The 70,721-nt window shown below is 52.2% G+C and overlaps 1 protein-coding gene across 1 annotated transcript; it reads right to left on the reverse strand.

The window, feature by feature from the left end:
- Positions 1-9,719: 9,719 nt before the first annotated feature.
- CHRD (chordin) lies at positions 9,720-48,690 on the reverse strand. The gene is made up of 20 exons (XM_044434658.1): positions 48,548-48,690; positions 46,322-46,439; positions 41,279-41,375; positions 40,468-40,609; positions 38,584-38,724; positions 36,443-36,525; positions 36,196-36,343; positions 35,339-35,445; positions 33,190-33,306; positions 32,450-32,606; positions 30,043-30,287; positions 27,890-28,003; positions 22,140-22,346; positions 21,428-21,521; positions 20,304-20,354; positions 19,121-19,224; positions 17,863-17,965; positions 16,234-16,388; positions 12,489-12,585; positions 9,720-10,460 (listed from the first exon to the last, which is right to left on the reverse strand). The coding sequence occupies exons 1-20, from the start codon at positions 48,645-48,647 to the stop codon at positions 10,390-10,392; spliced, it is 2,451 nt and encodes an 816-aa protein (XP_044290593.1). The 5' UTR covers positions 48,648-48,690; the 3' UTR covers positions 9,720-10,389.
- Between the last annotated feature and the right edge of the window lie 22,031 nt (positions 48,691-70,721).

The raw sequence follows: 70,721 nt of genomic DNA on the forward strand, positions 1-70,721 counted from the left end.
CACAATGTATTCGCAGGCCTTGGAACACGCACTCCAGGTGCAACGTCGTCCTTTCACTCTGATCCTATTCCCACAAAGCTCTGCTCATGAACCCTTTGGGGCCGGTCTCTGGAGCGGGTGTGCTATGGAAGCGGAAACACTGCCGCTCTTCCCATGGAGCCCCTAATCGGTCCAGCCGGTGAGGGCATCGAGGGGTCCTTGCATCCACCTCTCCAGGGGTGTCAAGTTCTCCTCCCAAGAACCCCTCCCCAGCCTGCTCCCTGCCAGCTTCTTTCCCGCCGTCAGGGGTGGGAGGGGGCTCAGTGGCTGTCCTTGAAGTGCTTTGATCCAGAGTTGGCTTGGAGGGTTTGGGCAGCGGGGGCCTCTCTAGTCTCAACAACCCCAATAGCAGGGTGAGAACCCTGAGCCATGGCTGGGTCAGCTCTCCACTCCCCCGCCTCTGGATCTAAGCCACCATTCCCCTCCATCTCTCATGCGTGCCTGGGAATCTCACCCGAGCATGCACACACGACACGGGGGACCTCTCCCAGCTGGAGAGATAATGCGCCCAGCACCAGCAAGGGCAAAGCGAGCCCTTCGTAAAGAGAGGGTCATTCTGTGTTCAGGTTCTTTAGGGGAGGAACCGAAACCAGGCTGCCAGGAGCTGAAGACACCTTCTGGCCCAAGGGGCACTGGCTTGCAGGCCACACCTTACACGGGCACACAAATGCCACACATTGATTGCTCCCAAGGCAGGTACAGCCAACTCCCTGCCAGCAGCAGGTGCGGAATGAGTTCTCTGTATGGGGATCTTTGGGGGAGGAGCAGAAGGCACGTGCTGTGGGGAAATGGACAGGCACTGGGGAGTCCGTAAGGTGCTGGGGTGCCACACTGTTGGACTTCAACTCCTGTTGGCCCCAGACAGCAAAGCCAATGTTGAGGTTTAGTTTTGTTATTATACTACATTCTTCCCTTTGCAAGGAACCCAAGGGGGCCTACAAGGTTCTGCTCCATTTTATCCTCAGAACAGCAACCCTGTGAGGTAGGTTAGGCTGAGAGTACAGGACTGGCCCCAAGTCACCAGGCGAGCTTCAGGGCTGAGCAGGGACTAGAACCTGGATCCCCCAAGTTGCTAGTCCAACACGCTAATTTCTACACCACACTGTATCTATGGTTATTTCTACCCCACTGCTTGGTCAAAGTCTCCCAGGAGATCTTAAAAAATCAACAGTCAATTTCTGCCCTCAGGGTGAAAACATAAAAACACAGGAGAAAGAAGGGAAAGGATAGGGAAAGAGGAGAATTTAAAAAAGAAAAGCACAATGCAATGCTTGACTTGGTTAGCCGAATGGATGGGCATTTCTCAGTCAAATTCAAGCTTGCCTGGGGTGCCATGGCTTTCTATTCTGGCCAGTTCTTTTCCGATGAGTTCTTGCAACCAAGCAAGCAACATGCGGACTAAGATCATGGCATCCAGTCCTCTCACTTCCTGGCAAATAGAAGGGGAAGAAATAGAGGTAGTGACAGATTTTATTTTCCTGGGCTCCAAGATCACCACAAATGGGGACTGCAGCCAAGAAATTAAAAGACGCTTGCTCCTGGGAAGGAAAGTTATGGCAAATCTAGACAGCATAGTAAAAAGCAGAGACATCACCCTGTCAACGAAAGTGTGTGTAGTCAAGGCTATGGTTTTCCCAGTTGCAATGTATGGCTGTGAAAGTTGGACCATAAGGAAGGCTGAGCACAAAAGGATTGAGGCCTTTGAATTGTGGTGCTGGAGGAGACTCCTGCGAGTCCCCTGGACCGCAAGGCAATCAAACCGGTCAGTCCTGGAGGAGATCAACCCTGCCTGCTCTTTGGAAGGCCAGATCCTGAAGATGCAACTCAATACTTTGGCCACCTAATGAGAAGGAAGGACTCCCTGGAGAAGAGCCTGATGCCGGGAACAATAGATGGCGAAAGAAGAAGGGGAGGGCAGAGGATGAGGAGGCTGGATGGAGTCACTGAAGCAGTTGGTGTGAGCTTAGGTGGACTCCAGGGGATGGTGGAGAACAGGAAGGCCTGGAGGAGTGTTGTCCATGGGGCCGCAATGGGTCAGACATTGTGACTAACAACACAGGTTCCCCATGCCTGGCATACAAAGAATACATCCTTGACCCATGATCCAGACATCATGGTGCTCATGGGTTGCTTAAACCATGGGTGGTTCAGGCCACACAGAAGAAACAACCTAGGAATACTTCATTGCTTGGTTATTTGCTGTAACTGATGGATGTGGCACTGGATTGTTGAGGGGGCAGCAACCCAGATTTTTAACCCATGGTTTGTGGTTGGGTTAGAAGTCCGGATTTTTCTTCTTCAGCACCCCAGAGTACTGGATCCCACAGAACCTGAAGAAAGGTGGAAATGGTCAGGTGCCAACACGCCCACATGATCACAGCTAACCCTGGGTTTAAACAACCCCTGGGTCTTTGACCCAGGAACCTGGTTGGAGGGAGAAACTGACCATGGTGATTTGTTCTTCATTAACTCCCAGCCTAATGCAGTGATGAGAGCAAAAATGGCTTTGTGGGTGGAGTATGTCCGCCCAGCCTCTCACACTAATTGGAGTAACTAATTCCCCCTTGCAAGCAATCTTCACTTAATGAAATAATGAGGATAAAAAGAGACAGCAGGGAGAGAAGTCTCACCATCCTCGTGTGTTTCCACTGTGAAAGTTAATTTTCTCTTCCACAAGGGATTGTTTGTTGGGCCACTAGAACAAGGATGTGAGGACCCTTTTCTCCGCCGGCTCTCAGCTCTCTTGCAGTTGCAGCATGTCATCAAGTCACCCTGACTTGCCCTTCCTTATGAATGAAGGACCTCCAACATGCTGGTGCTGGAGGTCAGACTAGATGGCCCGGGAGACCCCTTCTGGCTCGCGCTGTCTCTATGTTTCTATGCTCCCCAAGGCTTGGAGTAGCGCTGACCATGATCCTGGATGACTTTAAAAAGGGATTCAGTACATTTGTGAAGAATACAGCAGTGACTAGTCTCAGTCAGGGTGGTAGTGTGTCCTCTTTTATGGAGTACAGTCCTCGGTTTGCAGGGCTGTCCAGTCCGAACTGGGCTCAAAGATAAACTGCCATGAGGAGAAAGAGCTGAAGCGTTTGGGGGTGACCTCTGCAACATCAGGGTAGCAGCCCAAGCAAGGCAAGTGGGTCACCCGCTCTCAGCCTTCCCCTTGACTCCGACTTTTATTTCGGTTATCATAATTGCCTCCAATGCATCTATATTAGCACATGCAGATCTGCTGCAAACGGTGCTCTCTCTTGTCCTCTCTCTTCATGGCTGGCTACCTGGTCTGAGGGCTCCATGCCATGTCCAGAGGCAAAGGGGCCACGCCTTGCTGGGTGAGAACCTGCTTGGCCCTCCTCCTCCCCTTTCTAGCTTTTCTGCATCTTTTAAAGACTCAGGTGTGCAGAACTGGACACAGGACTGCAGGTGGGGTCCGGCCAGTGCCGTGTGTAGCGCAACGAGCACTTCACGTGTTCCAGAAGTGATGCTTCCGTCCCTACGTACCAAATCATGCTTGCACTAACAAGGAAGGAGCACAGGAAAGGGCGCCCTTGCTCCACAAGCAAGCAAGCCTCTCCTTTTGCCCACAGGAAAGTGTGCAGGCCTTGAAGCACTGAAATCAGGGATGGGCAACACGTGGCCCATTGTCCACCCTGTGGAGAAGCAAAATCAAGCTCCTGCCAGCCCACGATTGCTTGGCGGGCTGGCAGGAGCCTCACCTGGCTGGGAAACAGGCCGGCAAGGACAGTCCCCAGGGTTAGGCAGGCTGGCACCATGGCCAGGCATCCTCTCTTGCCTGCCAAATTCTCCTCCCTCCCTGCTTCTGTGGCACACAGGCCAGCGGGCGAGCGCTCCAGAGGCCCCGCTGCAATGTCAGCATGCCGTCTGAGCCGGTCAGGCAAGAGAGGCTCACAGCGTGGACTTCACAGTGCAAATTGACCTTGCTCTCCAAAGGGGTCATTAACAGTCATGATGAGCATGATTCAGCCAGCCCAGAAGCTGTCCAGATGGGTCTGGAGTCGGAACAGCTGTGCTGGCTGGCATCTGCTGGCTGGAGACGGACCTCAAAACTCCATCCCATTAAAGATTAACCGATTTATTGCGGCAAAGGCATTCCTGGACAGGAGACCATTTTGATGGAGGCGTGGAGCAGTACCCTCAGCTGGCAGGAAGTGTGAAAAGAATTAGCCCGGGGGGAGGGCAAAGGGGCACGAAATGCGGGAGGCACAAGCAGTTCCATGGGATTTCTGTACAAATCTCCAGTGTACACAAGATAAGCAGGGTGATAACACGGTCTTCTCACCTTTGATAGATTAGCACATCTCCATTAAGACCAACAGAGAACCCGATTTGCTGATAAATTCTGGTTGGGCAATCCCACGCCTCTTGGGATTTTCTTGCTGCAGCTCAGGGTTGGTGGCTTTTCCGTTCGGGAGCAGCCCAAGCAGAGTATCCTGGCCTGCGATGCAGAAGCCGAGACAGACTATGCCCACCTTTCCTCCTCTCTTTTTAAGCTTTCAAAACAGACATCAGGGGAGGTGGGCAGATATCTCGCATCCATAGCTCGGTTCTGAGGATGCTGCTAAGGCACCAGAGCGAGACCTGTTTAAAAGGCGGGAACCCTAGCAGAGAAATCACTGGGAGAGCTCCTCGGCTGGTTTTCTGAGCAGCGTGAGGCGAAGGAAGAAACTGGTCTTTCTGAATTTTCTGAGGGGAAGGAGGAAACTGGTCTTTCGGGCTTTTTCTGGGTGCTGCCACCCTCTAGTGGCGGGAAGGGGGCGACTTGGGGAGTTGTCTCAGAAAACATCCAAGACATCTCACATCCCGGCTCTTATATCCTCTTGCAGATATTGCGTGCTCATTTGGTTGACCGAATAAAAGGATTGCAGGAGCACCGGCTTTGGGGGTTTTACTTCTGGCTAACAGGACCACCTTCGCTTTATTTTTGGAGCGGGGCCCATCCTGACCAGTGTGCTTCACTTCGCTTCCCTGTCTGAGGAACTGTGGGGATCCCATACTTCTAAAAGGGGTGGGAGGGGGTTGCACGGGTCCTCCTTCCTGGTTCCCTGAAGCCGAGATGTTCAGAGCCGCGTTTGTACATCCGCAGACCCTCTGCCCTCTTAACTTGGGGAATGTGCAAGCACGGTGATTTCCGGGACAGGGGGAGCCAAGCAATAGTAACCCACACTCCAGCAACCTCACACCTGGAGTGCTGCAACACGCTCTGTGTGGGGCTGCCCTTGGAAACAGTGCGGATACTTCAGTTGGCACAGAATAGAGCAGCCGGGCTGCTGCTGGGAACTGGCGGACCAGTTCACATGAAGCCAAACCTTTTATCACCTTCATTCATTACCAATAGAAGTCTGGGCCTGATTTAAGGTGTTAACCAGGACACATAAAGCCTTAAATGGTTTAGGGCCTTGATAGCTGAAGGATTGTCTTTTTCCATATATACCTGCTCATACCCCAAGATTGTCTGTTGGGGTCCTTCTCTGGGAGTCCTCCTTTAAAAGGCTAGAAGAGGGGCTACCTGGGAAGGGCCTTTTTGGTGGTAGTCCCGCGATTGTGGGACCTGCTCCCCAGAAAGGTATGCCTGGCACCAACTCCTTATTCATTTCAGCACCAGGCTAATTTTGTTTATTTACCCAAGATTGTTATAATTAAAATATGTTATTATATCTTTTGTATGCTGTATATTGTATTCTGTTGAGGATTTTATTGTTGTTCTCTTATCTTTATGTAAACCATCCTGTGATCTTATATGGATTAATATATATAAATATTTTAAATAAGTAACTAAATCAAGCTGGAGTTCCCCCCTGCCCTTGTACATTTCTCTGAAGCCTGCTTTTTGCTTGATGAGGAGATCTGGAACTCTTGAAAGCTTGCACAGTTTGGAGATCTTCCAGTCGGCCAAAAATGGTATTATGCTGATGAAGTAGCTTAGGGAGGCAGGGACCTGTGTAGCCCTCAGAAGGGCTTTCTGGACAGGCTGATGATCTGGAAGAAGGGAAAGACTGTTGGAATGATCTTCCCCGTGCCTTGGCTAAACCCCTTGCATGCCCAATTTTCTGCTTCACTGTGAACATGCTGGATAATGCTTCTCATTCATCTCAACCTTCCTTGTCCAGCCCAGAATGGCCCACAGGACTGGTGTATTTGCCAGTGAGTGCAGCTGCAGCCTTCGCATGAGAGCGCGCCAGTGGCGGAGCTGGCCAAAGAGAGGGGGGCGGAACGAGTAGTCGTCCAGCCACTGGCTTTATGCATTTGCTGGGCGTGAACCTGGTACCTGTTTTGGACAGCACCAAACAGAATTCAGAGGGTTAATAGTTAATGAGAGTGACAATCGTTGTTTTCTGCTTGTTTGGTTTTCCTGGCAGGGACTTCTGTGTAACTGGAAAACTCTGAATGGATGATATGTTGTGTTCCCCTAGGACAAAGAGATGTGAGGGGCCAGCATATCTTTGAGTTCTAGGATTGTGAAATGTGGAACTCTGCCAGAGAAAACGGGGATGCTAAAGGGTCACTGAACATAATAGGAGAATTGCTTGGTCCACTGCACCCAGCTTTCTGTTTCCAACAGAGGACAGCCAGGAGGGGAGTTGTTGAATATCAAGCCAGACCATTGACTGTTTCTCTGTGCCATCCTCCCCCAGCCTGGTGCCCTGCAGAAGCACTGGACTACAACTCCCAGCATCCTCAGCCAGGCAGGTGGAGGCTGCTTTACATTGAATGGTAGTACTTCTCCAAGAGTTTTTCCCAGCCAAAATCAGTGGGGTGGTGTATCCACACTGGGCTTCAGTCTGATCTTCAAAGGAGCTCTCCTTGGTCCTGAATCATAGCCCTAAAGCAGGTTCAGCACCATGAACAGCTCCTTCAAAGTTCAGGTTGAAGCCCAGCATGGGTACACTGCCCCCCCTGACATGGGTCCATCAGCCACAGCTGGGCTCAGATCAATCTTTTCACTGATGTGTTAGTTTTCTCTGGTGAGGCTGTCATTCTGCCTGTGCACTTGTGCAGCAATCTTTGCCCACACGGTCCAGGGCAGCACAGGTTGTAGGAATGAGCTGTTTGTCTACAACAGGTCTCAGTAATTCCCAAAAAGCACACAAATGTTAGGCCACGGAAGTTTATTTTGGTTTTATCTAGTTTATTTTTATTTTTAGCAAAGGGAGGGGGCTTTGCCTGGCTTGGAATGGCCCTTTGTTTTGGAAAGCAGGCCTGCCCATGGGCACTGCCAAGTGTAACCCGGGAGCCCCTTAAGGGAGGGCCTGTCCACCCCGTTTCTGAGTGGGATCTGCCCCACAGCAAGTGCGTGACTCGTCCCTCTGCCCCCAGATCTCCCTGGCTCCCGGCAAAGCAACGGGCTGACTGGGGAAGTCTGCCCCCCAGTGGCTGAGGAGGCTGCTGCAGACTTCGACCAGCCGGTATTTAAGGAGGCAACGCTTTCGGGATGCCCATGCAGCCAGAAGGCAGGAAGCCTGTGAGCAGCCGAGCAAGACAGGAAGAGCACAGAGGCGCAGGTCACTCCGTGCTCCTGCCATCCTGCAACGCAGCGGGGTGGTCGGTTTCGGCTGAAACTGGCACTTTGGAACAAGAGGCGAGGAGGAGGAAGCATCACCAGGAAGCCCCCTTCCTGCCCCCCTGCCCACCCCAAAACTGCTTCTCTGGGGTTGCTGCTATGCCCTGGGGGAAGCAGCTGGAGCAGTCCTTTCCACTCTGCCTGCAAGGCGATTGTGGGGGGGGGGGGCTCTCCAAGCGTGGAGTCCCAGCTTAGGCGTTTGACTTGTTCTCCAGCCATGGAGCTGAGACTGAAAGATCCTTAGGGCCTCCAGGTGCAGTCCAGGCACCAGAGACTCCCTCTGTCCATAGAGGAAAATTGGCTTGTGCCTTTTCTCAAACAGAGGGTCCTGATAGGCTCACTTCCATGGTCTGCACAGAGCGCATGCCAAGTTTCAGAGTTGCATCTGCTGGGCATACCTGGGCACACCTTGGGTCGTTCAGTGATCAAGCAGCTCACCATGGTTTATTTGTAGGGTGACTTAGCTGTCCTGTGGCCTCTTAGAGAAGGAGGCCTTGTTAAGACCCAACTGGGTACAGGCAACATGATAAAACACACTCAGAGACTGAGTATCAATGGTTGGCTCAGGAGTTGTTGAATTGCGGATTGCTGCTGAAATGTGCATCACCAGGTTGTCCAAATCCAGTGGTGTGAATGAGAAAGCCCATGGGTTGTTGCTGGGTTGTGAACCGTGGGCCATTTGCCACGGTTGGTTATCTCGGCCGGCTTTGTACAACAAGGCCCCCTGCCCAGTCATGTGCTTGCACAGCAACCACAAAGAAGAGCGAGCGAGGCCTGCAGAGAGATGGCAGAGGAGGGGGAGAAATCTGGGGCCACCATCTCCAGGTGTTCAGGCAGACCCTGGGAACTGACAGTCTGAAGGTACCTGAAGCGAACATGGGGGAAGAGCCCGAGGAGCCTGGCCTGCTGCTTGGCCCATGAGACGGCACCAGGAGGAGGGCCAGCCAACCAGAGGGGCTGCGCAGGGTCACTCAGGAGGAGGGTTCTTGGAAACAGTTTCTCGTCTGGGTTCAATAAACTGCTCTCTGCATGCTCAGAGACTCTTTCGTTGCTGCCCGTAGCTTGCTGGATCCACACTGGAAATAGAGCTTTCGCCAAAGAGCAGCACCATTTGAAAGAGCGAAGCGGGATCTCCAGCCCCCGACATTACCTCGATAGTGACGGGACCTCCTGAGGGTGACAGGCTGGCTTACAGGGCCCAGGGCACGTGGCTCTCTCTCCCCACCCCAGACTTGTTTGCTCACTACTCTGCCGGGCGTCTGCTCGGACAAATGCTGCAGTGCGGCAGCGTCATGTGAGCGCCGCACGGGGCGCATGTCCCAGCTGGCTGCCTCTTCTCCCGTTTGCTTGGCGAGTGGCAGTGGTCGTCGCGTGTGGAGCCAGATGTGGCCAAGCCTCCAGGTTAGGAGGAGAGAACAGCGATGCGCAGGTGTGCATGGGAGAGGAGGGTCTGTCACCATGTGGGGTGGACTCCTCATTCCACCGGACAGCGCTGCTGGCCCTGTGCTTTGCGCTCAGCAGGCAGGACTCAGCCGGAATCAGCTTGGAACAGGGTTACTGTATCTGCGGGACCATCTCCCCAGCTGTTTGAGGACTATGCTCTTCAGGGGACGGTCCAAGCCACACCTGCAGAGTCCCACCTGGCAGCGGGATGGCAGCTCTTGGGTGGCATCCTCACTCCAGAAAGAGCTTCCCTTCACGATGCCTTAGGCACTGGCAACGGTGCTCTCCCAGCAAGGATTAAAAACACACTTCTTCGCCCGGGCTTTCCCCAGCCGTTAACTTATCCTAGTGAAGTTATGCTTGTATAATCACCATGCATTGCTTTAAGATTTGATGCAAACCACTTCAGAATTTTAAAATGGGAAGTGGTAAATAAATATTCTTAAATAATATCGTGGAATGCTAAGAGGGACACACAGCCTGGATTTGTTGTACTCGGCTGCAAGCCCACCGTGGCCAAGCCCCTTCACCCCTTACCCACAGAGGGACGGCCAGTGCTTCCAGGCCCACCACAGGAGCCCACGGGGATGGGACAGGGGTGGGGAATGGCAAGACCCATGAAACAGTTGCCAACAGTTGCTCACAAGCTTTTCCTTCATCGTTTTTTAATAAATACATCATTTCCAATAGCAGTCCTTCAGCCTGACAATGTGCAGGGAAGGGACCCTTGCATATGGCAACCATAAATTACACAACCAGAAAGAACCAGCCCCCTCCTCTGAATAAAAAACAGACCAAGAGATGCAGTGAAGGAAGACAATTTTACACTATATACAAGCTCGTCTGGGGGAAGGCACGCTTGTGTGTGCGGGCAGATCCCTCGAAGGGGACGCGGTCTGAGCCGTGTGTCACATGGGCAGGGACATGGCAGGCTGAGGTCATCCAGTGTCCCAAGAAGTCCACTCCGGAAGGGCTTCCTTGCGCTCTCCGGCAAAAGGCACAGTGCTGGCCACACCCCGCAAGCGAATCCAGCAGTGCTCAGAACCAACCGGCTGCCCCCGCCCTCTCACCCGGGCGGGCACAAAAGGCATCGGAGAGCCAGGCTGCTGGCAGAGGGCAAAGGCGGCATCCGGAGTGCAACAGAACGGCCGCTTGTTCCGGGGTGAGGTCGGAAGCGCCCTCCCCATCCTTTCAGAAAGCCAGCAGGACGCAGATCAGCTTGGGGGGCCTTGCAAAGCAGCCCCTGCAGCCCGCCCCCACCTGCGACTCCACCAGCTGCTTGGCCATGCCCGTCGCAGCATCTGGGCTTCCGGGCTCCGGCTGGCCGGCTAGCGTGCCCAGGAATCCTTGGCGTCCTCTTGCAGCATGTCCTGTGCCTCTTCCGGAAGGACATCTGGTGCTGCTGGACAACAGAGGGCGAGGGTAACTGGAGGGGAGAGAGCAGCACCCGAGGCTGCGCCCACAGCCGCCCTTGTCCCACTGTCTTTGCGGCGGACTCTGCTCCACACTGAGGGCGAACCCTCGGCAAAAAGCCGGCCCAACAGAACCTTAAAGGGCACAACGCTGGAGACATCCATGCTGCTGAACGGGAGCAGGACTTCAGTAATGCTCTGTTCCCCAGGCTGCGGTTGTCAATAGCAGGCTTGGCTGCAAATGCTAACCCCATCCCTTCTCCTGGCACAGGGAGCCCACAGGACCACAGGGGCCGACTGTAGCCCATTGAGGCAGGCCCTTCTCACTGCTGCTGGAAGCCCTTTGGGCATCCGCTGAGCCAGCCACTTGAGCAGCGTCAGCGGACGCTGCAGGCACGGCAGATAACCTGCATTTTAATGTAGCTGATCTGAAGCGAAACACAGAAACACAGCGAAGCAGAAGGGGCCTCCCAGGCCATCTAGTCTGACCCCCAACTCCAGCCAGCTCCACGCATGACATGCCTACCATCTGCCAAGTGGGATGTTTCTCAACACTGCCATTTTAAACATGCCATATTTCATGGGTGTTTCATATGAATTGAAATTTTATATGAATTCACTCCATGCTTTGATTTACAGCTTTTTGGGTGGCTTTTGTTTCATTGTCTGCCCATTGCTAAACCTGGAATTTGTGCAAATGCATTTGTGTACATTTCTGTAAATCTGGTCTCCTGAAAATGTGCGTATTGGTCAAAAATGCACTGAAATGAAAATACGTATTTTCATGATTCCATCTATGGGGATATTTCAATAGTTTGGTCTGTATTTTTCTCTTTGCATATTTTCTGTTGCTAAATTTGTGGAACAATTCATAAAATAATAAAATGCTCCAGAAACCTCCAAACTCATTGGAGTCTGCTGAAGATTTCATCAGCATCCCTGGTGGAGATTATTTGGCTAGAAAAGTGGAAAGAAAGGTAAATTGGAAAGAGAGATTGTGGGGAGGAGAGCATGAGTGGCTTCCAGTAACCATTGCTCAAGCCATTGGAATTAGAATTAGCAGTGGAATCTGTGGCTGTGGAAACAGGTCTGTTGTGGGGGAAGGGAAAGAAAGATGAGGGATAAAATCCGAGGAAGGAAAGAGGCTGTTGTTGGGATATTATGGGATGAATCTAGCAATGCAGGAGTAGTGAGCCTAGGTGATGAAGGACAGAAGGCTGAGAGGGGCAGGTATTTGGCAGGAAAGATGGGTGAGAATTTCAGTTCAGTTCAGTTTTGACAAGAACTTACCAAATTAATAACGCTCTCCATATTTAGGACAGAAAGACCCTGGGACTGAAATGTATGTGGGAGAAACCGGAACTGACCCCTCTGTTCAGGCCCGGGGCCTTTGAGAATTTGGACTTTCATGGGCTTATACTGCAACGCTTTGCAGTGTCGACTCAGGGTTGGCAACTCTTTTTCTCTGACCAGCACCTCAGCTTAAGCACTGGAGAGCAGGCCGGATACCAGGAGCACAGGAAATGGCAGGGCACGTGCCTGCGGGTGAGCATTCGTGACAAGCAGAGCGCACATTCTTGATATGTGGAAGAGGAAGCGCGAGAGATTTTAAAAATGGGGGTGCCATTTGCCTGCCTGCCTGCCACCCCTCCCTGGGCCGCCTGGCCATTCTGCAGCGCCGAGCAGGCCATGACGTCCAGCAAAGAGGACTGCAATTTCTGGACGTGTTCGAAAGGATCGCTTCTGCCTTCAAGGGAAGCTTTTCTTCTTTCACATAGCCTTCAAAAAGGCTGCTTCAACCTAAGTGTGTGTGCTGGGTTCAAACTCTCTTCCCAGATGACACCTGGACTGTGGTGCTGCAGCTGCCACACACGCCTATCTATTGTGGGCCTGCCTGCTACCTGTGGGCACAGGTGACTGGAGGGTCAGCCCCAGGGCAGGGCTGTCCCCGCTCAAAGGCAGCCTTGCACCCGCCCACCCCCCCTGCCCATTAAGACACGCTCTGGCTCACTCACCTTGGCACTGGGAGCAACAGGTGTCCTCTTCCTTTTTATCCTCCCGAGAGCAAGAGGCGCGAGAGCATTCCTGGCGCCGGCAGTGGGTCTCCCCAGACTGAAAAGGCAGGCGGGAAACAGGAAGGAGAGTTACGCAAGATGCAGAACTTGCCCCTGCTGAGTCCGTCCAGCTGACCCTGCCAGGCCAGAACCCCAGTCTTTGTGTCGCTCCAGGCTGAAATCGCTGCCCCGAGTCATCCTGCGGACTGTCTTCGCAGACAGGGGCCAAGGTACCTGGTTGGAAGAGGTGCCGATACGGCACTTTCTTCAGTGGCGTCCAGTTAATTTCAGAACATGTTAATTTAATTAATTAATTCCAGTTACGTTGTTGTTATGCACTGACAAATCATCTCCAGCTCATGGAGACCCTGTGAAGGAGTGACTTCCACAAGATCCCGACCTGGACAGCCCTGCACAGCTCCTCCCAGTGGCGTCCCCCGCGGGACGGATCCATCTCCTGTTGGGTCTTCTTTTTCCCCTTTTGTCTTCAACTTTCCCTAGCACAGTGACGGCGAACATTTAGAGACCGAGTGCCCAAACTGCCACCCAAAATCCACTTATTTATCGCAAAGTGACAACACTGCAATAAAACCTGAAAACTGAGGTTGTAGTTTAGAAAAAACAACTCGCAGCCAGTCCAAGCCAATATATATACTGTGTATATACATTGCAATACAAAACCTCGGATAAGTTGCGCCTGATGAGTGATGAGTGGAGGCTCATGGCGTCCTCGCCTGGTGCCGCTACTCCTTTCCGAACATGCGCATGGCCCCTGTGTGCACTGTAATCCGATGCTCGGATGTTGGGATGGCCTGCCCTGCATGCTGACGGGGAGGGCTCTACGTGTCCACTGTGGTACGCATAACATAGGCTCACCACCACTGCCCTAACCCTACCCTGGCGCACACCCCTAAAGAAAGTTCCAGGGCAAAAGTTCCACTGAAAATCATGCCATTTTGAAAAAGCTGTCCTTGAGTAGCTTTCTCTGCACTTCTCAACATTTCTACCCATGGTAAACACATTCCAACCATCAAAAACATGCCAGGACTCCTCGTTTTTCTAACCCTAACCCTACCCGGGTGCACACCCCTAACCCTAATACAGGGCAAAAGTTCCACTGAAAATCATGAGATTCTGAAAAAGCCGTCCTTGAGTAGCTTTCTCTGCACATCTCAACATTTCTGCCCATGGTAAACACATTCCAACCATCAAAAGCATGCCGGGACGCCTCGTTTTTCCTACCCTAACCCTACCCTGGCGCACAGCCCTCACCCTAATACGGGGCAAAAGTTCCACTGAAAATCATGCCATTTTGAAAAAGCCGTCCTTGAGTAGCTTTCTCTGCACATCTCAACATTTCTGCCCATGCTAAACACATTCCAACCATCAAAAATATGCCAGGACGCCTCATTTTTCTAATCCTAACCCTACCCTGGCGCACAGCCCTCACCCTAATATGGGGCAAAAGTTCCACTGAAAACCATGCCATATTGAAAAAGCCGTGCTTGAGTAGCTTTCTCCGCACATCTCAACATTTCTACCCATGGTAAACACATTCCAACCATCAAAAACATGCCAGGACTCCTCGTTTTTCTAACCCTAACCCTACCCTGGCGCACAGCCCTCACCCTAATACGGGGCAAAAGTTCCACTGAAAATCATGCCATTTTGAAAAAGCCGTCCTTGAGTAGCTTTCTCTGCACATCTCAACATTTCTGCCCATGCTAAACACATTCCAACCATCAAAAATATGCCAGGACGCCTTGATTTTCTAACCCTAACCCAGTGATGGTGAACCTTTTAGAGACCGAGTGCCCAAACTGCAACTCAAAACCCACTTACGTATTGCAAAGTGCTAGCAGTGTAATAAAACCTGAAAACTGAGGTTTTAGTTTTGGAAAAACAACTCACAGCCAGTCCAAGCAAATATACTCTATATATATATCTTTGGCAGTGCACTGACCAGGCATGTGAACGTTCGGAAGAATCATGGCTAATGTGCTGCTGCTTGTGACGTCGTCACCTGGCACCACCGCCCCTTTTCTTCCGTGCGCATGGCTCCTACGTGCACTGCTATCCGATGCTCGGCTACTGGGCAATGCAGGGGAGACTTGGCTCGTGTGCCGACATGGAGGGCCCTGGGTGCCCGCTGTGCCACGCCTGCGATAGCTTTGGCCCCACTGCCCTACATGATGGTCGGCTTCAGGAAGCTTTGCCTGAGATGGCAATTACATTTATATCTCACCCGTTTTCCTTTCAAGGAGCTCTAGGTGGCTTACGTAATTCTCCTTCTCTCCGTCTTATCCTCACAACAACAACAACCCTGTGAGGCAGGTTGGGATCAGACGCCGTGATGGCCCAAAGGTAACCAGTGCGCTTTGTGGCTGAGAGGGACTAAAACCTGGATCTCCCAGTTCCCAGTCCAAGTGTGGCCCCTGCACCACGCTGGCTCCAAGTTGCAGAAGCTCCTATTTATTCATTAGATTTCTCTCCTGCTTTTTTCCTCACAATGAACTCAAAGCGTCTTACATCATTCTCCTGCTGCTGCTCTCAATCGTATCCCCACAACAACAACCCTGTGAGGTAGGCTGGGCTGAGAGGCTGTAACTGGCCCAGCGTCACCCAGTTGGCTCCATGGCTGAGTGGGGACTCGAACCCGGGTCGTCTGAGCCCCAGTCTCACGCTCTTCACCACTACGTCACACAGGCTCTCCTAAGGCTGGTCGTAGCCTCAAAATCCCTTCACAGCCGTGGGGCACAGTCTCGGGAGGGGCAGCCCTAACCACACAGTCCTAGCAGAGCGCAGGAGCCCCTGCCCCAAGCACCTTCACATCCTGACATCAGGGGCGTGGCTTTTTCCATGGTGGCCCCTCAGTGACGGAAGACCCTCTGCAGGGAAGCCTTCCCTGTGCTCGCCTTGCTATCCCCTGGGCACCAGATGACATGCATGCCACCCTCCCCATCCTTTTAACCCTCTATATTTCTGCCGCTTTGCTGTTTTTCCAAGCAAGCTTACCTTGGGGCATTTCAGTTCCTCAGATTCCTGCTTTGGCCTCTCCTGCTTTTAACTCACGCTTGCTTTCATGCCTGGCCCCATTATGGCGGCCCCGTTGATCAAGGCTTTCTAGTCAGGGTCGGACTGTGCGATAGCCTCTCGTACGGCTAAACCCCTGGCCCTGAGGCGTGCCTCAGGGGGTTGCCCTCAGGATACACCACCCACCTCCAAGCTTTCCTCTTGACCTTTGCTAGAAAGCCTCCTCCACTTATGCACCCATTCCAGGAGTCCGGCCCAGGGCAGGCACCCCCAAGCTGCTGAGCAGCGGCAGGTCTAAGGATGGCAGAGTCCCTGGGCTCACTGGGACATGGGCAGTTCTGGACAGAGAGATGCTGGCCCACCCCCCACATTCAGCCATTTAGGCTTGGGAGCGCCAGAGGGTCTGGTGGTTTGAGGGTCGGACTGGGGACTGGCAGATCTGGGTTCGAGTCCCCACTCAGATCACGGGGCAACTGTGGGCCCGCTGCACAGGGTGGCTGTTGTGAGGATAACACGGAGCCATGCCATCTGCCTCGGGATCCTTGCTGGAGGGAAAAGGTTGCGCTATAAATGCAGCGTCACGGAGAGAACGATCACGACGCAACTCGGCCTCCCAACGGTGTCTCGATCTCGGGCTTTCCCCCGCATCTCTCCTTCCACCCAGCCCACTCACCAGACACCAGCAGGTGATGCATTTCATCTCCCCAAACGGGGGGACGGTGGGGTGCCAGCTCTCGTTGTGCATGTACCACTGCCGCCCAAACTTGCAGGCCCGGGGGCCATCCGCCTGCATCATGTCTGAGAGCGCCAAGGGACTCTGCTCGGAGGCTGCAGAAAGAAGGGGGAATGCAGGGGGAGGGCGGTTAGGGAGGGAAAGTGGACCAGAAAGATGAAGACTTCTGTTTGCCAGCGGTCCCAAATGCCCACATCAGCAGCTCACTGAGAGCGACGCACGAAATGCAAAGAAGCTGGCCAGAGGAGCGCGAGCAGGAGCAGGAGGTGCCTGGAAACCATGCCCTGTGCAGGACAGTGGGAAGGGCTGGGGATTAGCCCAAAGGAGAGCAGATGAAGGGGGATGCATCTGCGCCCTCCAAATACTTGAGCGATCGTGTCTCACAGACGATGGAGCAGAGCTGTTGCTCTAGAGGGGAGGATGGGGACTGGAATTCAGCTAAACACCAGGAGAAGTGATTCCAAGAGGAACAGACCGCCTTGGGAGGTGGGGGGGGGGTCCCTCTCTTTCTGCAGGGTTTAAGCAGAGACCAAGCAGTCTTCTGTCAGGGATGCTGTGGTTCTACCCTACAATGGGATGCGGTGGGACAGGCCGTCTTCAGGGATCCCTCCACAGACTTTTGTTCCTGCGATTCTAGGGGCACACTCTTCTATGGCTGGTTTCTAGTGCTACCCATAAGAATTCATAGAATCATAGCAGCGTAGAGCTGGAAGGGACCTAGGAGACCATCAGGTCCAACCCCTGCTCAGTGCAGGACTCCGAGTTAGAGTGCGTGCTTAAAGGCAGTGCAAAAGGCACCAAGCAAGCATCCCACTGAATAGCCCTACCAGGCATTTTAAGGGGAAACGCCCCCATTCCAGCAAGGCAGCTTGTGCAGCAGCGGAACAAAGAGCAGGAAGCACAGGAAGAGGCCACTGGGACGATCCCTAGGCCAAACACGCATTTTCACAGGAGCAGAGGGGAGTGCGTTTTTATGGGAGCAAATTCTGTGGCCCAAATACCTGCACTTGTTTCTCTTCGCAGGGACAGGTGCGAGCACACCTGGGATGCTTGGGGTGCTTGGGATGAGCTTTGAAGGGCTTGGCCTTGTGGTCACTAGACACCGCCCAGGACAGGCTAAGAGTCCCAGCTCTGGTCTCAGAGCTGTTACACATTTTGCGGTCAGAGCTGGGGCTCAGTCCCCCGACAGCCCTCCCCCCACCCTGGCAGCCACCACGGTTCTTTCCGCACTGGCTGCGGTTCCGGGGAGGAGTGGCGCTCTTCGGGGGTGCAATCCAAGGCATGGGAAGGTCAGAAGAAGTCCTGCAGCTGCTGGCTGCCCAGCGCTTGGAGACACAGGTCTTTTCCCTACCTAAACCTGCCCAGGATTGGGCCTTGAATGATATGAAGCCTTTCAAAGGACAGAATGAAACAAGACGGGCCAAAATGGCTTTGCCTTCCTTTCTGGGAGATCCCCAGAGCAGCCCACAGCCCTCCACGGCCCCCAGTTCGCCAGGAGTTGCGGCAGCAGAAAACCTCCAGGCGAGCACCCCCCGGTGCTGGCCGCTGTCCCGGCCCTTCGCAGCTCACCTGGGCACTGCTTGCAGCAGTCGGACGGGTTCACGCGGACGGGGTTGCTGCAGGCCAGGTGGGGGCACTGCACCTTCTCGCAGTGGACCTCTCCCGTGGAGCCCTGTGCGGAGAGGCAGGCAGGCAGGCAGGCAAGCGCGGACGGTGAGCAGAACACAGAAGGGGCCAGGTGCAAACACACACACACACACACACACACACACGGGGTGGGGGGGGGCTTCCTGGGACCACTATCCGTTTGCACACTTTACAGAAGGGTGGCAGAGGCGGAGTGAGACTGAGGCTGGTTTCCCCCACAAGGGAAAACTGTTTCTTGTGAGTCACCCAGGGATCCCCCGGGCCCTCGGGTGGCACCCAAAGTAAGTACGTAAGTAAGTAAAGGCTGGATAATGTCCTGGGGAGGGCCCTGCCAGGGCTGGTCCTCTTCCGGTTGCCACTTTGGCTGGGCACCTGCTACCCTCATTCTTTCCTCCCTTGCAAGAGATGTACTTAGCCGGCACTCTCAGGAGATCTGGCAAGCACAGGTGGGGTGTGCCGCATTTAGTGTGCACCCCCACCCAGCACCAGGGAGGGGCATCTACCCTCCCTTGAGGAGGGGGAGCACCACGGAGGGGCCCCGCTTGTGATCTGCGGTCAGATCTGCGATGAAAGGGGAACTGTCTCCCCACCTCCACTGCCAGCCTTTGGAGCTTCCCGGCCATTCCGTCCCGTCGCACGGCCTCTCGGCGCCCCAAGGAGGCATGAAGGAGCTTCCCTCGCTCCTTAACCCGGTGTCTGACAGGCTAAGCCCAGGTTCCAGCCTGGGCTGCTGCAACGCCAGCCAGAGGACTTTCTCGCAGTGCGACACGGAGCACCAAGCCCACTGCATCCCACATGCCACGTACAACCGCCCACTTGACCCTGGTGAGGAGGGCGCGAAAGAGGCACTTTGTGGAACGGACACATCCCGCCACGTAGGCCTAATCTCGCTACTCTGCTTGGGTCGCAGGGCTTCAGGTTCCAGCGTAGGGAGCTCACCTCAGTGAACACATTCCCTGCAACAGAAATCTAATGTGTCAGGGAGAGGGCTAGTCCCTTTTTCTTGGCAGCTAGATGTCTCCTTTGGGGGAAGGACTTATTTTTGGTATGGAGGTGCATCCAGGGAGAGAGGCTCCCAGCTGGACACTCCCAAGTTTACTCTCCCGGGGGAAACACCACTGAGGAGCAAGAGGGCACAGGATGCTGGACACAGTCTTCCTCAGGGCCAAGAAGACCCCACCTTGCAGGTGCAAATGGCGCATTTAATGAGGCCGAAAGGAGGGACCACGGGGTGCCAACGCGTGCCAGCGCCTCGCCATGTCTTGTCTCCATCGAAGTAGCAACCTAATGGAGGAGAAGGGAGTTAGGCTTGCTTGCGTGCAAAAGGCAGCTCCGCTCTTGGAACTGGGGTGCCCAAATCCCCAAGGAAAGGCCCAGCTGCTGTATCTTCCTGCCTGGGTCTTGCGCTATTCAGAGTTCAGCTCCTCTTTGGGAGTCAGCAGTGCTTTTCTACACATCCTTGGGGAGAGAATGATTAAGTCAGGGGTACTGAACTTTGCCTGTGAGCCACATCCAGACAACCTTGCAAGCTGGCCACACCCCTTTCTGCAAAATGCCAATCATGATGGTTTCCCAGGGTTTGTAGCATTTCCCATCCTAAAGGCATGAACTGCTTCTTCTAAGGCTGAGTTATTGGCAGTATCTTAGAATCTTAAGTAGAATCTTACATATTTTTGGCCTGTCCCTTTTTGCTCACCACTAGAATGGGCCTCCTGAGAGTTTCACGGAACTTGGATCCAAAGTTAAGGCTCAAAAAGCTTGGACACCCCGTATGATGCAATTGTAAAAGACAGTGCCTTCTTTCTGGTGGCACCTTGGGATTGGAATGTTCTCCCAAAAGAAATAGGGTTGGTGCTGATATGGGGCGGGGGGTGGGGGGAGAGACTGGCACAGAATCAAACTGCCCTTTTCTGCCCAAGCATCATTTTTGACTGACTGGTTCATTTTTCTGCTTGCTGGTTGAATACGTGCTACACTATTTATTTTGAAATTTTATTGTTATTCTACTGCACGCCTCTTTCTGTACTGGGGTGCCCTGAGATCCTTCGTAGTTCATGGATGCTGTATAAAACTTTAAATCAAATAAACTGTGCGAAGGGATCAACCCAGTGGGTGATTGTCTGAGGCAACCAGTACTAACTTCGCAGCTGCTCGCTGTTATTGGGGGGGGGGCTTTCAACTGGGGCCCACCATATCTCAGCCTCCCTCAACCTAGCCTGGCCCTCTCCAGACACCCAGGACGGCCACTCTCTTCCTGCCCAGCCAGCAGCCTGGATCCTCAGCCGAACGTTTTGACGCTCCGTTCCAGCAGAGGCAGTCTGGGCTTGGGAGCGCCCCCCTGCGCCCCGCAGCACCTCCCTTACCTTCGCTGCTGTCTCGGGCCTTCTCAGCTCTCTGTCCGTCTTCCTTCTTCTCTGTTCAAGAAGAGATGACGAGGGGATAGATGTCCGTCACGGAGAGGCCACTGCGATACCTGTTGCATCTGGGACTGCAGGTACCGCTCCCAATTCCCTCCACTTCCTAGGGCAGCCTTTCCAGATGCGCCAGGACTACAAATCCCATCATCCCCATGCTGCCCAGGGATGATGCGACTGCACCCCAGCAGATCTGCAGGGTGCCAGTGGGGTCCTCAGTTTCCCCCCTGGCTCCACCAATTCCTTCCTCGCTCACTATCACCTCCAGCTGGTGCCAGAGGTCAGACTAGATGGCCTGGGATACCCCTTCTGACTCGCTCTGTTTTCTATGTTTTCTATGTTTCTGTCTTGCACATTCAAAGGATGTGTGATCAAATGAAGACAGCGTGGTGTAGTGGTTAAGAGCAGAGGATGGGAATGCAGGTATTTGGGTGACTTTGGGTCAGTCACAGCCTCTCAGTCCAGGGCTGTGAGGATAAGATTGAGGGGAGGAGAGGAATGATGTGATTAATATGTAAGCCACCTTGAATTTCTTGAAAGGAAAAAAGGCAGGATATAAATATAAATGATAAATAAATATGTGCCAATCTGCACACACAGGATTAATGTGGAACACTGGTGTGAAACATTCCACTTTAACCGCTGCCTTTCGGACTGCAATTCAATGCATCGCCCTCCTTTTCAAAATCCAGAGTTTTCCAGTCTTGCTCCCGGTCATCCTTCCAAAATCTGAATCCTACTCTGGGACCTGATTTGCACAAAATGACAACCTAGAGTACAAGCTAAGTAAGGGTTGGCTAGCGGCTGTCACTGAAATACGGGTTGCTGAACTGTGGAATTTCATTACTTGTCAACCATGCCTGAGCAAGCCAGAGCTCGCGACTCAGCAGTACCCACAGGTTCCTTTCCTGGATTGCCCTGGATTAATAGCCCACAATTTGCATATTACAATCCCTGCTGAATTTGTATGTGGGGCAGTCATTCCAGGTGAACCAGGTCTACAGGTTCCCAGCCTCTGAACCCCCTGCCCTCTCCCACTCTCCTTCCGCAACCCTAAACCTGACCTGTGTTACCTTCACACAAAGGGCAGCATTGATCCCTTGGGTGCACCAACTGGGAGCAGTTGAGGGGCTGGCACAGGACAGGATCACAGATCACGGTGCGTTTCTGCAGAGCAGGATGATGGGGGAAAGGGAACAAGAGACGGTTCTTTCCTTAGGTGGCAGCTTGACTGGAGAGGAGAGGGCAGGCGAAGGAAGGCATGGAGACTCATTCACACAACTCTTCCGTTCCTGACAAGCATATTTATTTCCAGACCAGGTTCCAACCCAGCACGGCTGCCTTACTCTGAAGGTTGTTCCCAACAGCCCTGCAAGGAAGGCTACTCGCCCTGCTCCATCGTTCTTTCACAACTGCTACACCCCATCTAGGGCACAACCTTCTTCTTCGGTGTGTTTCATGATCTTGCACATCCCTGGAAACTTTACTGAGAGTGGCGTATGCCTGCAACCTGCTCAGATGAAATCCCACATTCATTTGGCGGGCAGAATGCCGGCTCCCAAGCTACCAGCTGCATTTGCGATGGCTGTTCTGGGCACGGAACTGCACCAGGTAATTCAGCTTGCAGGTGCCTCCTCCACTCAGCCCTGGGAATCCAGAAATCCTATTGTGGGAGCTCGGGCAGCACATATGCTTTTGCAATTGCGCAGAACCTGCTTTCCAGCCAGGTGTTTAGGAGGCCTGGGGTCCCCAGAGGGTCCGCTCCCCTACCTTCTCCCCACTCACCTGGCAGCTACATACGGAGCACTTCTTGTCATAGTCTGGGGCCCAGTGGGAGCCGTGAGGCCGGTGCTGTCCTTCAAAAAAGCAGGCGTTGGGGTCTTTCTTCAGCTCCTCGGGGTCCCGGGGGTTGGGATTGCTCAGATTCGCGTCCTCTGGATCCTCAGGGGCCAGTCGGATGCCACCCGCCTCACAGCGGTTAGGAATGTGCACCTAAAAGAAGAGCCGCTGTTAGATGAATGGAATGGGACCCAGCAGCTCATCGGAATGCCCGGAGCGGCAGGATCCTGGCTCAGACCGCTTATGCCAACACTGGCCGGCAGCAGCTCTCCAGGGACGCGGGTGGGATCTTTTTCAAGCTCTATGGGCAGATGCCAGGGGTTGAACCTGGGACTTTGTGCATGCAGAGCAAGGGGTCTGTCCCTGAGTTTGGCCACCCCCTTGGTAGCAACATAGAGCTAATTCACGTAGTCTGAAGCACTTCCAGGAACGGAGCCAGGCTGAACGCAAGGCAGCGTCCACGGGCTAGCGAAAGCTGAACCAGTGCCGCCGGACATGTGGAGCCGCTCCAAGGCACAGGGCCAGGTGGGAGGCAGCAGAGCAGCTGGCAGGGCCGTCCTCCTGTCCTTGCCACCCTTCTCCCCAAAGGCTCCATCTGACTGTGATGCAAGTACAGGGGGAACACAGGAGCCGCTCAGAAGAAGAGGAACAGTCAGCTGCAAGGAGGGCCGCCCTGATGCCAGAGAGGGCTCCTTGCGCTCGGCACATGCTCTCAACCGCCATGCAGGTCACATCTCTCTCTAGCGCAGCCTCCGCATTGCCTCTGAGCACCATGTCCGATGCCCGGCCAAGCCACTGGTCCAGTATCCTCTGGTGCCGAAAGCCCACAGGTGGCACTCTGGGCCTCCTCTGACCTGGGAACAAGCACCAGCCTGGCTCCAGAGCAGTGGGGCGAAGAGCACGTGCCGAGGTTCCTGCTCGAGTGTGAGACAGCTGGCAACCTCCCAGCCGAAGAAGTTTCCTGGGAAGCTGTGGAAATGCTGGCTTCCAGCCCGGAGAAGGCGCGAGACGGATGAGAGCCTGCCTTTGGCAGGCATCCCATGATGGCTTTTTCCCATTGGGGGCACTGGGTGAGTGAGCACTGAGAAGGGCTAGCAAAGTGCTTGTGGGCTATTGTAGCTGCAGCCTGCTTTGTATCCTGAGGTGGAGGAGAGATTCCGAGCACCTCTTCCCGGAAGTGCAGCCGACCTTACAGCTGGGGTCTTTGCAAATGTAAACCAGAATGAGACCTGTTTTGGTTTTCATCCATGACACTGGGTTTCACTCCCTTTTCCCAGGGAGCTCTGGGAACTGTAGCTATGCCGGGAGCTGGAAAGTAGGGAAATTGTATTATTTATTTATTATATTCATATCCCACCTTTCTCCCATTGTGCAACTCAAGGTGGCTACATGGGGTTCCCAGGTGGTCTCCCCTCCAAGCTCAGGCCATGCCCAGACCTGCTTAGCTTCCACATGGTGGATGCCTGAGGCGCCTTCAGGCCGTACGCACCTTGACCATACAGTTCCCTGAATTTTCTAAGGGAAAACCACGAGCTGAAACAGCCTTGCTCAAACTGGCATTCTCCAAATATGCTGAATTACAATTCCCATGACTCCCAGCCAGCATGGTCAAGTATTGTGGATTAGGAAAGCACTGAGAATCTGAAGTGGTAGTACTTGGGGCCTGATCCACCACCGCAGAGAGCACCAGGCCTCTGTGTCATGTGAGGAAGCTGACTCAGAGTGTCCCCAGCCAGAGGCACCACTTCCCAGAGGGCTTTGGGGAGGCCCCTCAGAGCTGGAAGCATGTTTGCTCCAGCCAATGCAGAAACTTCCTTTTCTGTTTTGGTTAAAGTCTCCCCAGTTTCCTCCCCTGAGGGAAGCTCCCGTGCTGTTAAAACTGGGTGCAACGTCAGGAGGTCTGAGCAAGCATTTCTACCCCCAGACCCTGCATTCCACGGAGGGCCATGCAAAACTAAAATATATAAAAAGAACTAGAAATTCAGTGACAAATTCGTCCGTTGTGCTACGAGAGTTAACCGTTATTCTAAACCTCTGGGCATTCTGCAGCAGCTATAAATGTTCTTTCTTTATGTAAAACAATTCTGAAAAGTTGGAGTCGGGGAACAGCAGAGGGTGGTGGGGACTGGACGGGTGGAGGATGATGGGGCAGCCTGTAACCCCTGTGTAGAATGCTCCTGCTTCTAAAATTCCAACTGCCCACCTCCGCCTGTGCCACCTTCCCCATCCTTTCCCCTCCCCACCTAGGAAAGCTTCACCCCCCGAATTTCGGTCTGCTGCACTGCAGTTAAAAGCAGTGAGTCTCCCTTGGGGAAGCCAGCTGTTGTTAAGAATGCAAAATCTTTACTTGGTGCAGAATTAAAGATCTTGGCACGCAGCGGTGTCTGGCAGCAAGCCACGCTGCTAAACTCCCCCACTCGCTAAGGGATGATTTTGGAAGTGTTCTGCCTCTGTGACCTCAGCCACTGTCAGTTTAGAGGCCTTTTACAGCTTCAGACTTTTAAACTGTGGCCAAAATGTCCTCAGGATGGAGCTGTTCCAGGATCTTTCTGGGCTAGGGTGATCCAGAAACCACTGCTCCACCTCAGTGGGCCAGCTCGCCCGGAAGAACTTCTGCTCTATTTATTGCATTCCAGTTTCAACACTTAGATAAGAGAGGACCCAATGGCGCCATTTTCGACAGGATCGGTCAACCCCACCCTGCCCTGCCTCTCCAACTTCCAAAATATGCGAGCATCTGCTTAATGTCCCATGTGGGACAAAGGCTGCTGCCCTCTTCTGCCTCAGCAGCACAAGAAAACCGGGAACGGGCTTTAAGGCAAACAGGTCTGCAATAGCTTGACAGACAGAGAGATGGGCTCTCAGTTTGGCCCCAAGTGAAACCGGGGGGCCAATTTGTCAAAAGCAAACTGAACCCAACCGAGCCGAACTGAGCCGGGCAGGGCCAGGCTGGGCTGAGCTGAGCCGAGCCGAGCCAAATCGAACTGCACTGAACCGAGCAGAAGCAGGAGAATTTCAGGGTTCAGGGCTTCACATGTTTTGAGAAGACCAGGGAAATGTCTTCAGGAGTTTCTGGACAGGCCTATGGATTTCATGACACAAAACTTGAGAAGGTTGCAGAGGTCCTGGCTAAGGGGGCAAAACCCCTGGGGGATTTTTGCAGGAAGCTAAAATACTAGCAGGATTTCTCGAGGTGTGTAGAGCAGCTCATCCCCTTTCCATGATGATATTTCAGCACAGCAGAACAAGCTCCCTGTTGCTGCAAAGCATTAGTTTTCACAACAAAAGTTGTGCATGAACAGGAGAAGCCAAAGTCTTTTCTCTCCCCGCTGTTTAGCTCCCTGGGCTCATGGCTTCCTTGCATTTTCTTCTCCGCTCTGCTCCTCAGGTTTAGCTGGGCTGAAGGGACGAGTGCTGGATGGCCGCATGCGTGGGAAGGCCGGGGAAAGAAAAGGTTCACTTCCCTCATTCTTGCACAGCTTTTGTCCCCCCAAAATGACCTCCAGTCCCACTATTTGAATGGAGCAGGATAAATACCCACAGCTGCCCAAGTTTGCTCTGTGAGGTTTAGGTCAGGACAGCTCTGATTTGCATGATGCTGATGGATGGCCTTTAAACAGAACCTATATATAAATAAACTTGCTGGGGTAGCTGTCCCACTAATACATATTTTCAGTATTCTTTTTAGAATTGTGTATTTGTTAAGTCACAGTTAGGGATCAGAATGCAGAAAGAGTCGTATCCCCGAGAGAGCTGATGAAATATTAATCCTGTGGTTTTCTGAACAAAGACTTCTTTGTCAAGGCAACCTAGAAATGAGGTTCTAGGCCAGGAGTGACTCCTTGTGGCTGAGATGTTTTGGCTTAGAACTCCCAGTATCCCTCACCCTCGCCTATGCTGGCAAGGGTGCATGGGACTTGTAGGCCAAAAATTCCACAGGGCAACAAGTTCTGGGCACCCTGTTTTAGACGAAGGCTAAGACAGCCGCCAAAGATCCCAGTCCCAATTCCCAAGCCACCCCAAAGGAGGCAGCTTGCTCTCTTGGGTAAAGAGCGATTCTCTCCTTCTTTGGAAGTTGGCTTAGCTTTGTTCCTAGAATTTCCTAGACGTTCCTAGAAACTATATTTCCCTGAGAAAGCAGTTCTTCATTCTGAAATGTGCTGGGCTTTTTCTTTGTTCATTGGCACCCCTGAGACTTTGCCTGGCAGCCAGTGTTAATGCCATGGTGCATTCAAGTACTGTATATCAAAGCGGCAGGACTAAAATGACTGCCCAAACCACAGCATACTCTTGATGCATTGCTGGCCAGAAGGTTGACCTGGAGGAAAGGAGCATTATGAGAAATGCTGCTGCTCATTAATATCCATGTCCTGGACAGGTCAAACCCAGAAAGGACTGCACAAGTCAAAACAAGATGTCATCGAATAGGAATGAATGATAAAAGGTGGGATTAAAAGATTGTACTAGACAGAATAAAGTGAGGAATCAGATCACATTTCTGTTCAAGAGTAAGAGGTTAAGAGTAGGGAAGGCACCGGGGTGGCAGGTAAGTGTGCTCTGGCAATGTATGTCCCATGCATTATCTTGTTTGCTTTTCCAGGTGTAACTTTTGTCAACAAATATTATGCTAGTTTGGCAATAAAATATAAGCTATGAATGTCTGTTTATATAGTAATGGTGCTGAGTTTAAAATGCTGGACCCCTTCCCAGCATCAGAAAAACCACATTTTATGGACCAGGCAAGAAATGGAAACCAAGATAGCAAGAGACCTGCTTAATTAGAGTTACTATCCAGCATGTATTTCTCTGCCGTTTTCTTTTTTGCTTTCCAACCTATTTTGGTCTTTCTCTTCTAGTTGGCATGCGTGGTCACGGATCCCATGTTTTGCTGGGCTTCTCTATGAGCCAGTGTGGCCCACCTTAACAATAAAAACTGTTAGAAGGTGAGTCCTTTCTCATGCTGGGTTTCTTAAGGATGTCTTCTTTGAGAAGTTTCCCAGCAAGGATTAACAATGGATATGGTGACTGGTTCACAGAACACAAAAATCCACAGTGATTCATAAGCCAGGGGTAGGTTGTTGTGTTGTCTGAACCCAGAAGCATGGTTTGTTCATTCTGACGCCCAGGATCAACCACCATGGCTTATTACGCTGGATGCGTGCATTCGGTCTTCCCCAACTCATCACGGGCGGAGAGCCGCAAAGGATTGTGGGTAGCGAGAACCTGTACTATTTTTCCCAAGGCATCTCGCAGCCTATGACTTGCTGTGGATATTGTTCAATCCCGCTGGCTGGATTCACGCAACAGATTAAAACCCCTGAGAATTTTAACCGTGCGCTGTGGTTTAAATTGCGCCTCAGTGACGACCAGACACAGCTGAGGCTCTATGTCCCCCACATCTTCCTCTCTTCTCCCCTATCAGTGTCCCAAAAGACATTGCAGGAACACCTACAATGTCTAGGTGTTCCTACACATAGTTAACACACAGGCCCTTAAAAAAAAGCTGCAGCCCAGAGAAAGTCTAGGTGTTCAGCTCAGCAGAAGAGGGGATGCTGTCCTTACAAGCTCAAAAAGTAGAACTTAGATACCCTGAAGCAAGGCTTGGCATCTTCAGAGTCAAATCAGGAGCTGCTTCTGCTGTTCCAAGAGCAAACAGAGCTCTGCAGGACCCAGAGAGAAAAACGACAACCACGTACCTTGCCCCGCATCTCTCCCTGAGAGTTCGCTTTGGTGCTGACTTGCAGGAAGGCCGTGCCCTGGGCCAGATGGTGCAGCAGCTGCCTGTCCAGGTCCTTCACTACCCCTTGGGCCTGCGTGGGATGGAAAAATGCATCCCTTAATCTCATTTCTGATATTGCAGATCCTTTTCCTCACCCCTCCTGGGCTTGTTCTGTGCTCAGAAATAAACTCAGCACCTGGAGCACTTCAGCTTGGCAACGGCATTCTACATGCAAGCAAGCAACTTTCCTTGGCTACCTTTTGGGGGTGCAGATTTTTGAGTCACACCAAGCTCTTCTTCAGATGCAGGTCTTCAGAGCAAACTAAATAAATTTAAATCCCATGACAAGGTCAACCAGGCAATTGGGAACTGCCATTTTAAATTCCCTGCAGTGGGCCCAACTCCATGGCATTGTGGGGAAATTTAAAATGGCAGTTCTTGCCACAGAGTAAATGTATATCTCACCAAACAAAATACAGCCCACACGTTTAGGACTGAAAGGTGTGTGTGTGTGTGTGTGTGTAGAGCACATGAGAAGTCACAACGATCCATGGCTAGAGAGCTAGTGGGTCACACGTTCTGTAGGTCTTTCTTGGAAAGCTTTCACAGCTCTTAGCCCAAGGGCAGAATCAATTTTAAGACGGGAACCTGATTTCTTCAAGAGGTGCTCTCCACTCTCCCTCCCACGCTTGGAGACATTGGCACGTCTTTCTTCTGCACGAGGCTTATTGAGCATTCAAAATGGGGTCTGTGCTTGGGTGACAGATGCATGGAAAATGCCAGCCAGCAGCCAACTTTCCCCCAAAGTCCCGTTGCAAAATTGCTGCTGAATATCCATCCCAATGTTTTCACTACCCATGCAAAAAATTCGATTCTAGCAGGCACTGGGAGGGGAGGAACTTCTAAATAGTGAAGCCACTGAAGTCGGAGGAACTCAGACTTCGGGGGAAAAGAAGTCTCTGCAGCTTCTTTCCCTGCCCCAGTGCAAACCAGTCACATACCACACAACTTGCCTAATTTGCCATCTGAAGCCAGTGAGGTGCATCTGTCTGTCTGTCTGTCTGTCACATTTGTATGCTGCCCCATAGCCAACAATGTGGAATATAATATTTAAAATACAGATAAAAATAAATAACAATAAGAAACAAAATCATAAAACACATTAGAATTAAAATACATTATAAATATGACCACATAAATAGGAAACTGGAGGAAAATAAACACGATACGACCAATAACAATAACCAATAAAACAGTAAACGATAAAACAAGAAGCCAGAAGCAAACTAATAATCCAATCTAAAAACAGATACTAAATAGCAAAGGTGCACGGCAGGGATGGGCTTCTAGACCAGCCCAGAACTGAAGAGTCTTGTGAAGTCCCTTCTGAGTATCGTTCAGAGGAAACCTGCCTCTCACCTGGAAGAGGGAGCCGGGTCTTTTCAGCCTTGAGGAGGCTCAGAGGGGACCTGTTAGCCACATGCAGGTATGTGAGGGGGTGTCAAGCAGAGGGAGGTCATGACCTTTTCCCCCTGTGGTGGGGGGCAGGACCCATTCCAGTGGAGCAAAGCTCAGGGAACCAAGATTCAATGTGGATGCCAGGAAGCACTTCCTGACAGTCAGGACCCCGGGGGTGTGGAATGGGCTTCCCCGGGAGGTGGTTGAGGCCCCATCGGTGAGGGTGTTCAGAGACAGGCTGGACATGTACATGGTGGGCATGTCACGAGCAGAGCTAGCTGGAGCCGGGGGGGGGGGGGGGGGTCAGATTAAATGGGCTGGGAGGCCCCTTCTGACTTTCTGCTTCTCGGTTCTTTTTGGTTATCATGGCCAACACAGCCTGATGGCGCTGTCTCTCATTATTTCTCCCTTTCTTTGGAAAGGTCCTTCTAGGCCAGAGTTGGGGACTTAAGGCCCAGGGTGGCAGCGTGGCTCCTGCCTCTCGGATGGCCCTGCCTCTTTGCCTCTGGCCAGACGCATCCCTGTGACACACAGCCTGGGAGCTTCTCCAGAACTGAACTCAGCCCCTGGGCTGAAAGAAGTTCCCCTCACTCCGGCTTGTGGCAGTGAATTCCTCAGCCAAGAACAGGATGGAGGAGCCCTTCGGCGCACCCCCTCGGTGAAGCGCCTTACCTCCGAGCCGTAGAAGCCTCTGAGCAGCCGCTTGTGCTCCCGCACGCTGCTCTCCTGGAGCTCTCCCAGCTCAGCAAAGCCATGCAGATGAGCGCTGACCGTGCCGTCGTCTGCCTTGCCCAGGCCGCCGACCACGATCTCGTAGTGCAGGTGGCAGTGCTCATCCAGGGACACCCAGGCGTGCCCAGCAGCACCGGTGCGCACAGGAGGGGTCACGAACTGGCCGGCCAGGGGCACCGGAAGCTCTGCAGCACAAAGACGTCGCGAGCCAGGAGGGCAGCTTCAGACACGTGTTCGAGGCACAGGTAAGGCTTTGCTACTGTGTTCGGTGGAGCTCGGCTGTGGCTACACAACAGAGCCATGGAAGGCTAACCAGACCCCGGAACTGGTCAGAGCTGAACTGCATTAGGTCTGGGCCAGGAGGAAGGCAGGCATGGATCTCCTGGTAGATCCCTGGATGATCCGCAGCAGGCTGAGCAAAGATTTCTAAGACCCAATTATTGGATAGTCACAGCTACAAAATGACTCTCCTCTCCCCCTGCATTGGACTGGACTGCCTGAATATTTCAAACCTAATTCAAGTGCTGGCTTTGACCTTTAGGGCCTTCTGTAGTTTGCAGCCAAAATCTCTGACCAAGCACCTCTCCCAGTGTGAAGCCACCTGTATATTATGGTCAGGTTTGGGGGATGGCAAGAAGGGCCGTTTCTGCAGTACGGCGCTGGCTGTGGAATGGATTCCGCTTGGAACCAGAGCGATATTCTTTGCAATGCCAGAACAGGACATCCCTTTATTCCCAGGCATATGACAGGATGAGAGTGGCCATTTTAGTTCCTTATTGGGTAGTTTTGTCATCCACTGTTTTTAACTTGTTTTTATACTATTTTACATTTGTGGATGTTTTCCATTGTCCCTTCCTGCCCTGACCCCGCTCAACTTGAACATGCTTACAACAATTCAAACACTTGTTCTAGCAACTGAATGTTTTTCTTAATGACCCTCTTGATTATAAACATACTAGGGGCTAGGGAGCTTTTTAAACTGATAGAGCAAAATATTGCTTTTGGCAAGTCCGCTTTTAATTGCATCATGCGAGTGATGGACGAGCCACCGGACCGGGCTGGCCGAGCCAGGGGGTGGGGCAGAATGCGCATGGCTTGCAGTCTGCAGCTGCCCAGGACGCAGGACATTTGCCGGCCGATCTGTGTGAGGACGGTGGGGAATCCTCCCTTTGACTGGGATGGAAGCCTTGCACAGGAGCTGAGCGGGAGGCAGGGATGCTGGTGGGGGCGATCAAGAGGTTGGAGTGGGTCGGATGATGAAAAGCAGGGAGCAGAGAAAAAGTGGCAGAGGCATGAATTGCAAATGGGGGGGGAGGCAAAGCGGGTCTGGCCCCCCACGCAGGGGAGAAGGTGTGTGGCTGGCAGGAAGGAAGTGGCAGGCCAGGGCAGCTCAGGGCTACACACAGAGACGCTTTGCTTCTGTACAGTTGCCTGGAAGGGGAATCCTGCCAGCTGCAGCTATTTTGCTGTCAGCGCAGCTCTGTGCCTGGGCAGCGAAGCCAAGAATTGGGGGTGTTGAGGAGGAGGGGCTGCATTTCATGCCTTGATTTGAGCTGAACTGCCTAATTCTGTGGGCAGGAGAGCACAGAGAAGGCTTTCCCCCTCGCTGAACGAACAGCTAAGCTCTGCACACGTAGAATGAATTCGACCCCCAGGTTTCAAAAGTTGGATCACAATTTCAATCCAAATGCTTCATTGCTATTTAAAATTAATTTAAAAGGAACAGACAATAAGGTAGCATTAAGTATTATGAATTAGAATAATTGCTCTATGAATTTAATTCATTTATGATATTGTTTTATCTGGGAAAAAGTCTTTACTAATTGTTGGTGGGTTTGTGGTTATAATGTGAATTAATATTTTTCTGACACCCATGTCAAAGCATTTTTCTATGTAATATGTATTAATCTTAAGTATTAATCAACTTAACTATTATTTTAATTAAGGATGATTGAATTAAAATTGTAGTTATAAATTTGGTAGAAGTAATAACCACAATTGACTTTTTATGACTCTTCCCAAATTTGGTACTATATGTAAGATCTGTGTAAGGTCCCTTGGAATCTTTTTCTTTTCTTTTCACTTTTTCTTTTTTAATATGAAAATAATAAAAAATTTAGTAACAAAAAGGCTTTGCAAAAGTTGGCTGGATTTCAATGCTGTGCAGGTTTCCTCTTCCTCTGCCTGCTTGCCTCAACCCATCCCACTGCCTCTTGCCCGTGCTTAGTCTGGGTGTTGCCCAAGCCCAGAACCACATGGACCGAGCCAAGACCCTCTCCTCCGCGTTCAGCCACCTGCGGGGCGCTTTCCAGATGGCTCGGCGCTTCGGAGCTTCCTGCAGCGGTACCTTGGTATCGTGCCTGGAGTCCACTGTACAGCAGGGAGCTGATCTGTCCACGCAGCTCCCCCTCTTCAAATTCCCCCGTGGCCACATTTAAGAAGAGCTCATTTTGCAGCAACATGTGGGCATCCCGCCCATTCGCCTGCCCCCAGATCCCGCTGGCCTAGACAAAGAGTGGACAGTTGGAAAGGGAATAAACACACAGAGAGATCGCATGGCTATGCGTAAACTCAGGTGGAACCGAATTTGCTCAAAGGACGTGGCACTTCTTGAATACAGGTTGCACTGCGCCTTTGAAGCCGTGGATGGTGACCAGTGTCAGGGTCTTGGCCGAGCAGGTCTCACCGAATGCCAGTCCAAGAGCAGAGCTATTGAACTGCAGGCTCACGGACCACGTCTTCCCACCTCAGGGTTGCTCAGACCTCAAGCATTTGCCGAACGTTACGCCGGCTCCTTCCCCACAGCCAGCAACAGCCTGCGGGTTCCTGGCTTTGGTGCCTTGGTTCCCTATTCTGAAAGGATAAAACGCCTCTCCGGAGACCGAGGTATTGGCCACATGAGTGTAAAGTCAAAATATGCTGGCGTCTTGGCCCTGCCTTTTGCCCTGGGCCCTGGCCACCCATGGAGGGCCGCCCCAGAGCTTCAGTGAAACCGAGTCCAGTCCTTGGGTGGAAAGAGGCTCCAAGCCCCCCCCCAACGCCCCCCACCCTCACCTGTACTGGCCTCGCCATGCCATCCATGCTCACCATTCCATCCCGATAGCTGTGCGTCATGTCGTACAAGACGTTGCGCTGATTCCGCCGGCGGGGTTTGGTCTCCAGCGTGATGCCAGTCACCTCACTCCTGGTTCCGGCCACCTGGACCTGAGGGAGGCGCAGTAATTCTCTGAAGCACAGAGCAGAGCAAGAAATCCTCACGGGAGCTTTGGGGTGACAGCACCTGGGTCATGGGATCCCCTTGGGCAATGTCACCGCACAGCTCCCTAAACATTTCCTGCTTTTGTGCCTCATATAATCCCTCGGTATGGATAGAAGCAAAGAAGATACAGATGCCATGGTCATATTTGGACGTATGTGTTGAAGGAGTTCATAATACTTGCTTTAAAGGGGGGGGGGGAGCATTTTAACCACTGATTCCTTGATGGCTTGAATTTCACCTCCTGGCACTCAACCAGGAAACCCCAAAATCATTCCTTCTCTCAATCCTCTACCCCGTTCCCTAATCCCCTTCCCCTCTTCTCTCCCTCCACACTTAACCTTCTGCAGGCTTCTTTGGAAGCAGCAGAAAACCACGGAAAACCGGGAGAGAGGTTTCTTTCCTTTCTCGCTTCTCCAGGACAAAACTTAGCCACAGGGAAATGCAATCTTTCCAAGGCGTCAGGAAACCAGGGGAGAGGGGAGCCTTCCCCCCGTTCCTCCTTGCCCTCTCTGCTCCGGCGCTGCCGCCCTGTCCGCAGGGTGCAAGGGAGTTTGGGGACTCATGTATTCAGATTTGCCAGGAGGACCAGGATTTTTTGGGAAGTAGCTTGGCTCATCCATGAGATGATCTGATGTGTAGGGGAGAGAGCTTACTCACTCTGGTACAAACGTGTTGGGGAAAACAGGCAGGGTGTGTCAGTGGAGTGAATCCAGGATGTTTGGCTGTGCAACCAGACACAAAACATGCAACCAGGCGAGGTGCAGAAGGTGGAGGGTGGGGGTGGGGAGAATATGTAGTTCAAAAGGAACAGTTGGACCATTCCGAATTTAAGATGCAGAAGTTATTATCTTAGGGGATGTAAAGAGTATAGTCCAGGCTTCTTGAAAATCCCAGATCCTTCCCCTGCCAGAGATTCCCCATGAGCTTCACTTCAGGGGTCTAGCGAATGTTCAGTAATGTTTTCAAGGTGAAGGAGCTCATTCTAGAACGGCCTTCCCCAACCTGGTGCCCTCCAGATGCTCTGTGTCTAAACTCCCATGAGCCTCAGCCAGCATGGCCAATGGTACGGAATGCTGGGATCTGTAGTTCAAAACATCTTGAGGACGCCAGAATGGGAAGTGCTGTTCTTAGAATGTGGGGACCTGTTTTCTGTCATTTGAGCCCATCATTGTAGGATCAGGGCAGTCACTCTGAAATGTTCAGATATGACATTCCCAGCAGGGACTGTATTGGTACTTGCGTTTGGTTTCGTTTTCTTTCTTTTGTTCTGTTCTCCTAGCAGGACAAGCAGCAAAGCACACGCCTATCCAAGGAAAATGCCAGCGCACCACTAGCTTTTTAATTGTATAAAGCACTGGGACAATCAATGGCCAACTTCCCCCACCTGGTGCCTGCCAGAAAGCTTGGCCCACAGCCACCCTCATCCACAGCTAGCACAGCCATTGGCCGTGGATAATGGGGGTTGCTTGGAGTCTAACACATCTGGGAGGCCCCACACTCTTCCACACTCTCTCTGATTTTATTTATTATATTTATATCCCATCTTTTCCTTTTCAAGGGACTCAAGGCAGTTTATATAATTCTCTTCTTCCTCCCAATTTTATTCTTCCAACAGCAACCCTGTGAGGTGGGTCGGACTGAGAGTCTGTGACTGGCCCAAAGTCGCCCAGTGAGCTCCATGGCTGAGCGGGGACTCGAACTCGGATCTCCTGCGTCCCAGTTCTGCGCTTTCAACCACTACACCACACTGGCTCTCACCAATACCTCTGTGGTACTTCTCCCCTGGGACTCTGCCAGTTCATTCCTTACCCCAACATGCTTCAGCCCTACATCAGATAAAAACCAAGATGATGGCATAGAGATATGGTCCCAAAGAAATAGCCGCTCTGTAGATCTGGGCCCCACAGGTACGCTGCAGGTACACACACCTTGGCACAGGTGCTGTTTGCTTCACCTCGGCCACTTGTCCCTTCCTACCTGATACTCCAGTGACCCATTCTCATGCAACATGAACTTGGCAGACCCGACAGCTCCGGTCTGGGTGGGGGTCAGGGCGTCCCCTCCACAAAGCACGCTCTGCAGGGCTGGGAGCAAGAGAGAAAAGGTGTGTGGAGCAGAGGTGATCTGTGCACGGAAGTCATCGCCCACTCGAGAGGTGGCCTGTTCAACCAACATGACACCAGCAGGATGGATGGAAGTTCAACAGGTAAACCTTTAATAAAGAAACTGCCTTGCTGCCTCTGGCCCATCCAGCCCCATCCTTGACAGCCCTGCTCTGCCCTTGGTACATCCAAGGCTTGGGCTTCCTTTGTGGAATCCATCCATGAATTTCTCTAAGCCTAACTGTGACCCATCTTGTGGCAATGAGTTCCGCAGGCTAATGGCACATCGAATGGAGAAGTGCTTCCTTTCCTCCATCCTGGCACCTTGGAAAACCCCCAGGGATGTAGCACTTCAGGTCTAGGGACAAAACCTGGCCCTTCATGGAGCCCCCACATCTAGCCTTCCTGAGGGGCCCTAAAATCTGGTTGTCTTGGGAATCCCAAAATCTGGCTCTCCTGAGATTCCCCATCCAGCTGTATAGGGCTCCCCAAATGGCCATGGCCTCTTCCCTTGCCCTTCACACTTTTCCCCCAGCTGCCGACACTCAAATCTTGGATGAAAACAAGCTCTCTTTCCAGACTGCTTTCCTATCGCTTCGAGTCCATGGGGAGAACGTCCCTGCTGAATTTCCAGCTCGTCATGCAAAGACACAGGAGCTCCAGCTGAGCCCACGAAGAGGGGCACTTTCTTCCACGCCCTGGAACACGCGGCCTCGGGGACGGTCCACTCACTGTCACAGCCTCTCCTGGTGGTGATGCGGCCAGCAATCCGGCGCCGGAGTCGGCCCTCCACCTGTGCAGCCATCCTCAGCTGGCCCTGCGCCAGCCAGAGCAGCTCCCGACTGCCCAGGCCTGTCAGCACTTCTGCAAAGTCGGAGTCCTGAGGAGGGGCAAGAGGGGAGGGGGCGCCGCAGAGCCATCAGGTGGCTGCAAGAGGCGCAGGCGGAGCTGCGGAGTGGTGCTACAGACGGCGGCTTACCTGTAAGGTGACGTTGGCCAGCACTTCTCTCAGCACCTTGTCTTGGTGCAGGATCTGCAGCCTCAGGGGCAACCAGGGGGATCCTGGGAAGGCAGGAAACACAGCACAAAGCACGCCATGAGGTTCCACTCTTGCCAAATGCGAAGCCCGTCCATCCTGCACCTTCTCACAGCCACAGGTGCCCAGGAGAGCCTGCCCTTGCCTCTCCCCCACCAACTCGCCCTTCCCCAACCTGGCGCCCTCCAGATGTTTTCAACCACAGCTCCAAGCACTCCTGACTGACCATTGTGTGTTGGCAGGGACTGATAGGATGTGAAGTCCAAAGCACCTGGAGGGAACCAGGAGCTGGAAGGCTGGACTAGGTTAAGCACTGTTACTTGACCATCTGAGAATAAAATATACGTGAGCTGTATAAGAGTGGGAAAACTGAGTGGGGAAATTGCCCTCGCTTTGGTCTCTTTCGACCGGCTGCTCCTTGTGCTGCTACCCCTGGAAACACAAACCTGGCCTGTTTCTTTTCACAGGTACGTCCACCTCCCACATTCTGGCACCGCATGTTTGGGACACTTATCTGCAAAAGCAGGTATGTCTCCCCCCCCCCCCCCCGCCAAAGCAGATCCCTCGTGCAACCCACACGTGCTATGAAGTGTAAGTGAGCGTCACCTTCTCCATTCACAAATGGGCGACAGACCACACCTGTGTCTTTGCCGCGTGTCGCACACAGGTGTGTCTCGGGCAGAGTGTATTCCCTGCTCAAAGGTGCAGAAGCAAAGTCGCCATGCAGTTCTGCATCACAGAGGTCCGCAGAATCCCCGTCTGGTGAGATTTCTGAAAGCGGACAGTGCGAAGGGGAGCGGGCAGAGAATGGAGGGAGAGGAGCAGAAGGAGGCGGTGGGTGCTGGCAACACAGGAAGAAGGAAGGAAAGGGCTTCATGGGGAGAGGAGGCGGCCGTTGCACGTGGAACCGCAGCTCAGAAGGAAGTTCAGGGAAGGCTGCAGCGTGTGGGCAGGCAGGTATCGCAACTCTTGGCCAGCAGAGAAGAGTTAACCACTCCAGCAGGCGCTGGCCTCAACCGACGGAGAGAAGGCCTGAAGGAACCCGGACAAGCAACCGCGGTTGCTGCAACAACAGTACAGCAACACTTCGTAATGAACTGTGGTTAGAGTTAGAGTGGTTCCTATTTTGCTTTTTCCATTTCCAGCGGTTATTTCATAGGTATTCTTATTTGCTACATATGTTACAGTTCAGTGGATGACTAAATATTTCCTTCTGTGTCCCCAAAGTGACTGCCATAGGCCGCGCCTCATCCTTACAAGAGAAACCTGAGACGTTACACGCATCACATATGAAATCTGCTCCATTCCCCACCCTATTCGTGTCCCAGATCTGAGAACGGTATTTGTAGACCTGCTACTCATCCCAGACGCCGGTGATGTGAAGATCGGGCTGGGATCTGGCTCTCTTGCCCTTGCCAGACTGCTTTCCGGGCTCGGAGCTGGCCAGGAAGCGAGCCGAGCCAAGATGAAGTCTGTAAACACTTGGGGAACGCTACTGCTTTCTCTGTGTAAAGTACATAAAATTCAGATGTCTTTGTGCATAATATGCAAATTGCATAATTCTCTGAGCAAGGATGCGGGTCACGTGTGTGGAAGCAGAACTGTTGTAGTTCCCAAGGCAGATCTGGGGAACTGAGCTGAGGAAACCTGATGGATTCCCAGCCCCCAGACTGGCTTGCTCAGACATCCCTACCGGATTGCACAAAATTGCCTGCTATTATTACAAAGAAACGGAGGCCCCAGGTTCGTGATGCCCAAAAGGGGAGACCACTCTGAGTGCCTGTAATGCAGCCCTCCCCAGCCCGGGGCCTCCTGATGCGGTGGACTGCAATTCCCATGATTCCCAGCCAATGGGCAGGGAATAATAGAAGCGAGCCCAACACATCTGCAAACCACCAGGCGGGGGAGGGCTGCACCAGTGAATCCTTGACTGGCGTGGAAGCTAACTGCCACTTTGGTTGACTGCGGCCAACATTTATCTGGTCTGCTTGACCAGCTGTTCATCTTAACCAGGCTTGGTCAAGGATGTTTGTTGCTGCCTGGCTGCATCCTTGCCAAGGTCCTTCCCTTTGCACCTCGCTGACCTTTCTCTGCAGGCTCCAGGAGGCCCTTGGTGAGCAGGACAAAATGCAGGTTGTTCTCGGTATCACTCAGGGTGAGCATAGCGATGCCCCCGACGCCGAGGTGGGTGGGGTCCGCAGACGTCAGGAGAGCACTGAATGTTTCTGGAGGGGGGGAGGAGCAAAAGCACATGATGAGGATGCCAGGAAGGTTCAGAATAGACAAGCATAAAGCACTGAAGAATCAGGAGATGCGGGGGAACCAGGGCTTTAAGCAGCCAGGTCACCTCTGCCATTACTGCAGGTGCAGTGAAAGGAACACCTAGGCTGACGCCAAGAGCCAGTCCGGCACAGTAGCTCCTATGGCTGGTGGTCGATATGGTAACCCCCATTCAAAGGCTGAGCATGGGCTGAGCATGGGTTGTCACCAAACTCTGGGTGTTTGTTGAGAAATAGGTTATCCTGGTGTCTGAACCCAACTTTGCTAAAAAAACAAAAAACAAAAAAAACAAAAAAAAACAAAAAAAACAAAAAACCAAACATGGGTTGCTAACCACAGAGAACCCTTGAAGCAAGCCCATGGTTTGCTGCTGGGTTGTGAACTCTGAGCTGTTCACCATGGTTTGTTATCTTGGTTGGGTTCAGATGATCTGCTTTTAAGCAATGACCTGGGATGCAGGTGGCACAGTGGTTTAAACTGCTGAGCTGCTGGGCTGTTGATCGAAAGGTCGCCGGTTCGAATCTGCACAACGGGGTGAGTTCCCGTTGCTCCGTCCCAGCTCCCGCCAACCTTGCCGTTCGAAAGCATCCAAATGCAGGTAGGTAAAAAGGGACCACTCCGGTGGGCAGGTAACAGCGTTCCGTGCACTTCGGTGTTTAGTCATGCTGGCCACATGACCACGGAGACTGTCTGCGGACAAACGCTGGCTCCCTCGGCTAGGAAACAGAGATGAGCACTGCCCCCTAGAGTCAGGCATGACTGGACATAATGTCAAGGGGAAACCTTTACCTTTACCTTTTTATGACTCAAGAACAACCTGTACCCAGTTTCCACTTAAGCCCTGTCGTGAGGGGCAGCCCGGTATGTAAACATTCCACACATTCTAGAGCAATAAAACTAAAGTCCTTTAATGCTAATTGTCTACAAGATTTACAATTCTATAGATAAGTTCCCTAATAGCGGTCCTTGCTAAGCAGATGTCAGCCCTGTAATGGCTTCTCTTCCTGAGCCCATGTGGGATCATCCTCCCAAGTCAGGCCTTTCCTCCCTCTTACGCTGTCTACTTTGTAGCTGTTCAAATCGGAGTAAAAGACGTCTGTTCTGGGCTCTTGAAAAATCCACGACACCTACTGTGTCTTCTGTTTCTGGCTCAGGGAGGTCAGCGTCAGGGGGGGGAAGAGGCAGTTGCTCTGCCTCCTTCTGAGTAGAACTTGCAGCTCCCTCTTTCTCATGACTCTCTGTCTCAGGTAAAGGTCCAGGCGTTTGCTCAACGTGCTGGGGCTCAGAGGAAGACGCAGCAGCTGGCTCAGCCGCCCCTGCAGTGGGTTGTGGGGTCGACGCTTGGGCTCTGGGTGCCAAGTGCAAGGTCTCCTCGTGAGTCACTGTTTCTGTCGGAGCTTCATGCACGACAAGCCCTGAATGAGGGTTATCTGAGCCCAGTCTATATAATGCAGCCTCAGAACTTGCTTTGATTTTGCCTCCATGCCTGCTTTGGGTCCATTTGGATGGACGCGTTTAGGCCCTAGAACCTGGTGGTCCAGAGCCTGATCCTGTGAGGCCTGAGAGGGTGTCACCAGCGCTCAGTCATCACAAGTGCAGAGGGGACTTTTGAAGCAGGGCTTGGGTACACCAGTGGGGTTGGCAATGGCACAAAAGGACCCGGGGGACAGTCCTGGGTTACAGGTTACCTGCAAAGAGCGCCCGGTGCTTGATGATCCTGCCCTGGATCTCGCCTGTCGGGTGAGACTTCGTAACCAGGGCTATGTGCAGCTGATCCACCTTCAGCAGCCGGATGGAGGGCTTTTGCAGGTTCCGCCACATGCCACAGATCTAAAGAAGTGGGAGCCAGGGAGAGGGGGAAGAAGAAACAGGCCAGTGCATCGGGATAGTGTGACTCGAGAGCAAACCCCTGGACTGAAGCATCTCCTGTGCCCAGTGGAGATGTGCAATTTGTCCGTGCATTTTAAGCAGGACTGAGCAAATTTATTTATTTATTTATTTATTTATTTATTTATTTAGTGTTTTTATATGCCGTCCCAGTCGCATAAGCCTCGGGACAGCTTCCAACATTGAAAATACACAATCAATCAATCAATCAATCAATCAATAAGTTGCTCATATAAATAAAAAAAATATAAAATCTGGATTCATCCTGGCTATAAATGTATAAAGCCAATAAATAGCATTAATGATGATTAAAATATTGTTTGAATAAAAAGGTCTCAGCCTGGCGCCAACAAGCAAATAATGACGGCACCAGGCAGACCTCCCGGGGGAGCGCATTCCATAAATGGAAGGTTTGGTGCCATGGAGGGTGGGGGGGAGTGGGGATACTGCTGGTTTCAGAGAGAGAGGCTCCGAAATTCACCACTGAGAGCACAGATGTGACGTAGTTCTGTCTCCCCTTTGGCTCTCTGCTGCAGCAATGCAGGAAATGAATTAATTAGAAACTCGCACGTGGCGGATATGACGGTGACAATGTCCTTGGGGTGCACTCACCATGTTATCCTGGGGAAAGGCGCCCTTTTGCACGGGATGCTCAAAAAGGACCGTCCCACCAGGCTCCGTGAAACGGACTCGGCTTGGCTGGCCCAGTCTATGTGAAAAGAAGCCAAGAGTATGAGTTGCTGGAGTGGACACTGGTCCTTACTGGAACGCTGAGTGGGAACAAGGGTGAGGTTCGAGCTCCATGTTCAGAGCATACTGACAAGGAAATGGTTCCGCAGACACTCCCAGCTACCCTTAGAGCATCCCGGCAGCTTCTTCAGCGAGGCTTTGAAGAGCCGGTCAGCTGCGGAGTTTCGTGCACAGGGTCTCCAAACCGCTATTTTTGCCAGCCTGGTTTAGCAAGCCTAGAGAAACACCCAGTGCAGAGCATTCAGCATCACCCTGTGTTACGCTTCTCCGAGCATTCGGGAAATTCTGGGAAGAGCTTAATTGGGTCAGTTGGGGATCCTACACACTCCTTTACCTGGGAGTAAGACCCATGGACCTCAAGGGAGCTTACTTGTTTAGCAGATGTGTTTAGGATTGTACTATCCCTCTCCTTCTGATGAATGAGTATTGGAGACTTAAATGCTTCAACGCTGTTGCTGTTGTTACTACATTGCTTTTCTATCTTGCCTTCTTTCTTCTTGTGAGGAAGCCAAGGCGGCTCACATAAATCCATTTTTAGCCTTATAACAACAACCCTGTGAAGCAGACTAGAACCTGGATCTCCTGGGTCTCCAGTCCAACACTCTAACCACTAAGCAATACTGTCTGCTTATTTGACAAAGTACAGGCCAATCAGAAAGGGACTGATCAGCAAAATACACCAGCAGTTTAGCCCTGAAAGAGTATCAGTCTCCTTTCGCCAATCTGGTTCCCTCCAGTTGTTTTGGCCTACATCTCCTATCAGCCCCAACCAGCTGATACAATGGTGAAGCATGAGAGCTCTTGGGGGCCAGAGGTGGGCAGAAAGCAATCCTCCAAATCTCTGGGTTTCAGTCCCACACCCTTGACCACTGGCACTGCTGCTGGGGCTTCTGAGAACTGAAGCACCAACACATCTGGCAGTCTACCGTCACCCCCACGGTAGCCCAAAACATCTGGAGAGGAACGAGTTGCCCAGCTCTGCCCTAAAACAACAGCTCACTTTTACCATTCTGAATTAACCATTGCCCTTTAACAGTTCCTCCGAAAAGGTTTTCAACCCAGATGTGGAATGCAGTGCCCAAAACTATACAGAACTTTGCTTTGCTACAAGCGATTCTCTCATGGTGTGATGAGCAAAACAGCTGGGAAAGGCTCTTGAATGAAGAAGCCTTTGCAGCGCAATGCGATTCAAGGAGAGCTCTTGTTTTAAGAATGCCGGCAGCCAATGCTTCCCAGGACTCCTGGATTAAAACCCTGGTAAACACTAACCAGGGTTTGCTTCCCCCCTGGCCGCATCAGCACCTTCCAACCCTCCTTCTGAATCCTGCTCACTGGTAATAGCCTGCACTGGTTTAGATTCCTCTAGCAGGGAAGTGGGACACGAATCCAGTTCTACAAGCCTTTGTATTTTGGGAGAGGCCTCTTTGTGTTACAAATGCAAAAATATTTTACTTTTCCTTACAATTGGAACTGTGCATAGAATGCTCATCACAGCCTTTCCCCAACCCAGTGCCCTCCCGATGCACTCAAACACAGGTCCCACCATCCCGACCTTCGCTTGTGCTGGCAGAAAGCATGTGTGCCAGGAACTGCAGCCCAAACCTCTCCAGGGCACGAGTCTGGGGGATGACGGGTGCAACACAATTAATTTTAATTTAGGCAAGGTTTTGGAAGGCCAGTTGGCCTGACATTATGCCAAGTGCCTTGGATCAGGCTGGGAGGACTTGTACATCTGACCCGGTCCTGCCTCTTCAGAATGGCAGCAGCTCTCCAAATCCTCAGTGCATTCAGATCCTTTAACCGAAGACGCCACAACTGAGCCTGAAGCCCTTGAAACATCAACATGGCCCTGCTGGACCAGGCCAAAGCCCGCCTAGCCCCGCACCCTGGCCACAGAATGGGCAACCAGATGCCCAGCGGAGACCCACCAGCAGGACAGGCAGGCAACAGCACCCTCCTACCCATGTTCCACAGCACTTGGTGTACACGGGCACACTGCCCCTGAGAGTGGAGGTAGCGCAGAGCCTTCTCCTCCTGGGATTTGTCTGATCCTTTGTTAAAGATGTCCGCACGGGGGAAGACGACTGCAACTCGCGGAAGTGAATTCCCTGGTTTAGCCGTGTCAAGAAGGACCCGTGGGTGCGCGGCGCTCGTTGCGCTGCCGAGCTGCATGGCAGGCACTCGGGGGTGGGGTGCAGAGTTTCTGGAAACAGGTTGCATTTGCGACTGGCAGGTGGTCCGCGGCTATGGTGGACCCCCTGCCTTTGCTGGTGAAACGCCCCCCTCCTAGAGGCACCTAGAGGTGATGCCCCCTCCTAGAGGCACGGTCTAGCTTTCCTCCCTTACGAAGCTCAAGCAGCACAATTTTGTTTGGCCTCGGCAGAAATAATAACAGCCTTCATGGGCCGCTTTTTGGATGTGCGCATGCATTTTGAAATTAGTCACCGCTTGGCTATGCAAAGGCCTGGAAAAAGAGGAGGGCTGGCTGCGCTGGAGGGGCTGGGCGCAAGCCTCTCCGGAGCAGGCAGAAGGCAGCTTGAACAATCAGAGGAGAGACTGATTGATTGCAGTTCTTGGAGCCAAGTGCAAGCGTGAGGCACCAGCCTGGAGCGAGCCCAGAGAGAGGCGGCCGAGCTTGGGGAAGAGCTGGGTGCCGAATGCACCCCCTGGACCCCTTCCTATTCTCCCCTCTCCCTGCAAATTAGCTTTTAATAACAAATAAAGACAATAACCTTGCTAGGAGGAGCCTTCTTCTGCCTGGGATGCGAGTCCAAACTGGGATTCACCAGCATCTGTTTGGCTGTTTTGTAAGGATCCGAGAGAAATACCAGCTGCCTGTCAGCATGGCGATGCCTGAAGCCCAAGCAGCAGAGGGATGCGGAGGGGCAGGAAGCTCGCTGGGGTAGCAGGGACTTGAACCCCAGGACAGTGTGACAAGAGCCAGGCAGGTCTGACCCAAAGGCCCTTCCGGTCCGGCAAACTTCCCACAGCGGCTCGCTGGATGCCTCTGGGAAGCCCCCAAGCAGGGCATGAGGCGAGCCTCCTACAAGCGTAGCCACCCGTCTCTTGGAAGGAGCTGCCTCTTCTCAGCGTGCTGGTTTTTTCCTGAGGGCACCACAATTTATTTTTTATTTATTTATATTGAGCTTTATACCCTGCCTTTTTCCTACAAAGGGCTCAGCCAGGCCAGGTGCACAGCCAGGCCAGGTTGAAGGCCTTGGTTCAAATGTATAAAGTGCTGAGCCTCTCTGGACCAGGGCATCGGAGGGAGCACCTTCTCCTTATCCACCTGCCTGGCCACTGAGTCTGCCCAGAGAAGAGCCTTTAATGTGGTATATCTGCGGAACTCCCTGCCTCTGGAGGTTAGCAAGGCAAGGGCACGGTTCTTGCAGCTGCCTGAAGAATGGGAATGTGCATGCCAATGGGGGAGTGGCGGGTGCCACAGGCAGGAGTGGTGCATGCTGGGGTTGGCTGCCAGCCAGCGGGGCTGATGGGATACGTGCTGCCATCTGGAGGGAAGGCCAGTCAGACCCAAGAGCTATCTGGTCTCCAGTTTCTCACAGCGGCCAACAAAAATGGCCATCTTTAAGCCAGGCGTGGACTGGACAACCCATTGAACAGAGAACATCTCCAAACCCAGGACTGGCCTCCATAACGTGGGGCACATGACCACCCTGCCTCTGGCTTCAGCACAAGGTTCAGCACATGAGAGGCTCCCTTGATGAGACCAAAGAGCTTCCTAGTTCTGCAGCCCAGACATGGGCTCCATAGCACTTCCCACCCATCTTTCCCAGCCACCAGCATATATTATTGCCACCAGCAATAATATATATTTCTTGTTGTAAGCCGCCCCGAGGCTTCGGCGAATGGGACGGCATAAAAATGTTTTAATAAATAAATAAATAAATAAATAAAATAAGCTTCCTCATTCGAGGGTAGTTGCTAGCCACCATGGCCAGCAGTAGCCACTCATCCTCCAGGGGTTTGAGTCATCCCCCGTGAAGCCTTCTAAGTTGAAGAAGAACATTCCACAGCTGCATGAAGCAGCTTTCCTTTCACCTGTCCCGAAATGAATTTGCATCGCCCAGCCTCGTTAGAGGACCTAGGACGGGGTGGGGGGGGGGGAGAAAATGGTCTCGCTCATTCCACTTCATCCCCACCATTCCAGACACCCCATCAAAGGAACGGTCCATCCATGCCTGCATCCAGTTTCCTACAGGGGCCAACTAGGTGCCTTTGGAAAACCCACGAACGGTGCACGAATCCAGCATTCTACCCAGAATCCAGTATTCACGTTCATTGAAAGACAAAGGTTTTCCTTTGATTATCCTGATGAATAAGCACTTGATAGGCCACGCAAAACCATTCCAGACACCTGGCCCAGTACCTCTTGCGTCCATCACTTGAGGACTAGCAGCTGACTAAGGGATTTGTCTCCACCGGAAACAAACCCAGTGGAGCACTTTCATCATGTCCCGCTGTGATATGTGCTACGCAAGAGCTCTTTCACACATGCAAGCCAGCACTCCGTGCTGTCAGACAGGACGTAGGTGCACATGTGAACCAGCCCTTCTAAAACACTGCAATATTTATGCATCTCTGATCTTTTTTCAGCCTGTCCTTGTTTTTACTGCACTTTACACATTGATTATACGCTGAGCTAACAAAAATATGCAAAATGTTACATGTCAAGTTCTATAAATTTTCCAAAGGTTGGTGGGGAGGGGTGTCAAATCCAGCAATGGGCAGGAGTCAAAGTGAAAGATGCCGGGCAGTTTGTGAAACACAGATGGAACAGGCTGAATAAAATCTATACCTTGCTAGCTAAACCACAAGGTTTTGGCCATGCGACGGACGGGCTCTAGGAAGGCCTATTCCAATGGTTTAAGCATGAGGTTTACCCACCTCTCATAGTGAATGGAGAAGAGCAGATGTGAGCGCACAAGCGTGAACCTGGCTTTTGCCACCGCGCGGGTCGCAGGCACCCATGGCTCCAAGCCACTGGTCAGCAAGGCCACAAAATCTGGGAAACAAACAGAAGTTTCTGGGAAGTTTCTTGGAAGCCTGGGGAACTCAATATACTTCTTTTCCACCCATCCCTCTGCATGTTTGAGCCAAAGTTGAACCTAGTGCCCTCCGTAGAACTGTAACCATCATCCTGATCACTGTCCATGTCAGCTGAAGCAGATGGTAATTGTAAACCCAAACTTCTGAGGACACGACGTTGCCTGTTCTTTGGAATAAAACAACTCGACACTATTGCAATGGCCGTGTTTGCACTGGTGGATTCCCTTCTTTCCCACAGTCTCCACTAAAGACAGGCTACTTCTGTCCTCGGCACATACCCCGAAGTATACACACCGAACAACGCCCCCACTAGACGGTTTGCACAGCCAAAGCAAGCCACCATGGCTTATTTAAACCATGGTGGCTTGTTTGGTCATGCAAACCGGCAGCGGCTTGTTTGATCAAGCAAACCAGCATGTATCACACTTACGCAAATATCCACCATATTCTATAAAAAAGGAAAAGCTACGGCAACAAAAAAACACAGAAAAGACTGTAAATGTTGCATTTTTGACATCTTTCGGTATTTAGCACCTCCAACTGTGACCTGATGAGGTAGCCACGTTGGTTTTTTCCCCTTGTCTGTCCCATCCATGCATAAAGAGGACGGGAAGAGATCTTATTTTAAGACTTGGCCTGTAGGAGAGGAAAAGAGAACCCTTCTCTCTTTCTTAGAGCTGGTGGTAAAAAACCCCTTGGGGCATTGGGATGGGTTCTGCTAGCATAGCCTGCAGGCAGGAGATGCCATTATGAATGTGTCTTTGAGTAAAACAAAACAGGAACTCTCCCCGAAGTGGAGGGCATCCTGGGGAAGACTGGGGCTGGCTCGCGCATCCCTCGGCTAATGTTTGTGAAGCCCTTCTGTGAAGGGCCGAATACAAAGAAGCGTTCAAAAATGGGATCCTCAAACTGAGGTCTGAAGCAGCCCAGGACTTTCTACCACTTCAGAACTCAGTCCCTCACTCCCAGCTTTTGGAGTTATGGGAAGACTCACCCATGAATGGAAAAGGCACACATGTAAGTTCACCCTGTGTTGTGTCAGAGGAGGAAAAGCCTCGTCCAAGAGGGAAAAGGAGGGTGCCAAATAGGGAGCTCCCATTCAGACCTCACAGCACTTTTCTGAAGCTGGAGTGGGGGGCTCCGAATTTTCCTATGGCCCTCTAGACAGCATCTGGGGGCCATAGGATTCCACCCTTTATTCCAAAGTCAACAAACCAGTTCCAGTAAGTGGGAAGCTAATAGGCCTTAGGTGGGGCTGGGTGGAAGCCCACCGGAATCCACCCTGTTGGTCCTTGGCAGACTTCCTTTTGTGTTCAGCCTGGCCTGGCAAAGCACGACTTCTCCATCACGGGCAGCAGTACAAAGGCTGCTGCGGAAGGGGGCACGGCTTGGGCACTGGTTGCGCAGGAGCCCCACATGACCGCTGCCTAAACAGTGCCCTCTTCTGCATCCACACAAGCAGCTGCTGCAGGTGGCAGAGAAGAGGGGTGTTGCTTGTGTGGCACATGGGCTCTATCCCTGGCAACTGACCCATAAACCCCGGGTGCGTTGACCAGGAGCTTGGCCTGAGGGCCAGCACAAAGCCAGAGAGCCTGGCCCAGGGACCCGCTGGGCTCCCAGCCCTGAAAGCCCTAGTCTCAGAGTGCAACGTTTTGCACGTTTGGGCAGGGAAAAGCCCTGTCGTGTGCAGCTCTCCCTAGCTGGCAGAGACCTGTAGACCTTTTTCTGTGTAAAAAGGTACAGAACGTTCCCTTAAATCCCCACTCAGAACCAAGCCACACAAAACGCTTTGCATCACAAAGGGGATCTCTTATAACAACACACAACACACAGTTGCTGAGAAAACCCATTTCCCCATACGCAAGCTACTGTGACGGCTGCTGCTAAGCTCGGGGGGGGGGGGGGGGGGAAAAAAACCCCTGAGGGGGGGGCAGAGGAAGCAGCCGTCCCTGCCGATAAACAAGACCCGGTGCCGCCACCTGGCAAGCCCTGGCCCACTATGAGGCTCGATCCTGCATTCATCCCCTCATGCTGCACCTGGAGCTGGCCAAGCTCCGCCCATACCTATGTGGTTGTCATCCCGGACCAAGTCCTCGGAGCTGAGATACGCGCGGTCATTGTAGTTCCTATGCAGGCCGTCCTCCTTGTCCTGGAGATACTCCATGTTGTCGAAGAGCAGGTTGCGGCTCTTCTCAAGTGTGTTGGAAGTGGCTGCATGTTGAAAAAGCAAGGAAGACTTCTATAAAAATTAGCCTCATGGCATCAAGGACCCGCACCAGCCCGGGGCTCAAATCCTCCTTCCTCCCTCAAAGCGCCTTCCATGGCCCCTCTCCCCAGTAAGCCCACTTCCCTCTTCCCCACAGGGAGCCAGGGGGCAAGGAGGTTGTGGCGTCCCTTTTCCCTCCTCCTCCCCACCAGCATCACCTGGGCCACAGCAAGACGCAGGTGAAAGGGCAGGATGCAAAGAGGAGGGGAATGCCAGGCAGCTCCAGTCAGTGGGCCCCCACCTGGATGCAGGCCCTTGGCAGGTGCCCAACCATGCCCACCCTTGGTGCTAGCAGGAGAGGAGGGTGCTTCAAGCCACAACACTTCCTTCACCAGCGCCGCACCCTGTTCACATCCATGGGGGAATCGTGCCTCATTTAATCAGTAAAAGGGTGTGGAAATCAGGGGAGTCAAACTCTCCCTCTTTACCTCTCCACGCCCCAGCATGACAACGTATTTTATCAGCGCCTTGCCTGGCTCCTGCTAAAGAAGCCCAGGCTGGGAAGAAAAGAAACATAATGAAGCCACACGTTTGAAACTCTTCCCACATTCAAATGAGACAACACCACAGCACCACACAGCCATTTAAAGTGTGAACGCGGCAGGCACGGAACGACCCGCCATGGCTGTGCCGCCCACATCTAGTCCGGCTCTGACCACGTAACCAATCTTGGAGCAGCCTTTGCAATGTCCCTGTCATTCCTCGCGGAAAGCGGATCTCCCGATCTCGCTAGCGTACGTGGAAGTCTGCTGACGCTGAGCACAGCAGCCGTGCTGGGAGCAAAACGGGGGAGGAGTGTGAGAATTTATGGCATCCACATGTGATCATTAATGCTGCCCAAATGTGCTTTTATTTATGATATCCAAATGTATATTTGGGTGGTATTCCAGAAACTGTTTGGTGAGGCAGGCCACAGCGGCCGACTTGGTCTACAGCACACCAAGAGCGCCTTGTGTGAAGAACCAGCTCGGGACAAAGTCTTGCTTTGTGATCCCCTTGCGTGCAAAGAACACAAAATATTCCCCACGTGAAACTGACGTTTTAAGACCAGCTTGCATGTGCTTCACTGGGTCAAAAAGTAATGCTGCCTGAAGCCATAGGTTCTGCTCTGCTGTCCGTTTCTGCATCGTCTCACACCATGGATTTTGCTGTAGGTCCCTTCCTGCATCTGAAGTGGGACCTTCTCCGTGGACACACATTCCATATGGAATATGTTTCCAGGAGAATCCTGCCAGCCTCATTTCAGGGGAGCTGTCAGCAAAGCTGTAAAAACGAGCTTCATTGCCAGACTTTGGAAGGGCTGCGAATCGGGCCTGATAGGCGTGATACTGTTCTTACATTTTATTCAGGCTGAGCCAAACATTATAAAACACCTGACACAGAAGGGGAGAGTCTGGGAAGCCAGCGATGTTCATTACTGCCACCCAACTCGCCTCGTTCACCCTTCTTTTTGTGTTACGTGATGTTGTTTCATGATTTTTTCATGAAGCCAAAGCAGAGTGAGGACAGTGCCTCTACTCTGAACCGGCTCTGCAATGTCACTGCGTAGCCAAATCTGGTTTGTTAGGTGTCACTGCAATGAAGTAAAATCAGAGTGAAGACAGTGCTTTCCAACTTGATGTCATGAAGCTGAAGGGAGAGGAGGTGGTACCAGATGATGGACACTCGGCGCTGCCAGTTTTTCTGCCACTGATAAGATGGGCAAACACTCTGCCCTTGTTCAAACAGACCCAGAACAATCACAAAAAGGAGCTCCCTCTTCACAGAACGTGAGATGAATATCAGAGTGTGTGGGTGGGCAGGAGAGGATTTATTTATTTCTAATCCAACCAATTACTAACGCTTTCTATTTTGCTATTTTAATTTCATTCTCTTTTTTCTATGCATGTGAATTGATTGCACTATATCCATCTTCGTATATTTATAAGAAATAGAAGCATATATGTTGATTTCGAATTCTGAACAGTGAAGGAGACTTTTTTTAGTCAAATGGATGGAATCTAGACAATCAAGCATTACCCACCAGACCGGTATCCTACATGAAAAACTCAGTTGCAAATACATACACGCATGATTCCTGGCCTGCCATTTATCGCACAAGTGACAGTGGCTTTACTGGTCCCCATGCCAAAATGGACACAGCTGCATTGTTCATGCATGACAACCCACAAGTGGGATTCACGCAACTGTCGATCATCACGTTGTGTAAAGATGCACCAGCCGAATGTTGCACGGCTCCAAAATTGGGGTCCCCAAATCAACACACCCCGTTCCTGTAATTTGCATCTTCTATTTTCCGTTCCCACTGCACTCTTTCTCATACTGGCTGATGGACACACAGCTTCCCAACTAGAAAAGGAGCTTCAGCAATTTCCCAAACGACAAGCAGGTCTCACGAGGTCACATCCCTTCTACCATTTACAACCTGATCTATGAAACAGCTAATCCAAAAAGTGCTTTGATTCAAGCCGGACTGGTCCCACTGAAATCCATGGACAGCCTTGAAAGGAGTCCAAGCCTTCCACCTCGGAGGGTGCGAGGAGGAGCCGGGGCAGCTGGAAGCGGCTTTTGGCAAGGAACTTGTCTGCATGCTACTTGGGAAGGATTCCACACACAAGCTGCTATTATGTCATCCTTACTGGGACAAAGTTAATAGTGTTTGCGCAAATCACACAAGAATGAAGCAACAGCAAGGAAGCGGCAGGGAGCCAGGTGACACAGCGGCAGAACAGCCAGCCCTTCTGCATCTGTGCGGCTTTGCCAGGGGCACGGGGTACCCTTGCAGAAATCACACACTGGGGCAGCGGGCTCCTCTCCCCACACACACGTGGTGCTGGCTTGGAAGAGCACTGGATGGTTCTGTCTCTCCTTCATCCAAATGCACACGCAAGGCTGGCCATTTTCCCAGGTCTTCACCTGGACTCCCCACCATGGCCAGCCTTGGAGGAATCGCCATTGTTCTTAGCAGAAATGTTAAGCTTAATAAAAACACAGCTGGATAAGAGCAAAGATCTTTCTAGTAAAGCATTTTTTGGGGAGCAGTTGAAAAAGGCTTAAACACAACAACCGTTCCTGCCATGGGACAGCCCCCTCATAGAGATCCGTATTTCTGGCCTTGCAAAAACAAGTTGCAAGGCTTTTTATGCTCACCAAATACAAGGTTTTCTCCAGATGCCAGGAAGGGGACAGATTCTTAGCAGCAAGTGGAGAACATCTGGGAAATTGGGGACGGGCGGAGAGGCTTTCGTGGAGGTGGGGGCAGACTCAATCAGGACCCAGACTGGCACTGACATAAGCCAATCCTTTTCCTGGTATTTTTATGAGGCGGGGAGAAGTAGCTGACTTCTATCCAAGTGCATTCCGTACAAGCCATGGGGAGCTTCGCCATTACTGGGGCTACTGGGCTGGGCTGGGAAATGAACCCAGGGCTTCTTGCACCTGAAGGAAAAAGCATGTTGAAACACTGACATGACCCTTGCAACCTTCTGCTCCTCAGATTCCCATCCAAGCACGACTAACCCTGCTTAGGAGCTGGCAGCAGGAAGGAGCAGGTACGTTCAGCCCGGAACAGCTGCAGACTAACTCCCTTCCTTCCACTTGTGACGACAGACCCAAACAAACGGGTAGATAGACTATACAAGGGGAAGCAGACACTGTTCAGTGCACAAGATCAACACACCAAATGAACAAGGGAGAAACATCTGCCTCGTCTTTCCGGTTTCTTTTCCCTCCACTGCCATCTAAGAATCGCAGTGCCTTAACAAAGTGACCGGGCCATTGTAGAGTTCTAGGGCGGGTTGTTAATCCCAGCAACAAGCCACCTTTGCTGGGTTTGCATGACACAGAGAGTTGTGTCGCTGATGGAAATTGTGCAAGTCCACCTTGGCGTGCAGCCGGCACATGTGCTGGGGGAAAACAGGGTTTCTTTCCCCCTCGTGATCGTGCGAACAGGCGGCCTTCCGCAGGAGTGAACATGCAGCAAACCTGAGGCAATAAACTGCTACTGTTGAGAGCGGAAAAGGGGGCGGTGTAAAGGGCTGCTCTCAGAAAGCATTTTGCACGCCTACCCTCCCCAAGGGACTCCCCAAGAATGTGGGTGCCTGGAAAGGTGAGACACCCGCCTCTTATTTTCCTTTCAGCTCAAAGAAGGCCCTAGTCCTCATGGGTCACCACACAGCTAAAGGAAACATATGATGGGGAGCAGATGTTTGCACGCGTTATGCTCATGCATATTTAGACTGGTTTGGATCTAGCTTAATTACCACAACACAAAGAGACCTGGGGATTTGATTAACCGGTGCATTTAATATGTTAATCCTGATTATTCTCCAGGCAGCTCAGGGGTAGCTAACCGGGCATTTTCCTCCAATTATGAGAGAGGGCAAAGGGAAAGATAGCGACTAGTCACCGGTTGTGCTTATGGCCAAGATGGCATTCAATTGCAGCTCCTTTGGTCAGATCAATGGGATTGATGGGCAAGGTCGGCAGCGAGCAGCCTGTAATCCTGGGATTCGCTGCCACAAAATGCTGTGATGACCGTCATTGCCTAAGGCAATTCATGGAGGAGGACAGGGCCTATCAAAGCTTATTCGTAAACGGAACCTCCAGGTCTAGATGCAGTCCACCTCTGAATCACAACTTCCTGAGGGCAACCACAGGGGGGATAGTTGTTGCCTCCCTGACCTGCTTGTGGAGTTCCTAGCAACACCTGGCTGACAACTATAGGAAACAGGGTCCCAGGTAAAGTGGGCATTTGCTCTGATCCAGCAGAGTCTGTCTCATCTTTTTATTAGCCACATGTTTCCCCTCTCCTCCGAAACTGGTACAGTCCTCCTGAGACGGTAGCACTTCAGAATTCATTAGGGAAGTTCCTATCTGGATACTTCTCCATGTCAACAGGACTAAGCATGTCAGAGAGAAAGTCCTGGACTTAGAGGAGGACCCTTCAATGCTCCTCTTCCACAAACAGGGACTGTTGATGTGAGGAGAAGTTGATCACAGGCCTTCTGCTGCGTTCCAAAGCCGTGCTGTGGGAGCAGGACTGCGTTCTGCTGCCCTTCAGAATTTGAAGCCCACCTTTGTCCACTCCCAAAGGCTCACCTGGCAGTCCAAAGAACACCCTACCTGCAGCTTGCTAGGTCCCACAGTGGCTAGAATCAATGTGCCCCTTCAGGCATTATTCTGAGCACATGAGAGCCGAGTCTGGCGATGGGGTTGCACACGACAGCCCAGTATGAGCCTTCACACGTTCTGCTCATGTTCGACTAAAGGGGAGCAGGACTCTTTGCACAACTCTGCTTATGGGACGTGTGCATGAATCACGATGACACAGGTCCTTTTGCTAACTGCATTCAAATGTGCATGAAGGATTGGGAGCAAGATTCCAAGTTTTTTCTGTATCAGTTAAGTCATACAGAGGCTCAATTTGGTACGCAAAGTATCTGGATGGAACAACAAGATTAGGGCTGGACCTAGGCTTTGTCATCTTTAGGGCAGAGCAACTGAATTCAGATTGAAGTCAGACATGAATCACAACAGTCCCACTGAATTTAACCATCTCAGTCCAATAAACCATGATGTCTTGGACTGAGAAAGATTCTTGTACCCACGTACACCCTGTCCCACTCTCCTTCCGTCTCATTCATTCATATTTCGTATCCCTCAATAACAAATCTTCTCTCTTTTCTCTCACACCTTCACGCGAGGCTTCTGGGGTCTGTTATGCCAAAGTTTTCAAATCAGGAGACTGTTGCAAAAGCTCTGACTCCAATCCTGGCTTGCAAAGTAGCATCAAACCTTAGTTTGCAATCCTCGTTTGCTGTCAAGGTTCACACCACTATTGACCCATTGTGCATGACAGAAAACGGTGGTTTAACAAACCCAAGACATGCACAAGACAAGGCAAAATCTGCAGCTACAACGCTGGTTTTGAAATTATTGTGTAGGAACTCATACTAATACAAAAGCGTGCAAAGGAGAAAAGCAGGCACCAGACCCTTTGCTCTGACCTGCTATTTTTTATGTGCAGGGAACTTTTAACAAGGAGGCCTGAAAAGGTAAAGCTGGGAAACACGCTGGGAGAACAAGGCCAGAGTGTCATGTGTGAAACGGGCCACTTTAATGCAGAGTGTCAGAGAGGCGCACGCCACCCTAGGAAGGGCTGGCTTTTGTCGGGAGGCCCAGATCTGTCCAGAAATGCAGGTTGCCCCTGCGTCAGCAGCCCTTACCTTTGGGACAGGTCTTGCAACACTGTCCCGGCAGCAGAACAGCCTCCTGGCAGGGTGTCGGGGGGCAAGTGTGCTTGATGTTCTTGCAGCTGACTTTGCCCATCGGCTTCCCGCGGCGATTCCTCTGCTGGGGAAGGTCAGAAAGGGAATCGTTAGGAAGGCAAGTCTGACAGCTGAGAAAGTCTCCCAGGTGAGTGAGCTGCCCCATCACATTAGCAGGGACTGTGGGCTGTAGGAAGGTCTGCCCTTCTGCATTCCTACTGATAGGTACCATCTGCACTTCAAATCCCACTGTCTCATCTTCCAGGGAATCCTTGCGTTTTCGGTTGTGTGGTGGGGAGTTTCTGGACCTCCACTGTATTCAATAGTACAAACAAGCATGCATGCGCATTGCGATGCTCCCCAAAGCCACAATCCCAGGGAAAGGCCAAAATTGCTGGCAGCTGCACTGTTCCATATCAACAACCCCTCCTGGAAGTTTTCATCTGCCAGGAGCAGGTCTTTTGCAAAACTCCTGGGTCTTAATCACCCATTCAGGACAAAGCCAGGCCAAAATACTTTACAGCAAGTACAAAATACAATACTTTCCTTGTGTTACACTGAGGAATAATATACTGTTGCTGGGGAAATTGCCCCCTCCCCTGCCCTGTTACTGCAAGAACTGCAGCTAAGCTCAGAGGGAAGAGGGAATTCTTATGGGGTAGCAGATGTTACTGTTGTTCCTGCTAATCCAGAAGTGCTGGTGCCATGTTTTGTTCAACCTGGCTCCACTGCAACACTTGCACGATGCAAAGAAATGTTTGGAACTTTGCACGGAGTGCCTGCTGAATACCACTAACAGCACCTCCTCCTGCAAGCTGGGCTGCTGGCTTCCCCAACAGGCCTGTGGAGCCAAGGGTTCCTCCGGGGGGTGGGGCTTGGACACCAGACCCCATCCCCAGGAGGAATCCCAGCTGTTTGGAAGGGGGGCTTCTATTTCCCACCAGGTAAAAGTTGTAGTTCACTCTGATGAAAGCATCACAGTGACATGGTTCTGGATCAGGCAGGCTCACGCTGTCAGAGCCAGGTGGAAGATCCAAGGATGAAGGTGAGACCCAGTGCAGAGCAGAAGAGAATTTCTCCAAGCGTGGAAAGGTGCCAATGTTCCGAGGAGGGCACTTCAAACGTGGAACTCACAGTGTTCGTTCTGAAAGTGGAATGTGGCTTTTTGGCTTTCTTTGACAGCTCTGACTTTGGGTGGTGTCAAATATGAAAAGTCAAGTACCAAATCTTGCCAAGTCTCACCGATCACATTCAGTCAAGAAACAGTCCTTTCTGTGTGAACGTGTCTAGGACTGCTCCCTGGAATATTCATTCATGTTACGCTGTGCTAATATGAAACACTATGACGCGCCAAGCACATTCAAAGATGAACTGCTGATCTGTGATGGTTATTTCATTCTGCCAAATGCCAACTATCCAATGCTAAAAAAAATACCATTGCACAAGAGCTCCATTTCATCATGCTCCATCTGCAACTGGGTGCCAAATGTTGGAAGCAATTATTCAGCAAGTTTCTGTGAATCATCCAAGATGATGTGGGAATCATTCATCGTTACTGGGGCAAAACCACTTATCCCTAAGGCAGTTTCTCCTGGATTCTGGTGGAAGGCAGCTTGGATATTCTACCACCACCTTCTCTAGCCTGGGGCCCTCCAGATTGGTTAGATTCCACCCACAGCTTCCCCAGTGGATCACATTAAGGAAGACTGTTTCCTGGAGTCATGCAAGAGAACTGGGCTGCCCCTCTCCAGTGCAAAATGGACAACACAGACTGTACAAAATTGAGGGGGGGAGGGGCTATTGCAGCAAAATATGTGCTAGAGCATCTTAAACTATTGTCAACAAGAAACATGCAAGCCAGTCCAAAGAACAGACTTTTCCCCAGTAAAATGCAGCTCCAAATTATTCTCGCTGGCTCTTTATTGTTTGCATGTTTATTTATAACCAGTACTTTTTAATTTTTTCTTTACAATGGTAGAAAAGACAGTTTATGCAAAATACCAGGGTGAAACAACCATATAAGAGGTTTGATCCAGACTGAATTGTACAGTAGTAACATTGAATTCAGACTGAAGTTAGATTTAACAATCCCATTGCTCTTAGTGCTTCTGCTCTGGATCAATATAATATGCTACCTTAACATAAAAATGAAAAATCAATAGAGACACTAATAGTGCAGGAGTGAATATGTGTCACATAATTATATTTGGCAGGTCATTTATTATTTTTTGTCTTTCTGATGGTGAAGTATGCTATAAGCTGGGTTCCCACAATGCGACAAGCCAGAGTAAGGTTTGGGTTGAGTATGGATTGTCTTGAACCATGGTTTTTTCCTTGAACTGTGGGTTGTTGTGTTGCGTGAACCCAGCCAGATAAACAAAACATAGTTTGTGAACCATGAACAACCCCCAAAAGAAAATCCATGATTTGCTGTAGAGTAGTGAATTCTGGTGTGTGGCTAACAAACCATAGTTTGTCCATGTGACTGAGTTCACACAATGAAACAACACATGATTCAAGAGCAACCCATGATTCAACCACAACCCACAAATCACATTCAACTGTATACAATTTTGCAAAGTACCCAAACAGCTTTGGCTATTAAGCAGTATAGAAATTAAATAAAGAAATGAAACTCACAGCGTGCATATATTTTAGGCTAGGTGAGCCAGGACTAAATCAGTTCTCAGCCTAGAGACAGAGTCAAAACAGTCATTCCTTTTAGAGACTTTGCAAACAGTGATGCCTTTTTATTCCTCTCTGCATCAAATCATGTTTTGATTTGCCCTACAAAGCTCCACAGGGATCCACCCTCTCCCAGTGGCCCCTCTTGCTCTACCCGCAAGAAGATGCTCCCCACGTTTCCCAAGCCGCCCTCCGTAACTCAGGCGCAACCTACTCCCTTTCTCGCTCCTTCCTATCACAGACACCAGAATCACATACCTGCCAAGGTCCTAATTGCAGCGAGAAGCGGCGACCCATCCTGCACTCAGAAAACCTATCCTCTTGGAAGGTATGACAGCATGAAAGGAGAGGTGGAGTGTGGAGGGGGAAAGGCGATGCCCAGAATCGGGAGCTGAATTCTTTTACCCACTGTATGACTTTAGTACCCCGTGTCTTCTACCACTGTGCATTTGCATTTGTGTTTCTATTTGGGCTGAAGGGAGGCATGTGAAAGACAGGAAGGGGATCCAGATTTGCTGCTTGGCACTGTTTGGGGATGCTGCTGAGAGGTGGGAAGGGGGCTTCATTTCAAGTTAAGGGATGCTGCAGAGCAGGGGAATGGAGCCAGTCCTCTCCCACACACCCCAAATTTGACCTCAAGTAATTCCCACAGGAGCGGCTTCCCATGTCACCCCTCTGTTGGCCTCCACCAAGATTCCCAACCCAGAAAAGTTTCTCTCGTCCCTGCAGTTGCCTTGAAAGCACCTCCTGCATGGCTTGCATTGGCCCCAGTGGTGTCCCAGGCTCTCTGGAATAGCTCCAAAGCCAGCAGGCACCTAACAAGGCCTGGCCTTCTTCCAGGAGAGAAATGGTGAAGATCCGCAAAATTATGCTTACCGGTTCGCAGGAGCACAGGACACAATGCATGATGCCAAAGGGCTCCCCCAGGTCAGGATGCCAAGTACCCTCCAGGGGATAGAATCTTCCTCCGAACAAGCAGCCTGCAAGTGAAAGCGTCCTGAGCAGTCCTTGGAGGCAGCTGCATCTTATCTCCACTAGCGGCACCGCAGGGGACTTGCCAGCACTGCCGCACGAGCCGCTCTTTATTGGAGACGACGGGGATGCGGCTGGGAGCTCTCTGCAGCCCACCAGGCCCTGTAGTCCCTCTGGACCCCAAACCCCATCATCCCTTTAGCATCGAGCTGCTCCGTGCTGAGCCACCTCGGTCTTTTCTGACCTCCGGTGCCTTGGTCACAGAGGGATCACCTGCTGTCCAGGCCGAAAATAAGAGGCCATGCCAGGGAACAAGCCCTGCCAGGCACGTGTTCTATGAGTACCAATCTCAAGGTTCAGGGGCAAAACTCTTGACTAGACCAACCCACCCCAGCTGCCTGCATTTCCCTTTCCCAATAACCCCCTCCCCCCGCAAGCCAGGGGTCCCTGCTGGCCATGAACAATTTCCTCCTGCAGTCCTGGAAGCTGTTCCCAGCACCCTCCGCAGCTGTCTTTGCAAGGCTGCCTTTGAACTGGGGCTCACCCAAGAACTGAGCCTTTGAAATTGCTTCCATTGCTGAAGGCACTGGATGGTGTAAAGAGTGCTCCAGGCCACACACAGAGTGCATGCTGCCTATTGATGATGAAATGCAGCACATCTGGAATCGGAGTCAGAGCTGCTGAGCTGGCACTTTCCTTCAGTGTGTGCACTCCGAAGTAGGCTACATGGCGTTCAGGGCGTTTACTTCTAAGTAAAGGAGCACAGGGTTGAAGAATCAGGATCCCGGATTCTGCCTAACCTGGCGCCCTGCAATGCATTGGACAGCTCCCATCATCCCAGCCACATGGCCAGTGTCTGGGGATGATGGGAACTGCACTTCATCTGGGGTTGGGATGGATGCACCACGTTCTTTATTCCGCATCTCACACACACACATGCCCACCCCTCCAATTCTGAACCAGCTCCATGGCCATGAGTGCCCCCACCCTGTGGGTCCTGACCCACTTGGTGCAGCCCTATAGCTACATGGCCTGTGCTGCTATACAGCGCTTTGCACCATGGGTGAAAGGAGTCCTTTGCAGAGAACGGGCTAGAAGACGGCACTCTGCCCCGAGGAGTTTCCATCTCTAACATTCCAAAGTGGTTTTAGCAAGGCAGAAAAGCGGGGATAACAAAAGAAGGTGAACTAGCATAGATCCAGTGATCTTGCGCAAATTTAAACTTCCTCAGCAGCGGAGCTGGCGCTGCCCCCCTTCCTCCAAATCCCTCCCCACCATTAAACTTCTACATCTGACTCTGGATCCCCCTCTTTGCGCCAGAACCCTTGCTCCCCAAGCGCAGATGGGAAAGACATCGGACCGCAAAGAACAGGAAGGGAAAGATGCCTGGCGGTTGAAGTCTGCGCAGGCAGTTAAGAGACGCGTGAAGCCGAATGCAATGGAAAGCGGTTTGGGGAGCGGGTGGCCAGGTGAACGGGAGCGGACAGGTGAGCGGGGCGGGTGGGCGAGGAAGGGGCAGGACGGGAGGGGCCCGCCATGCTCCCGTTGCTCCCCGGAAGGCGTGCCCAGCAGCACGACTGGAGGGAGCCGGGCGCGGCTGGCGCGGGATGCGCCCCGGACCGAAACGGTCCTGCCCCGTTCTGCGCGCCGGCTGCGTCTCCGCCAGCAGCCGCCCCGGCAGCGCGTCGGCGTCCGCGGCTCGCCCACACGCGGCCACAGGCATTCCCGAGTGCAAGCGCAGCCGCCCCTTCGCCCGCCCCGGCGGCGAGGCTGCCCGATCGCCCGCCCGTGCCCGCCGCGCCGGGCCGGGCCGGGCCGCGCCGTCCACTCCCGCCCCGGGGCGGCGGACGCGCGGCCGAGCGCAGCGCCCGGGAACTCCGTCTGTCAATCGGAACCAGATGGAGGCGCCGCGCCGGGCAGCCGTGCCAAGGGAGGGGGCCGGCTCGCCTTCGGGAGCCCTTCTTCCTCGCACCCCTTGCGGGGGGGGGGGGCGGAGGGGGCGCCCCGCGGCAAGGAAGGAGCCCCCGCCTGCCCGCCCGCCCGCCCGCGCGCGCCCCGGGAGGCTGCTTCCTACCTGCCGCCCCCTTGGAGGGAAGGGGCTCCGCCGACTCGGGCTGGATGGGCAAGAGGGGCTTGGGGCCGCGGGCGGGGGCGGGCGCTGCGCCCCGGCCCGGCCGCACGAGGGCGAGGGGCGGCAGGAGCAGCAGCAGCGCCGCGCCGAGCGGGCTCATCGCGGGTCCCGGAGCGAGTCACCGTCCCCTCTGGCCGAGCCCCGCGCCCCGGCGGGTTTTATAGGCGCCGGCACCGGCCAAGCGGCGCGGAGGGGGCATCTTCGGGAGCACACAAAAGGCGGACGCGCATTACGCCCCAGCGGGGGGCGCGCTCGGCACCGCCGCGGGGGGCGGACTGCGGGCGGCGGCGGATTGGGGCCCAGGCCCGCCCGCCCTCGCGCGCCTCCCCGCCTCCCCGCTCCGAGCGGGACGGGCCAGGGGCGCGTGCAAGGCAGGCTCCTGCCGCGCTCCCTCGCCGCTCCGGCCGCCGCCGCCGAGCGACGCGAGACAGCGGACGGGACGGGACGGGACGGGGCGCGCCAGCCCAGGGCCGGGCGCGCACCCGGCTCGGGAGAAAGCTCCGCCCGCGGCGCGGATCCCCTTCTGGGCGGGGGCGGGGAAGGAGCAGGGGAAGCAGCCCCGCGCCGCCGGGCACGGCCCGCGCCGCGCGCACCGGGGGCAGCAGCCCCATCCCCAGGCAGGACGGCCGAGTGGCCGCCTGCAGCCCGGCCGCTCCCGCCCCAAGTTCTCCGCCCGTACATTTTTTTAGAAGCAAATCATGAAAGCAGCTTACAATTTTGCCTTTAAAAGGCCTGAAACCAGGCGAACGGCCTTTCTGCTCCTTCCCCCACCCCACCCCATAACTCTGAGGCTGCGTGGGGGCCTGTTGAGTGGCCCCATTCGAGCTGCACAAAGACAGCCTCCCAAGAGAAATCCCAAAAACCTCCGAGGCTGTGGGATCTGCCCCACATCCCTTCCCTTACAGCTTCCTCTGGTGTGCCCCGTCCGGACCCCAAATGGGTGCTCCCCCCACTTGTCCATCACATGAACCCGGTCTCTGCATCCCCGCCGTTGCGCCCAACCTGCTCCACCTGATGCAAGGAGGAAAAGAGGGTTGCCGAAGACAAGGGAAGGCATCACCTGAGAGAGAGGGGGAGATGGAGGGTCCGCATGGAATCTGCACAAGCTAATTTGTGCGTGTGGGTGCAGTTTTGGACACAGCTTTAATCCAAACAGAAGTGCAGTATGCAGTATGGAGCCCTTTGGCTTTCTGGGCCGCTGGGTCTCGGGTTCAGGCGCCGTGCGTGGGCAGCCCTTGCCTGGGTTCTTTACCTTCGAACTGGAATTGGTCACCCTTCTATTTGAAGGGTTCTGAGAGGACCATCGTCTGCTTCAGGTTCCCCCATAGTGCGGGACTACAAATCCCAGCTGGCTGGAGGTGTAGCCAAACGCATCCAGAGGAGACTGCGATAAAGTGTGGTCCTCTAGCTGAATGAAAGACAGGGTGCTACTCCAGCAACCCTTCAAGATGAGGACTGTTCTCTGTAAAGGCAGGCTTATGGTCATCCCATAGAACACGCCTCTGCTCCGCCAAAACGGCGCCTCCTCTTAGAAAACATTGCCTCTTGTGACGCAAATCTTACTGGTCCGTGTGCCAAAAGGTGTTCTCGGACTGCGTGCCCATCATCAAATCTGCATTTCACACCAAGGATGCCTCCTAACACACCCCAGCGCCTCAGGCCCATGGTGGACCTGGTGGGTTTCTCTTCAAAAGGCCTGAAGATCACCCCACACTGCCTGTCTGGGTGTGTCACGCAACACGGAGGACGGTATCCAGACCGCGTACAATGCTGGGACTCAGGTACTGCCTCCTATTGGAAATGGGCTTCCTGCCGTGCCCCTTTACACTTTCCATTGCACCTGTGTCCCCACACTTGTTTCACAGGGAGACCCACCTGGGGGCCATCCTTGATCCGTGACCTCCAGGAGAAAGTCTGCACCAGACCCAACCTCTATCTAGATACTTCACGTAGACACAACCACTCCTGTGCCAACTTGGCACCCTCCAGATATATTGGACAGCATCTCTCACAAGCCCACATGGTGAGGATGATGGGAGTTGTAGTCTGAGGCATCAGGAGGGTTGGGGAGGGCACAAGCAGGGTCCAGCTTGCATCTGTCCCTCTCTCAGAATTGCCTGGGCCCACCAAAAATAGTTCCAGCGCCGCTTCTTAGGGTGACGACGGACCTGCCACACATCCTGCTGTTTTCCTTCCTGGAGGCTGAGCTTCTTCTGGCGTTGCAGCTCAGTGGTGTGGCAAAGCCAGGCTTGCAGGCTGCACCCTCCGCACCTGCTCTGCCCCCCCCCCCCCACTCATTCTCTTTCAGGATGCAAATGGAGTCTTGGGGTGTGTGTGTACAGCTGAGTGTTCAGTGAAGGCCTTACAAAAGAATGGGGTTGTTTATATGCATCAACACAACTGCCACACTTTCTGGACTCCCTTAAGGGTGTGTTCATGGAAACTGTCACAACGAACACCTGCATCCCAACACTTCCTGTAGCTATTGTTGGACGTGTGTATCGGGGTTGCTGATGTCGACAGAGGATTTTTTAAACCATTTGTTTTAATTGGGTTTAACATCATAACAAGGGCCGTGGCTGGAGAAAGTCCCCCTCCTATATGAAATTTCTCTTGTGCTGAACATCCTAAAAGCTGGTCCTTTCCTCTTTGGATAAACGGAAGGATAACTGGGCACAGAGCAGAGCAGGGATGGGCAGAGGATGGGCCTGGATTGACGGGCAGTTCTCTGGCTGCGGCAGACAAGATTGGCAAGGGTGCCTGAATCGCCACTTTTTAGCAAGAGCAGCAACGCAGTTGCTTCCTCCGCTTCCCAAAATTATATTGCTGAGAAAGGAAGAAAGCCAGGCATGGCCAGGATGTTTGTGCCGGCAGACTCTGAGCTCCATTTAGTTCTGGCACTCGAAACAAATTCCTGAGCTTAGAATTCTTGAGCTCGAAGCGTGTGTCTTTTGCATGTGGCTCCAGTTGCTGGATTCTGGTGCTCATGTAAAAAAAAAACAACCAAGCAAACTAGATCACACAAGCCTGAAGTTTTTTGTCCCTGGGGGAGGGTGGGATGGGGGAGTCATGGTTCCCGAGTCAGCCCATCACCAGAGACTGGAAAAAGTTTATTCTCCAACAGGGGGCAGGAGCAACTCCTGTTGACTCTAAACACCTGTGGGCGGGCCAGGGCAAGGCTTGGATGGAGAAAGACGACGGGTTCCAGATCAAACTGCTGAAAGACACTCCGTGGTTTCCCTAAAAACAAAGCATCGTTGAGCTGGGATTTGACGGACGCACCCAGAATAAGCCAAGGAGGCGAGGGGAGGCGAGCCAAGCGTATTTGGGGTTGCGATTTTGTGGGGCTTTGCAGAGCTTGTGGGGAAGACAAAATAAGGGCAGAAATAGCTCATAAGCCTCCCATTCCTGCCATTGGCCTTGCAGGCTGGGGCCAATGGGATTTGGAGTCTAAGGACATCTGCATGGCCGCATGTTCTCCCCCTCTTGGGTTTAACTGCGTGGAGGCGGTGAAGCTTGTGCTGCCAGTCGTGACAGCAAGATGGAGCTTGTGGATCGACAGTGCTGCAGAATGGCCGGCCAGGACCTGGCCTCTGTTTCTAAGGTCCCCGAAACGTAAACCAGATGAGCTTTCATCTGACCCGGCTTGCACTGCAATGTCCTCAACCGATTTTATCTGAAGACATTCAGGAATGATTCCGAAACAACAAAGCTCATCCTTCCTCATCCTAGTTAGTGCTGGCCAGATGTGTTGACCAGTCAGCATGGCCAGTGGGAATGATGGGAGTTGTAGTCCAATGGAGAATGTAAGCGTCTGTGCATTTAAGTCTGAGACCCAAGACCTTTATTTGCCCTTACGGGGTTGCTAGCAGAGCCTTCCCCAAGCTAGGGCATGCCGGATGTGTTGGACTACAACTCCTATCATCCCCAGGGAGTGTGATCCTTGGCTTGCAGCCATAGGAGTTCTTGCACAACGTATCTGGGGAGCACCAGCCCGCAGTCTTTTAAAGGTGAAAAATGAAACTGTTGTGCCAGCAACAGCAGGGCTGCAAAAGATGGCATGGGATGTCTGGAAAATAGATTTTCTGGATAGTCACAGGCCAGCCAGAAGAGTTCGACCAAGCTGGTTGCAGAAAAAAAAAAGATGTCCAAAGCTCTCAAACCCATAGCGGCCCCACGATGAGTCAGCAGAGGGGAAAATGGAGACAACACTCTTCACATCCCTGTGGCAAAGATTCAAGTCCTGTTCCCCTGGAAATAAGGAGCTGGGTTGCACATTGGCAGCTTGAGCTGGCTGCGGCCAGCTCTCTTGGGAGACACTTTCCGTAAAATTAAGAAAAGGAGAGCGCGAGAGGAAGAGCGGTAATAATTTCACAATTGGCATGGGAATTCTGGATTTTGTGGCAATATTTGCACATCTGAAACACAGTCTTAAGGTAACAGAGGTGAGGCGGGAGTGTGGGGTGGGTGGGGGGAGAGCACTGGCCTGGAGGATGCTGCAGGAGGGAACCAGCTGTGTTTTGTCTGCAACACATGGACTTTATTATTTTCCTCATATTCAGCATGAAGCGGCTCCAGCATGATTGAGCTATGCCCTGGGATTGCCTGTAGGAACTTCCTGTGAAGTTACATGGTGGGCTAGAGAGAGAGAGGGGTCCAAAGGGGAGGCGCTAGCCAGGTGTTCTGGAGCAAAGGACTCTGGGAAGAGCAACTCTTCTTTGGTTCATTTCTTCAGGATCGCTGCTGCTTCTCTTTTGTGTCTTTTTCTTTTTTTAAACCCTAACTCAACCTTGAAGTAATAATACTAATAAAATGTGTTTTTTATTTTGCTTCAGAAAAAAACACTCAGTAAAAAAGCTGCAGCTCTTTTTCTGCCAACAAACACCCAGATAAAACGGTTCAACGTTCTTTTGGGAAGAGACACCGGCTTGGCAGCACCGTGTAGTAGCACCGTGGCATTCTGTACTCCCCAAAGTGATGCAAGCGTGCAGGAATTATGGGGACAGGTTTTCAAACTGTGGGGAGCTGCCAGGACTTCCTTTCTATCAGACAGAGGTGCAAGGCTGCCCAGTTGTCTGATGGTTTCCTGGCATTTGTGTAGTTTCTCCCCCCCCCCCCCATCTAAAAGGTCCTACAGCAGATGCAGTTCCTGGCAAGAAGAACTTTAAGGTAAAATATGCAGGCAATGCGTGGCTCCACCCCTTTTGTGCTCAGCCCTGCCCACCAGTGGCGTGTGGCCCCCGAGGCTGCAAGAGGTTCCACTCCCCTGCTGGAAGATGCTCTCTGCATTTGAAAGTGGATTTGAGTTTCTCCTGCTTTTTTGCACACTTGCTCTGTGTGGCAGGTGCAATCAAGGCTGGGGATGCTAGACCTTGCCTGTTTCCTTTCTGTATGTCACCCACGTCCACACAGAACCAACATGGACACACGTTCTCGCACGGTCTTGCCGTGTCACTACATTTCTATACCAGCCCTTAGCCAAAATTCTTTGGATAGATTACAAAGAGGAACACCTTAACATTGCAATATTGTACGTAATAGAAAAACTGTTTGCACACAAAAATAAACAACACACACACACATCTTAACAATAATAAGATGACACCCCCACTGCTCCCCAAAAATAGCATTTAGGCTGAGGAGGAGAAGACTTCCATTGTAGTCAGTGAGATTTCTCCTGTGGTGACTTTTTCTCCCACAACACACACATAAAGCGCACATATACAGTGTCATGTAGTGGTTAAGAGCACAGGACTGGGACTCAGGCAATCTGGGTTTGAGTCCCCGCTCAGCCATGGAGCCAACTGGGTGACTTTGGGCCAGTCACAGACTCTCAGCCCAACCTACCTCACAGGGGTGTTGTTGTGGGGATGAGATGGAGGAGGAGAATGATGTAAGCTGCCTTGAGCCCTTTGTAGGAAAAAGGCAGGATATAAATCAATCAATCAATCAATCAATCAATAAAATAAAATATTGATTCCTTCTCATTGCAACTAGACTTGAACAAAGTTGTCCAGTAATAGGAGGTGCCCTTCCTAAAAGCTGAGGAGCAGGCAGTGGCTTGGGGAGTCAAGGTGCTTGAGCTGGGAAGGGGAGAGTTAGCCCCTCCCTCCCCAGCTGCAACTCTTTCGAAATCTCTCCCCTGCTCAATTAAAAAGAGTCTTCCAGTGGAACAAACTGGGAAAATTGCACCACAGGGTTCGGGGGGTGGGGAACGGGGGAGGCCATGGGATGGTTGCGAGCCACATATTCCCAATGCCTGCAAAAGGCAGCTGCAGATAAATACAACCTGATGGGGAACTCTATTTAGAGTAACCCACCCAGTGGACGTCATGCATCCCACACTGCTGGAGAACGGGGCACCTTTTGCTGGGTCCAAGCATTCCTGTTCTAAGGTGCAAAAGAGACACATCTGTTTGCTCCCAAAGAAAGGGGCAGGTGCCCTCCATGAAAACGTACAGCTTTATCCTCATCCCTTCCCCATCGTGGGCTTGGGGACAGGAGAGTGATCTCATGGTTGCTACTAGTTACGGCAGGCACCGGAAGCCCTGGGCGATGCTAGGGCAGGGTATTGCTTAGGCTAGCCTGCCTACCCAGTGCCCTTTGGGCCTGTTGGACTGCAACCCCCATCGTCCCCAGCAAGTGAGGCTGAGGCTGAGACTGACCCCATCCTCTCAGGCTGGCCATTGGATCCTCAAGAGAGGAAGGGCTTTAAATGGGGCTACTCTTCCAGGCAGCCCTGCTTGAGCAACAAGGATGCCAAAGGCCCGTTTCCAGGATACTCCTCCACAGGAGCAGCCGCTTCCGTCTGATCCTGACCACGGGCCAGGGGGCCATGCACTGGCAAGGAGGTCAGGATAGCCACACTCACGGCAGCGCGCAAAGGGATGCCTGCCCAGGGCGAGGCCCTCCTGGCCTCTGGAGCATCACCAGCGGCTTTTCGGCCTTTACTCCTGGTTTGTCTCCCGACCGTTGGCTGCACTCTGACACAGTCTCAATACAATCTTCTCACTCCGACACAATACCCTCTTACACACATCTACTCAGAAGTAAGCCCTGCTGCCCTAAAATCCTGCTGCCCCGACCCCAATCCTGGGAATAGTAATTTGTTTAGAAAATTGAAAATCCCCGTCTGGCTCTCAGAAGGTGATCTACAATTCCTGGGATTCTTCTGGAAGGGAAGCTGACTGGGTTCAGACAAGATGAGGGTTGAGCATGGGTAATTGTTGAACTGAGGGCTGTTGTGTCCGCAGATCACAATCCAACAACAAGGAATGGGTCCACTTTATGGGTAGCTGTTCATGGGTAACAAGCTGCGGCTTGTTAACCCTGGTTTCAGCAAAAACTTGTGTTTCGACAACCTATGGTCAACCGTCCCAAACACTTGAGTGTAGGTTGCCGCATCGCTTCATGGCAGCGTCCTGTGAACGGACCTCCAGATGCGTTAGATTACGACTCAGCAGGCCCCAGCCAGCCACTGGCCGTGGTCAGTGGGGATGATGGGGGTTGCCATCTGGTGAGTTCCAGGTCACGGAAGATTGCTCTGTGGAAATCAACAGATCCTGGAGCAAGACTTCAGCAGGTCTGGGGTGGGACAGAACAGCTGCTTTTAGCAACCTGGATTAGTGTGATGCAGCAGGGAAGGAATTTCGAGCAACCCTGCTGGCTCTGCTGACTTCATTTTGTTTCCCTTTGTGAATACATCATCGGCAAAAGCGAGTGTTCTCGGTGTTTATTTGTTGAGTCAGAAGTTTTGATTCATCTGCTTCATTCGAGATGCAATCTCCTCTCTTTAGGAACAGGATGGTTAGGACGTGTTCCATGCACGAGGTTTGGAGCATCGTTCCGCGCATGCTTAGGCAGGAAAGAAGCCCTGCGACACCCGCATTGCCCCTGACCAAGGAGAGAGGCCCATCGAATCCGACTTACATCCCAGGTGTCATGCATAGACTACACTGTCAAAAAGTCACCCCAGATGTGACAACACTCCTGAAAAGAGAAGCACTCCTGGGTGGAAATAAACGTGCAAGCAGCGTTGGAGAGATTTCCCTGCCTGACATCTGTGTACATGGGTTCCACTTCCTTGTGTGCGTGCGCCCTGTGGACCAGTCCTGAAATGCACATTCTCTCTAATGGGTGCAGATCCATTTTCAGCCTGAGGGCCAAATACCATTGCAGAGAAGCGTTTGGGGCTGAGTTCGGGGCTATAGAAAATGCCCGGATATTTTAAGCTCTTACAGACAATAAAGTAACCCTTAGGAGATGCAATTCAATATTTTTGAATGGGGAAAAACTGCAGATCTGCCAGGAGATTACCAAATAATGTTGTAATAAGTAAAGTTGTAATAAAATTATAAATTATAATTTTATTGCAAACCACCAAAACCACCCAAAATGATTGGTGGTTTGCAGAAATGGGGCCAGGGGAAGGGGTTGAGATGGTACGGGGAGCCCCTGTTGGCTGGATTTGATCTCCAGGCCTTAAATTCTACAATCTTGTTGTGAAGTTCCTCCCTATAACCGGTGAGATGCTCTTTGGAAATTGTGAGGGGCTAGGCTTTAATATTTGAAAGCAACATTAACTGTCAACTGAGATCTTTAATCCAGGGCTGGCTAGATCCTGGTGTGAAAAGACACAATAAGCCACAGATATGAGGACTTTTCTTGAGCTAGAATGTGCATGCAGAAAACTTTGAGATAAGCTGAATTCTTTAGCCAGAGCATCTCTTCATGTGTGAGAGAGATAAACCTTCGAAACATGTCAGTGTGCTGGTGGAGGGAACAGCTGAGAAATGATGAAATGATTGGCAGTGAAGGACTTAGTTTTAATCCCGTGATTCTGCTCTACAGCTAAGCAGCTCTGCTAAATGCACTCCAGCTGCCAACCTCTGGATTTAGGATTACAATATTTCACCTAGAAAATCACACCATTCCCACCAGATGCCAATCATGTTGGCTAAAACACGCAAGACATAGTTGCAGTACCAGCAATCATAAGCTAATAACATACATAGAAGTTTGATTATTCATTGCACAGCTTGAAAGCAAGCCTCTGACAGCGCCTCATGCACTAAAAGTCCCTTATGGGTGGGACCTGCAACAAACCGTATTTTTGAGAGCTTCTCCTGTTCAAAGTTCCAGCCAGCCATACCCCTTTTGGAGGACTCCTTTCCACCACCACCCTTGTTTTCTATTCTCCCCCACCTCTGTCCTTGTCAAATCAGCATTTCATGTCCACTGAATATGCTCAGCCTCATCGGGCTGCTTTTGTCCCTTGTCCTTTTTGGGCACAATCCCATGTTTTACCAGCTACAACCCTGCCTGGCCAGACAGAGTCCATCTGCAGTTATCCATGCTCTGGAGACCTCTTGCCTGGATTTTGTAATGCGCTCTACATGGGACTGCCCTTGAAAATGGTCTGGAGACTTCAGCTGATCCAAACCAGGGCAGCACAGCTGTTAATGGGGATTGGCCCACGAGAACCTATCATGCCAGTCCTCCTTCAGCTGTTTTGGCTGCCAGCTGAGGTTCGGGCCCAATTCAAAGCGCTGGTGTTAATACTTAAAGGCCTCGATGGCTCCAGGCCAGCCTATCTGAAGGAGCATCTTGCTCCGTATGTTCCTACCCAGCCCCTCAGATCATCTGATGAGGCCCTTCCCAGGGAGTCCCCCCACCCCCCAATAAAAACCCCAAAAGAGGCTGGGGGATGATGACTCGGAGTAACACACCATCTTTGGAAAATGCTCCCCAAGGAGGTGTGCCTGGTACCACCTTTGTTCTCTTTTCAGTGCCAGGTGAAAACCCCTTTATCTCCCAGATATTTTAATAAGTAACATTTCCTTAAATTGTGTTTTTGTTGCTGTAATGCCATATATTAATTTTATTATACTCTCTTTGGGTGTTGATTTCTTGCTG

This window comes from Varanus komodoensis, unplaced genomic scaffold, assembly GCF_004798865.1.
Source record: "Varanus komodoensis strain SLA01 unplaced genomic scaffold, ASM479886v1 scaffold28, whole genome shotgun sequence".
Lineage (NCBI taxonomy): Eukaryota > Metazoa > Chordata > Lepidosauria > Squamata > Varanidae > Varanus > Varanus komodoensis.

What these genes read in the sequence shown, in the direction of transcription:
- CHRD (XM_044434658.1), bottom strand. Translation starts at nt 48,647, where the DNA reads ATGGAGTATCTCCAGGACAAGGAGGACGGCCTGCATAGGAACTACAAT. An exon ending in CACCAGGAGAGGCTGTGACA is followed by an intron (nt 35,446 to 36,195) that starts GTGAGTGGACCG and finishes TCTTGCTCCCAG; the next exon opens with CCCTGCAGAGCGTGCTTTGT. An exon ending in AGGGAGAGATGCGGGGCAAG is followed by an intron (nt 22,347 to 27,889) that starts GTACGTGGTTGT and finishes CTCTTCTTTTAG; the next exon opens with GTGCACATTCCTAACCGCTG.